General features: G+C 42.0%; 2 protein-coding genes across 2 annotated transcripts; both read left to right on the forward strand.

Annotated features, from left to right (window-relative positions):
- The first annotated feature begins 15,023 nt into the window (after positions 1 to 15,023).
- LOC147614112 (uncharacterized) lies at positions 15,024 to 46,696 on the forward strand. The gene is made up of 4 exons (XM_086780645.1): positions 15,024 to 15,213; positions 45,136 to 45,733; positions 45,828 to 45,942; positions 46,027 to 46,696. The coding sequence occupies exons 2-4, from the start codon at positions 45,151 to 45,153 to the stop codon at positions 46,139 to 46,141; spliced, it is 813 nt and encodes a 270-aa protein (XP_086636771.1). The 5' UTR covers positions 15,024 to 15,213; positions 45,136 to 45,150; the 3' UTR covers positions 46,142 to 46,696.
- Positions 46,697 to 62,639: 15,943 nt separating this feature from the next.
- Positions 62,640 to 64,551, forward strand: LOC147614113 (uncharacterized). The gene is made up of 3 exons (XM_086780646.1): positions 62,640 to 63,561; positions 63,656 to 63,770; positions 63,855 to 64,551. The coding sequence occupies exons 1-3, from the start codon at positions 62,979 to 62,981 to the stop codon at positions 63,967 to 63,969; spliced, it is 813 nt and encodes a 270-aa protein (XP_086636772.1). The 5' UTR covers positions 62,640 to 62,978; the 3' UTR covers positions 63,970 to 64,551.
- The last annotated feature ends 7,538 nt before the right edge of the window (positions 64,552 to 72,089 follow it).

Raw genomic sequence — 72,089 nt, forward strand, 5'->3', positions numbered from 1 at the left:
GAGTGTTGGTTAACCTAACAAATCCCATAGCTCGAGGGTCATGAGATTGTGTTCTCGTGTTGGATAAAGCTATGCTTGAGCTATGGTGATTTTATGAGAAATTTTCAATCCAACCAGAATCCTAGGTATCTTTTCAGTAAGATATGTTAGAAGTTCCAGCTCCTTCAAGGTCTCTTCCTCCCATAATAGCAATTGTACATTGCCTGCAGGAGTGTTCAAGGCGAATCGTCACAGTCCTGTTCTATGGAGTTCTTTATGTCTTGGTATAACTCAAGTTGAGCCCTTAAAGGTGCAAGTGCAGATGTTATGCTGGCTTCACCACCATGAGAGAAGAGCATTCCTCCAAATGAGGTTTTGAGAGACTATTTTAATCTTGTAAGGGAATTATTGAATTCCTCACGTGCTTTCTCAAGCATATAGTTCGTGTAATCTGTCTCAGATGACTCTTCTGTAGAGAGTATGTCTTCCTCTTGAAAGGGAAAGCGGTACTCCTCTGGGCTTTGTTTTTTGGTTGTTTTTTTAAGATTGGCATTATGAGACTCAATCACAACCGGTGACCCTATAAGACATTCAACCAAGCTAAGCATCCTCTCTTGAGCTTGCTTTTTATGTTCCACATATGTCATGTGATCATTATTATCCATTTGGGGTGGTTGAGTGGGTTCTAGTTTCTTGATTGGTCTATGTGGTGCACTGAGTGAAGAGTCAAAACTTGTTTCATCCTCACTTAGTGACGCACTAGAAGTTATTTCATTTTCTGACTTTCTTTGGATCGTCTGTTTTTCATTATGTTTGCCATACGACGAGATTGAATTTTCTTTTAGGCTTTTGTATCATGTGTCGCACATATGCATTTTGTGGTTTGTGTGGTGGCTTTTGATGTGGATGCTTCTGCATCCTATGCATCCTGTGTGGTGGCTTTTGATGTGGATGCTTTTGCATCCTGTGTATCTTTTGGCTCTTTTGTGTTTATGTTCCCTTTTACGTTTATGTCCTCCCCACAAGCTCCTTTTCCCTGTCCTTTACTTCAACCTTGGTTTCGATAGTTTGTTGTTCCTTGTTTTTCTTGGGTTATGAAGGTTTTGCTTTTCCTTTTGGGTTCTGCTTTAAAGCATGTTCTTCTACCCATGTTGAGATATTATCTTTTGTGTCCTTTTTGACCATCTCTCATGCCTTGGCTTGTTAGCGTGTAAGCACATTCAAGGGTACCATGGCCAATTGCCTGTTTTGTATGCTTAATATGTTAAGAATTGTATTTTGTGAGACAAGTTGCATGGAATCAACTTGTCTGGGCAATCTTGGAACATGCGATCAATGCCACATCGTTCACACATGGTGACTATGGGCATGGAAGTATTCCAAACTGTGCAGTCTGCCACCTTATGAGGTCCACGATAATAAAAACACTGAAGTGTTCGATTAACTAATTCTTGAGCAGTTTCTACCCTTTGGACTCTTTCTGTTTGGTGCACGGGAGATGGAGGTTTTGAGTCAATTGTAGATGAATCCGGACACTTTTTAGTATCATGGTCAAAGGTTTTACAATATATACAGTATAGAAGAATAGATGTCTTATATGCACAATGGGGATTGGGATGGTCATAGTGATTGCACTCAACACAAGGCATTTTGTTCCTCACTCGTAGAGGCATTAAGGATGTCTGGTTTTTAAAGTTCTCATCCTCTCTTATAGATGTCGATTGGAAGGTTTTAAGCAAGGCTGCATAGAGTTCGGGGAATGTCAATTCCAAGATCAATCTTTCTTTTGCCATTGCTTCACTTGGTCTAGATGAGGAACACCTCGTAGCATGATCATCTTCCAGCATGTTGTCATCTAAACGTATTGCTTCTTTACAACATTGATTAGATGTTTCCTGATTGGATACAATGATCAAGTTGTGTAAGATGTTATTCTTCAAGCCCATCATGAAACATCTCTTCAATTGAATATCGTTTAATTTTTCCCATGACTCACATCGTGAGTCCAAGAGTTTTATCTGAAGGATAAAATCTCTAATGGATTCATTTAGTTGACGCTCAATTGAATAGAGTTCTGTTGCTGTACTCCACCAATAACCTTGTCTGGAAAAGCCATGTATAAAGGCTGATTTCAAGGTTTTGAAGTTGGTCTTGATCGCTGGCATCAATGTGATGAACCATCAACTAGCTTTTTCCTCTAAGCATAAATTCAACACATGTACCTTGGTGGGATAGTTGGGATTTCCAAAGGCTTCACATATCTATTCAAACATTTCAATAAATTGAACAGGATCTATTGATCCGTCGTAGGCGTACTCTTCGTTGGGTCAAACCGGTGTCCGTTCGCCCTAAATAGCTTAGGCGCTATACGCACGTGAATGACCCTGAGATAATTTTCCAGAAAAAGCGTATGATAGTAACTTCCCAGATGGAAGAGGAGGTCCTAAAACCTATTTTCCATCACTGTCTCAAGACAAAAAAAAATCTGAGAATTTTTTTCCCTGTTTCGCAGCATGTTTTTGAGGGTGTTCTAAAAGGAATTTTAAAAAACTCTGTATTAGGGAGTTGTAGTATTTTTGGAGTACTACAACTTTGTTTCCCTGCGTTCGTGATTTTGTCATTTGGACCCTCAAAAAGTAGCTCGAATATGGCTCATCATCTTTTTCGCGCAGTTTTTTGTAATTTTTCGTAGTTTTTGGGCTATTTTTTGCCTCGATTTTTGGGTCAAATTTTTAGGCTGCTAGTCGGAGGCCAAAATGGTCGATTTTGACTTCGGACAACGTCCAAAGTTAAAGAGCTCGATGTCGTCTTTTCAATGAGCCCTAGAGCACCTTCATCGGATATACGGTTGAGGATATACGGGCCTCCAAACAAGGATGTTTTCCATGGTCTTTTTTTCTTTTGCCAACGAGGGGTTCACGCCGTGAAGCGGACTTCACCGGTTTTAATAAATTTTGATTGAATTTTTTTTTCCCGTGATTCCTAAAGGGCGTGAACCCTTTGGCCGTGAAGTTGCAGAAAATGATTCACGTCATGAATCGAACTTCACGAAAATATTAATTTTGCTTTTTTTTTGGAACGCAGTTCCCGAGAGCGTGAACCCTTTGGCCGTGAAGTTGCAGAAAATGGTTCACGTCATGAATCCGACTTCACGAAAATATTAAATTTATTTATTTTTACGTGGTTCCCGAGGGCACGAACCCTATGGCCGTGAAGTTGCAAAAAAATGGTTCACGTCGTGAATCGGACTTCACAGAAATATTAAATTCATTTTTTAAGGCACGGTTCCCGAGGGTGTGTCCATTTCCCATCCTCATTTCCCATCCTGAATAGGTAAAGGATGAAGCAATCCACTTGGAAGTTGATGGCTATCCTTATTCTTTTGGCAAGACACACATTTCAACACAAACTTCTTGACATCTCTCCACGTGCCTTTCCAATAGAAGCCCTTGCTCACTTTGTCAAAAGTTTTAAGCACACCAAGATGGCCCAAAAGTGGCCTAGTGAAGAATTCATCTCATAAATCACCTTGGGAATGTAGGACGAGTTAGGAACCAAGTACACCTTATCCTTGTGCCATCGAAGACCATTACAAAGCTTGTTAATGAGAGAATTCTCCATCATCTCCTTGCTATAATTTCCTGTAAATATGAGTAGCACCTTCATTGATAAGATATTCCTCTTGAATCCCTTTGATCCATTCACTACACACTTCTATAATTGAAGTCATAGTGCAAGCCCACATTTTTTACAATGCATCCACAACTACATTGTCCTTCTCGGGTGTGTAGAATATCTCAAAATCATATCATTGAAGGGTAACCAACCATCTTTTTTGTGTGGGAGAAAGATTGGATTAGGAGAGGAAAATTTTCAGCACCACCCTATGATCATTTCTCACCTTGAAATGTGCACCATAAAGATAGTGATGCCATTTTTGGATTACATGAAGTATAGCCAACATTTCTTGCTCATTAACATGCAACCCCATCTCCTTCTTGGAAAGCTTTCTACTCTTGAATGCAATGACACCATGCTCTTGGTAAAAAACTGCCCCAAGTCGTCTTCCACTTGCATCCGCTCTGACATAAAATGTCTTTGAGAAATCGGGGCAAACAAGAATAGGAGCTGATGTAAGCAAGTTTTTGAGTTCATTGAAACTCTTGTCGGTAAAATAGCATCCTAAAAGAAAGCTTCCCTCTTGAGTAGATCGGTAAGAGGTGCCACAATAGTTGCATAGTGCTCTATAAATCTTCTATAGAAAGAAGACAATCCCAAACATCCTCTCAATTGAGTTGTATTACTAGGGGTTTGGCCATTCTTTGACACATGCTAATTTCTTTAGATCAGCCCTAATGCCCTTCTCTCCCACCAAGTGTCAAAGATACTCCACTTCATTGATCATGAATGCACACTTGCTCTCCTTTGCATAAATCTTGTGCTTCCTCATCATCTCAAACACTTGTTGCACATGATATACATGCTCTTCCTTGCTCTTGCTATAGATCAAGATATTATCAAAGACCACTAGCACAAACTTGAATAGAAAAGGGAGCCAATTTCCTATTATCAAAGACCACTAGCACAAACTTGAATAGAAAAGGGAGCCAATTTCCTATTCATCAAATCTTGGAAAGTGGCTGAGGCATTTGTAAGGCCAAAGGGAATAACCATAAAGTGAAAGAATTGCCTTTCGGTCCTCAATATCGTCTTCTCCTCATCAAGCTCTTTCATTCGTATTTGATGGTAACCCAATCCTAAATCAATCTTGGTGAAGAACTTTTCACCTTTGATCTTATCAAGGAAGGAGATCATCAATACAGGGTATTGGGTACCTATTCTTGATAGTGACTTTGTTTAAGTCACGTTAATCAATGCACATACGAAAGGACCCATCCTTCTTCTTCACCAATAGAACGGGTGATGCAAATGGAGATTGTGAGGGTTGGATAAGACCCATGGTAAGAAATTCTTGTACTTGCTTTGCCACTTCCTCCCTTTACACCTTAGACAAACGGTAAGGAGGCTTGTTCACAACCTTTGCATTTGGCTCAAGTATAATAGCATGGTCAATCTCCCTCTTGGGTGGCAAACTCTTTGGCACTTGAAAAATATCCTCATACTCTTTGAGAAGAGTCACCATATCTTTGTTCATTTGCTCTATGTGCTTGTCCAATACCATCCATCCCCTCTTGAACAACATGTAACACATAGATAATGCCAAGAGTCTTGAGTTTCTTCTTGAGCCGCTTTGGAGTGATCAAAGAGAGCCCTTTTGATGCATTTCTAGACAAGACCACTTGTTGTCTATCATGTGAAAAGCTAATAACACCTTGTTGAAGTTTCATGTGGAAATCACCAAGAGAAGCTAACCAATCACACCCCATAATCACATCAATGGGACCCACGTCCAAGACCACCGAATCACCTTCCCAAGTGTATGAAGAAGACAATGTCACTTGTGTAGAAGGGTAAACCAGTGTAGCTTTCTCATTTTTTGCATTTGCCACTTGCACTTATTAAGGTTATGGGTAGCTCTGTTGGAGATATTTTGAGAGTTGATGGATTTAGAGCTGATGAAGCTATGTGTACTCCCAGAATCCATCAAAATGTGTGCAACTCTCCCATTAATGGTTCCCCCACTAATCTCAAAGTACTTGGGCTCTTGCCTCCCGCAGTTCTTGAGAAATAGAGCATATGCAAGCTACGTTTACTGCACTTTTGGGTGTATCACCTCCCAAAATACTTTGCATGACTTCCCCCATTGGGGTCAAATGGAAGTTTACCCTCTTCTTGGATGAAAGAATCTTGGATGAAAGAGTGATCCTCCAAAGTATCATCATGTGTCTCTTCAATGCAATCTTCATATTCCTCCACCTCATGAGATTTCTTTGAATCATCCTCTTCATCTATAAAAATCATAGTAGCCATCACCTTCTTTGACTTGTAAACACACCCGAGTGACCACTTCACTTTTCATTTGAAGCATAAAATCAACTCTTCAATCTTTGGATCATCCATCCTTTGTGTCTTCTTGAAGGGTTGAAAAGTCTTCTTGAGACAAACCCATTACTCCACTCTTGGGCTGTCCACCTTCAAATGATGAAGAAAACCTAGAGGTAAAAGTGGGTGTTATGGAAGGAAAGCTTTTACCAACATTTGAATAAGTATTGGATGGTTTTTGAGAGAGTATGATGGGTGAGATTTTTTGTACTTTGGCTCATAGAGCTCCGCCAAACTCATAGCCTCCTTGATGGTGCTAAGCCTTTATGTTGATACATTCACCTTGATGTAGGAATCCAACCCATAAATAAACTTCTTCATCTTCATTTTCTCATTAAGCCCTTCCACATACATGGATAACTTCATAAAACTTTTTATGTACTCCCTCACTACTACCATGCCCTTTTGGGAAAGCTCATACCATTGCTCATGGTATCTATTAAGCACCAAAGGTGAGATAAAATTCAAGTTCATCTCCCTTTTTAAAACATCCCATGAGACTGTGGAACATTCCCATGCTTAACCATATGTCTCCACCATTGGTGAGCATAATCTTCCAAATGTAAGGAGGAAAATTACACTTTATCTTGCTCACTCTTAGGGTAGAGCTGAAAATAAGTGTCATAGCTTTGTCATCCACTCCTCCAGCTCATGCAAAGTAGAACCATCACCCTTGAACTTGGAGAGGAACACCTTTTCCTTAATATCTTTCCAAGAATTGGGAGTAGGATTCTCATGATGTGGCTTGCCCTTTTGTGATTGCATATAAGCATTGGCAAATTAAGCAAAATCCTTGTACTCCTTCTTAATAAAAGAAGGCAATTCCATCCAACAACTATCATGAGCTTCCACTTGTCTTTGTGCAAAAGACATGTGCTCATAATCATGATCAACTCCATCCTTATCCCCAACCATCTCCTCATCTACCATGATGGACTGATTTTCTTTTGAATAAGATGATATCCTCTTAGCATCTCCATAGGCTTGAATGAATCTTGTGGTGGTTTGCTATTCACTTAAGAAGTACCAAGCTGAAATGAAGAAGGCCTCAAATCATTAATGAAAGGTTTCTTAGCATCCATCATAAATCCAAATGAAGGAGCCTTCATAAAATCCTCTTGCATAGCTTATTTACCTCCCTTGTGACCACCATAATGAACTTCATGCATAGTTTGCTTGCTCTCATGAATCTCACCAATTCTATCCACATTAGCTTCTTCATGGTGTTGATTCATAGATTACCCCAATTAATCTTCAATGGCTCCCATTTTGGTAGTCATAGACTCAAACTTTGAATTCAAGGTTTAGTTGATGATGTCCAATCTATCCATGAGTGGCTTAAAATCAAGTCTGTTCACAAGCAATTCCAAGAGTGTATCATTTGAAATGGCTTGCAAACTTTGAGAGGTGTGCTTATTGGCACTTCCCACATTAGCATCCGCTTCAACTTCCTTTGAAGTTTGACCCATGGATTGAGAGACATTTCTATGAGTGCTTCCCCCAACCGTTTTCTCTTCAAGCTCTTCCATTGTATCAGTAGTGCCCTATTCCATCAACTCCTCCCCTTCCATATCCTCCATGGCCAATGAAAGCTACCTCTTGGCTTACTAACCATAGTAGGACTAGTTTGGCAAATTTGTAATAGGATGATGTAGGAATGTCAGATTTGGGTGTTCTAAGGATCTATAGGAAGGTATTAGGATAAAGAGAAAGCCTATGATGACACTTTTGGTTCAGTCAACCCTCTATATGCCTCTGTTTTGACTTTTGCTCGCAAGTCGAATGGTGATAGTTTGGCCCACCGCTTGCACTCCAATGCTCCAAATGAGTTGAAACTTGGTGGTTAAGGTATTTGGCATGTGGAGAACACAATGGTGAAGCTAAATTTATGATTCGAGACTTGGTTCAAATTTTGTCCAAATAGAGTATACGGTAGAGAAATGGGTGTAACTCTTTAACCCGGAAACCAAACAGGGTGGTTGAGGGCTCTATGGGAAGCCCTAATGATGTGGAATAACCCCCAATATTCAATTTAGGTTCAATCTAAAACCCCTTGTACTGAATCACACTTTTTTGAAAACTGCAAATTATGTCAAATTGTCAACCCGCAACAAGCAACCATCTTGCAAATCTATGCATGCTTGCATCCTGGCATATCCTAGGCATCAATATGCATCTAATTAGCATCCAATAAAGGCATTTTGACCAAAATTTGGCATGAACTTGGTACATTTAGGAGCTAATCTCAATCTATATAACAATACCAATGTGCCAAATAATGCCAACAATACCAATGTGCCAAATAATGCCAACTATGCAACCTTGCAAAATCCCATTAATTGTCAATTGCATTTAATTCGATGTAGCAAGTCGATGGAGAGCTCTTGCTTTCCGATCTCCCAGCCAAGCCTTCTCACCCTCTTACCAAACTTTGAAATCCGATGACAAGAGTTGAGGCCATGTCTTGAACACCATGTACCTAATCCCCCTCCTTGTTGCTTTTCCAAAAGCACTCACGAGACGACAAGGAGAGTTCAAGCCATGCTCCCCCTTGGCCTCTCCACCAATGCCAAGGGTACCCTCTCAACATGCTAGATTCTAGAATTTATTTAAATTGAACTTGTACAATTTGATTAAGAGTCTAATAATGTAAAGAGAGTAGAGTGTTTGATGGCTTACAATTCCAAGCATGTACTCATGCTCATGTGCATTACAACTTTAGCATTGCTCATGTGCATTATAACTTTAGCATGTAATCATGATTACATTATGCTCCTTGTACACTTTCTTCATCAATCCTTTACTCCAAGGCTTACAATAGTCAACCAATCAAAGAGCAACAAACAATGCCCTCACCAAGGCATAACAAATGCAAGAAGCATCAATGATTGCATACTCTTCTCTTCTTTCAATCCAATTGTTGGTTTCTTTCCATGTATAGGGTAAAATGATTGAGGAAATGTGCGGGAATGATAAAGAGCAAGTAGAGGTTCAAAGCAATGCAAGCTATATGCAAGAAGCTATATGCAAGGGAATGATGAAAATCCCATGATATGCAAGAGATTTTCCCTAAACCCTGTTTTCTCCCAAAACCCTAATGCCCTTGGCCAAATTGATCAAGAAATGCGTGATTGTATAGAGAAGATCAAGGGAAGAAGGATTGGGAATTGAAAATTCAAGAAATCCCACCATAAACCCTAATCTTTAAGGCAATTCCCAAAACCCTATTTCTCTCAATAAACCCTAAAATTGTGATCATTATTGCAAATCAATGATATGAGAGGGTAGAGGAGAGATAGGAGAAGAGAATTAACACCTTGGATCTCAAAAAATTTAATTAAAAGCCCTAATTTTCAAGAAAACCCTAAATCATTCAAGAGAGCCAAGAAACCCTAAATCTTGGGTGGAATCAAGAATTGATGGTATGAATGGGTAGAAGAGCATGATTCTCCAAGAAATTTTAAGAAATTGTAAAAATTTTCAAGCATTTTTGCCATGAGTGAAGTCCCAAAGAAGAGGCTCAAATCTCACCGCCGTTACAAGCTTGGAAGGCATCCCTTGTTGAAGAAACACTTGCTCTATGCTTGAATTAGCTATAAAATGCCACCAATCTCCTCTCTGACACTATGAGAAGTCATCGTGAAGGGGGCGGGCTGCAGGCGTTGAATTCGCGATTTTCTTTAAGCATGAGGTAGTCTCCATGTAGCTAAAGAGATAGAGAAATAAAACCCTAATGTTTGGTAAGAAAAAGAGATGTGTAAAGTGAGCTATGTCCATGGAAAGCTCAAGAAAAAGGAGGGAGGAGAAGGGAAAATGTGGAGATGCAGAGATTTGCCCCAATTTTGGTCCACAGCCTTAAAAAAAGTTGATCCCAGCTCCAAATTTGGTCCAAAAATTACCAAAATTGATGCAATTCTTACCCACATGCTCTAAAACCTTAGAAGATTGATGAAATGAAGGGAAAAATTACAACTACACCATCTACCCCATCAACATCAAGAAGATCCAAGAAAATGCAGAAAATAAGGCTTGCAAAAATCAAGAAAATTGCCAAAATCACATGTAGATACCCATTTTCTTGCAATTTCTTGCCAAAATCACATGTAGATACCCATTTTCTTGCAATTTCTTGCCCAAATACATAAGAAAGCTCCCAAAAATCAAAATCAAAGTTATGATACCAATTGAAATGGATCTAGACCAAAGATTAAGAAACCAACACATAAAGTCCAAATCTAGCATCCATTTGATGGGCATCAAACACATATGAGAAATCCATGAGATTATGATGAAAATAAAAGAAATCCATATACACATGTAGCAAAGGAGATATGTGTATAAGGCCTAAGTGATTTAATCTCTCACCATGAGGATGGCTATCAAGCTTGCCATGAGCCCTAGACCATGAAAGGCCATCTCCATGAAAGGAGTCAAGAGTACATGTAAGTGTCCAAGATATGAATGACTAAAAATCCCTACAATGAACCCAAGGCCCATTATTTACATGTTTTGGACCTTAGCTTATGCTTTATTACAAAAATTGATCCATTCACATGACTATTCATGGAACCTTTGTTAGATGTTGTGGTTGGACATGTGATGTATTCTCTTTCTTAATGGATTGAGTGGATATAATGATGTGTTAATGTCTTCAAAAGATATTTGATGACTCTTAGATTGAAGAATGCTTCAACAATTATTCAAAATATGGTGTAGGAGTTCTTGAAAGCTTTCATGTGGGTTTTTTGAATGCTTTTTGAGTGCTCAATGAGTTGATTAAGCATCTAGATTGTTTAGAAAAATATCTTAAAAGATGTCAACTACCCTAATTTGACTAAATAATGTGCTTTTATTGTGATAAGTGGTATTCTCTTGGGGCACGTTACCTCCAAGATGGGTATAATTGTATATGCCAAGAAGATGGAACAACTAAGTTTCTAAAACTAATCAATGATTTAGGAAGGATTTTTAGTCAAATCCGATGACATAAAATATTTTGTGATATTTAGCAATTGTGGCTTACCCACTATACTAGCTAACTAAAGGATATATTGATGTTTAGGATCTTTAGTGTGTAAAAGTTCTTCATTGAAGTTGATTTTGTCAATACCCCCCATGTTGCAGTCGTGCCAAATTGGATCAAATCATTTCTTATGTTTATGGTTGCTTTGGATATAGCCATTGATAGAATTTTGATGTAAGAATCAGATTAAGGATGTTTTTTTCTTGTTTATTATTTCAAGTCAAACATTGTCTAATGCCCAACAAAATTACTCCACAACAAAGAGGAAATCATTAAGCATAAAATTTAGAATTATTTGGGCAATATCTTTTGGTTTCATGTGGATCATTAGGGATTAATGTTTTTGGTTTCATGTGGATCTTTATGTACCATTGTTTTTGGTTTCATGTGAATCATTATGGATTATTATTTTTTTGTGAATGATACTACTTTAACAAAATAAAATTACCAGATAGATGCTTTTACTTCAAGAATTTGATGTTAGTATTGTCCACAATCCAAAGTAGGATTATGCAAACCACCCTCCAAACCATAAGTATTGTCCACACTTTGGAGCATGCAATTACTATTTTTTTAAATCAGCAAGCCACCAAATGAAGTTGTTGATCTCCCACCTGATGCTGATCTGTTTAATACTTCGTTGGATTGGAATGATGAAATGTTCTTGTCCTTGACTAAAGGGGTTTTTCCAAAATCATTAAGTAGAGATCACCAAAAAATGTTGGCTTTGAGAAGAAAGTCCTTCATGGTCATTGTGTTAAGAAGGGAATTGATTAGGTAGGTTAGAGATGTGTTTGTGATCATGAGCATCAAGGTATGTTACAAGAAGCCCATCAAGGTAAAAGTGATGGTTACATTTTAATGATGATAAAGGCTAGAACATTTTTCCATTTGGTTTGTGACTCACTATGTTGAAACATGATTAAGAAAGCTAGCAAAGGAATGCAATGGATTGGCTACTAGGTCCATCAAATCGGATATCTCCTAATTTAGTTTTACCTTTAGAACCTTTTCAAAAGTAGGGTGGGTCCATTTTCCTGCCTTCTTCCTTGCCTCCATAACTTGGATCATCCAAAGAGGAGAGAGAAAAGGAAGAGAAAGAAAAAATTAGGGGAAAATTTTAAGTAAGAAAGAAAGAAAAGGAAAAAGGAAAAGAAATTAAGAAAATAAGAAAGGAAAAGAAGTGAGAGAAGAAAGAAATAAAAAAGAAGAAGAAATACAGCAAAAGTAAATTTAAAAAAGTAAATAAAGAAATAACTTAAGAATTAAATAAAAAACTCAATCAATATAATTAATACAAATTAAAGAAATAACTTAGGAATCAAATAGAAAAGTCAATGAATATAATTAGAAGGGAAATAATAAAAAAGTCAAATTGAAATTTTAATTAAGAAATAATCAAAGGATCCAACAAAAAGAAATATGAAGGAATTAAATTTGAAAAATCAATCAATGAATCGATTAATAACATATTTTAAAAATCAATTAAGAGATTAAACAAGGAGAAAAAAGAAAATAGTTATTAAATCATGACTAAAGAAATAATTGAGAAATCAAATTTAAAAACTCAAAGAAAGAAATTAACTTTTGAATTAATTAGAACCTAAATTTAGAATTTATTGCAAATAAAGAAAAAAATAGAAATTAAAAAGGAGTTCATTAAGCATTACTTAATTTTTTATTTTCTAATTTAATTGAAGGATTAGTTGATAGACACCTAACTAATTTAAAAATAATAATTTAGTATAATATAGAAATTTAATTAAAACCAAGCAAGAAAACTAATAAAAATATAATAGAAAACCTAAAGAATAAAGAAGACATTAAAATTAATAAAACTTACTAAAAATTTCAAGGAACTCAAATCTCATCAAAGTCAACTCAATAACCTAATCAAGCCCAATTAAATATAATTTATTATTAAGAAACATATTAAAAATAAAGTCAAAGAAAAACTAAATATAAAGAAAATAAAAGAAATTTATTTTTTAAAAAAAGAAAATGGAAGAAAAAAGGAAAACTATAAAGAAGAAAATGTCTAATTGAGGGTGCACTCTGGCAAAAAACCCTTTCCCGGGTTGTAAAAAATCAATCAAAATCCCCGGGCTATATGGAAACTATTTGCACAAAGGTAACTTCATTGTTCCCACTTGTGCAAGACCAAGTACATCCATATGCAACCTCTATTGCACTCACTATTGTGAGACTTTGTCTTCATAAGAGCAAGTTCACACTAGTTGGAGCTTGATAAAACCCATAAGAGTCGGTTCACACTAGTGAGAGCCTAATAAAACCCATAAGAGCCAATTCACACTAGTTGAGCCTAATAAAACCCATAAGAGCTGCTTCACACCAGTTGAGCCTGATAAAACCTATAAGATCTGGTTCCCACTAGTCGAGCCTGATAAAACCCATAAGAGCCAGTTTATGCTAGTTGAGCCTAATAAAACCCATAAGTGTGGTTGTTCCCACGTAAAAATGAGTTGCTTTTTATACAAAAGGGCCAAATGCTTGTACAGAGTTGACAACGGCTATAACATGACTTGTCCACCATTCTTAGGTTTCATATTTGATAACAAACTCCAAGATTTTGATCTTGAAGCAATATTATAATAGTCTAACAAACACTACAGACGTCTAATATATTGCCTTAACCTCCCAAATTTCATCAAGTTTTCAAAGGAACTAGGGGTGCATATACTAACACCTAAAAATTAAGCTATATTGGAAATGTAGAACAAGTGATTGTGTTCAACACCTAAAAAAGAAGTTCCATTGTAAATGTAGACTCTCCCAAAAAGAAGCTTACCTTGATGGCATGGCAAGTTAATGGTTCCACCGAATGTGAAGGTGATTTTCAATTCATTAAAATTGGCCTTTATCATTGGGTTTGCACCACGAGGTCCTAGGTGGAGCATGGCCATAGAGCTAAATTGCATAGAAATCAACAAAGGAATATTTTAGAGTATATCATATGCATGAAATACCTCAACTCTAGATGTGAGGAGAGGGAAAAGACTAGCTTCAAGCATAAGTGAGAGGAGTTGCTAAAGGAGTTGCAAGAGCTACGACCTCCCAATGGGTGAGAGGACATGCTCCAATCCCAAATGAGGGAGGCTAAGGGCAAGAAACCTACTTAGACTTCCACCTTGAAGTCAGTAAAAAATAAACAACACAACTAGTAGAAGCCTGCACTCCAAAGGAGGCAAAAGCAAAAATTCATTCAAATAGAGCTTCAACCTCAAAAGAGATTAAAAAAAAACTAACGGAAAATTAACAATCCTTCTATTGGTGGTAAAAAGACTTAATGCTCCAAAGACATAGTCACCATACCAAGTTATCATGACATTAATTTAGTTAAGGCCTTGATATATACTAGTGAAGATGGCCTTTATCGTAAAACAGAGCTATAGAAGGGTTCACTCAACCTTGCTGCTGCCATGCTTACCTCTCTCTTGAGTAAGAACGGAGAAGAAGAGGAAGAGGAGAAGGGCCTACACCACTCTCAAGGGAGAAGAGCCTACACCACTCTCAAGAGGCAAGCTAATCTCTACTTACATGCACAATAGAGAGAAAGCAAGCATGCAAGCATGAACAAATGAGTATAAGAGAGCTCAAAATTCTATCAATGGGATTGTGTGTATTTTCAGTATTCCAAAATGTATAACATACAAAGTGCCATGGCTCCCCACATGATAAAGTTCCTTATTTCAAAACTATTACATTGAAAAAGTGATTTCCAGCTTTCTTACATAATCTTTCTAAGCTTGGCGTTCTAAAGATGTATCTCATGAAGCGCTTACGCGGGTACAAAACTTTTTGCATATACAAAAAGTAAAGCTAGCTAGAAGTGGTTAACACTCGAGAAAACTTGATACAATTCTTCACTATTTAGTAGACAACAGATCTCATGCTAGAGAGAGAGAGAGAGAGAGCGACCGGGGGCATGTTTGTGTGACAAGATTTCATGTTGAAAGGGAAAAGTTTAATTAATTTCGGAGAAGCTTAGGTTATGCTCGGGAACCTTAATGGTGTTAATCAATTAGCCTTAAAAACACATATATCCAAATGTTTATGCTCCGTTTTGACCCGTCCTCTTCAACCCGCCCCCCCTGATGTGTTAGGACAGTCGGAAGAGGAGCAAAATGGTTGTTGGAATAGCATTACCTCAGTCTCGGTGAACGGATTCCCTTCTGCAACACCTCCAAGTAAGCCTGCGTTTCTACCGATTGCTGATTTGGGTCTTCTTTGAACAGCTTTCAAGCGTTTCTGGTTTTCAACCTAACGCAGTTCTGTGTGTTTTCCATTCTTCTCTCCTTTTTGGCCAATTATAGAATTGAACTCGAACGCGGTCCTAGAGAACGGGTTAAACATCAGATTTCATCGGTTCTCTCCGGCTGTGTTTCTGTTGTTGTGTGTGGATTAGAGCCATGATGCAAAGAGCCCACATGGATTTTCTACTCTTTGCATTGGCCAGGAGCAGCACCTAACAAATTTTCAGAATCTTTGTGCAGATCTGTTTAGACCTGGTTCCGGATCAACCACTCTCTCACTCACACACACACACACACACACACAGCCACACACACACACGCCATGTTGTGTGTGTGTGTGTGTGTGTGTGTGTGTGTATCTGTTAGATTAGGTTTATGTAGGTGGGGGGTCAAACAGCAGTGCCTGATTTCTTCCTGCTGGAATTATTAATTTTTAAATACACATAAAAGTACCACCCTTCCTAATGTTTGCCAGACGTGCTACAGAATGAGCCCCACAAGTGAGTGGCAGGTTGAAGTGAACGCCTTGCATGGTTACCATGCTCCAAGGGATTTGGCCTAAGCTTGGACCACTACACCCCTTCCCTCTCACTTCAGAAGGGCACAGACCATGGCTATTGTTGTCAGTGATACCATGGCCAAACATGTTCATAACTATGGGCCCAGGGATACTCATGTTAAAATATAGTATCTCATGTGGAATCAAGTCGTAACAAAGGAGTCGGCCATTCACAGCATGAGGGTATAAATACCCATGCCCACCATTGTAATAATTCAACTATTCATTGCTAATACACGTCAAGCGCTGTTCGCCAACCTCTCTCTCTCTCTGCGTCAACTTCTCTCTCTCGCTCACTGCCTGTGTAAAGCTTCCGCATGCACGACTTTGACATGGTATCAGAGCCGAGTGCTCGTTGATTCTTGGGCACACGGAGGAGTTGGAGAAGGTGGCTGCTGCAGCGACTGAGGTGGCGCAGGAAGTGAGGCTGCTGCAGCGACTGAGGTGGCGCAGGAAGTGAGGCTGGTGCAGTGACGTGGCGCGAACTGCACGTGTCAACAGCACATTGCGTGTTGAGCAGCAGCAGAACTGTGGCTTAAGGTGCTGCAGGCGACGTCTCTCTTGGCAGAGGCGGCACAGAGGTCAGAAGTGCTGTCAGTACTACTATAGGCAAAATCGGCGGCAGGCGGGCTGTTTGCTGACTGGGCAGAAGGCGACATTTGATGGCACAGGCGCACAGGTGATGCACAGGGCTGATACAGGCGTTGCAGGCTGTGCACATGTCAGAAATAGGCGAGGTAGCGCAACCAAGCAATAGACAAAAATTCAGACTGGACTTGGGCCTGTTTCGTGACAGTGCCAGCTGTAGTGGTGGCGCAGAGCTAACAGGGCCGAAGTGGTGCTGCTGTCGATAGAGGCGCTGCTGAACAAGGTAGCAAAGTACATAGCCCAAGGCTTGAGGAAACGCACAAGGCGAGCAGACCGGGTCGACTGAGAAGAGGTGGACGGAGTTTTCGAGATGGGACTCCCGTGTTCGAGCAAGGACGACAAACTGAATGGCGACAATTATGCGCATTGGAACTTGATCATGAGGCTATGGTTTAGCAGAAAAGGCTTATGGGACATTGTTGATGGCTCGGAGGAACGTCCCCGAAGGGATAGCAATCGGTTCACACGTCTTCAGGAGGAGGAGTTTCTCAAATCTCTTGTGGATTGGGATGCTCACAATGCGAAGGCGATGTCGGCGATTGCAGAATCTCTCACCAAGGAAATTTCCCCTGCCATTCAGACTTTAAAGACTGCCAAGGAAATGTGGTCAAAGCTTGCAGGAATGTTTGATCGAGACTCAACAATGCGAGCAGTAATCCTTCTCGGCCAGTTGTTTTCCATCAAGTTTGAAACCGGGACCTCTATGCAGTCACTTCTAATGAAGGCAAAGGTTATTCATGATCAGTTATCGGCTATGAATAGTGCATTAACTAGTACCCAGTTAGCTACCTTGGTTCTTACGAAGTTGCCTGAGGAGTATGAGATGGTCTCGAGGGCATTACGCTTACAAGTCACGAAGGAAAAGCTGGAATTTGATGATCTCAGCTCTTTTCTCATTGAGGAGGAAGCAGTGCTCATTTCCCAAGGCAAGATTCGGGTTCCGAAGGATGTAGAATCGGCACATGCTGCATCGGAATCCAATAAGAAGTCTAGGAGCCGTTGTTATAAGTGCGGAAAGCGAGGGCATTTGGCTCGGGATTGCAAATCCAAAGCTAAAGCTCAAGGCTCGACAAATGACAAAGGCAAAGGCAAAGCTGACGAGGATGACAGTGATAGTGATTCTAAGAGGGATGCTACGACGTCTGCCGGTGTGGCGAGGACTACACTGGCACATGCTCCAGCATTCTAGCTTGGTGGAAGGATGCTACCACGTGCTTCAGCCAGAGAGAGGCATGTGAGTGGCAGAGAGGGGCAGTCTGTGCTCCCGTTTTAGTGATTTGGACCCGTGTGTCGGAGTTCAAGGCACATACATCTGGCATGGAACAGCTTGACAAGACTATGGACGTGATGTGTTCGTAGTTCATTGGTAGCAGACTATGGATGGGATGAGTTCCTGGTTCATTGTGTAGCAGAATTTTGGGCGTCGTGTGACGACAGTTCAAGGTTCAGAGGATTTTTTGAACGTGATGTGTTCGCAGTTCAACGAATGGGGGATCATGAATGTGGAGTTGTCTGCAATTCATTATTCTATGTGGCAGCTAAAGCTCAAGATGGCATTTTCTTGTGGAGACAGGTTGATTGGTGCATTATCCGAGGTGTACCTAGCAAAGGCCACGCTAGGGTGTCCATGGTTGCATCTGCATCGACTTGGTTTCTTCATCTATGCCCACTATGAGCTACAGAGAGGGTGTTAAAATATAGTATCTCATGTGGAATCAAGTCGTAACAAAGGAGTCGGCCATTCACAGCATGAGGGTATAAATACCCATGCCCACCATTGTAATAATTCAACTATTCATTGCTAATACACGTCAAGCGCTGTTCGCCAACCTCTCTCTCTCTCTCTGCGTCAACTTCTCTCTCTCGCTCACTGCCTGTGTAAAGCTTCCGCATGCACGACTTTGACAACTCATGCTATGGTCCACCACATCACACATGCTGCTATGGTCCACCACATCACACATGCTATTGCCCATACTCCATCTTCATCATCGCTGGTCTGCCAGGCACCTCGAGATAGGTGTTGAGCATGAAGATTGTTGGGAGGATGAATCTTAATACATAAATGTGCACCTACCCTCGGGCATGAGTGAGGATGTCATGGCATGTAGATTATTTCCCAATATGAGCAGGGAGTCCCTCAAAGTGCATTGCTGGTGTGAATTCGTTTGCCAGAGCAACGGAGCTCCACATGGCAAAACTATGCTCATAGTGGCTGATGTGATAGGAGTGCGTACGGGCGGGCACCTATGGGCGGTGAAAATGGTAACTACGGGAGGATCTTGGGCCTACTGCCAGTTGGGAAAAAAAAAGCGATGTTACCTACAATGGGATACTGACGCCATGGACATGTCGGTGCTTTTTCCTGTCTGCAGGCTGCTTTTTTGCCAAGATCATCATTGGATTGTGTGAAGCTCACAGATGTGTGCATCAGGTGTATGGATGCTATGCGTGGATCAGAAACGAGAGAGAGAGCTGAGCATTGCGTGTACTGTCACCATTTGGCCACCCAATTGGTCCACCCGTGCTTTCTTATCATGTATGTACATTGGACTGGTGTCCATGGCAGTTGTATATGCCGGGGATTGATGCCACTCATGTGATACTATGGACTTGGCTTTCCGTTGGGACTTGTGCCTTCGTGTACATGCCCAGAAATGCTTGGTGGATTGGTGTTCCATTGGGTCTGATACCTCGTGTACTTACCTGGAGCACGTCTATTTTGGTATAGTCTCATGAACGGGGATTGTCCATACCATGCTGCATTGCATAGCATCTTTATGTGCTTGCTTGCAATTGAAATTGCATTCTATTTTCATGCTTGCTTGACCAATGTGTAGTTCCGAGTAAGGTGTCACATGCACTCTGCACTCAGTGCATGGTGACAAGATGGCTCATCATCAGAAGTGCAACAGTTGTACAGTTTTAGAACCCAATAGGATGATAATTGTCGTACGCCGTGACCCTATTGTACATCCTCAGTCCAGGATAAGTCAGGCACGAGCTATGTAGGTCATTCCTCAGCCTTAGTGGGTCAGTCAGTCAGTCAAGTCCCTTAACCCACTTGGAGAGAATCATTCATGCATGTAGAGTCAGTAGAAGCCTTAGGGTTTGCATCAGAAAGCACTCTGCATCTTGCATAATATGCATACATATGCCTGTGCATCATTTAGAACATCCCCAAAGCCTTAGGAAATTTACTGGGATTTATCTGGTATTTTTTCCATATTTATTAGTATTTATTTATCATTATTTGCATTATTGGGCATTTATAAATATTAACTTTATTAAATGACCAACCTCCAGTTAGTATAAATAGGCTTGCCTAGAGCCTCTTTTGCTCATTCAGTCTTCATTGTGCTAAGAGCTCTCCTCTCTCTTGCTTTCAGCCTAAGACTAATCCAGCCCTAGTGCCCATAAGCTTTCTTCTCCAGCCCCTTGAGATCCATAGCTTCAGCCCAGCCCTAGGTGCCTGTCTTCAGCCTCTTTCAGCCCTGAATTCAGCATCAGTTCATGCCCATAGTTCAGCCCACAGTTCAGCATAGTTTAACGCCAGCAATCAGCCTTCATATCTGCATTTTGCACAACCGTACAGCAGAAGACCTCTGCGTTTTTCTGTCCAGCAGCCTCAGTACCCTGCAGCTTCTGTCCAGCAGGCCCAAGACACCTGCGTTTCAGTCCATCAGCACTCCAGACACCTGCGTTTCTGTCCACAGCAGATTCCAGCCCTGAAGCAACAGTCTACAGCAGTTTCCAGCCCTGAAACAGTTGTTTGCATCAGTGTCCAGCCTTCCTGCATCATCAACACATTCAGCAGTCATCTGGTGAAGGTAACTCAGCATTCATATGTGTTTTCAGCATTCTAACAGTGTGTAGAACAGTCCACCTTCTTCTTCTTTGAGCCTCAGGTGTGCAGCCCTTCCTCATGCCCTTGGGAGGAGTGCATAGGCTCGAGATCAAGTCATTGAGGTGTTTCTACAGCAGTGTACAGTTCAGCCGCTCTCCGATCCTCCGAGATCTTGCGTTCGGCTTATCTACAGTCCAAAGTCATTCTCTCTAAAGTAATAAAGCAAATACTATCTCGTTATCGGGATAGGGGGCCCTTCAGTGGGTAATTCGGGACCCAATCTGGTGTACAGTTCTCATATCTCTCTCTCTCATCTCTTTAAAGTTTGAAGTAAATGAAATGCATTGCTAAACTCACGAAACTCGAAGACGGTGTGAGCATATTGTGTGACAGGATCAACCAATACAAAGACTTCCGCTGCATGTCACATTGGTATCAGATTCAGATAGTCCACACACACCGTATCCTAGCGTGGGGGCATTCTCGGATGGTTAGATTGCGTTCCGGCACGACCACCGACTTCAGCATCATGTCTACAGGAGAGAGTACTCATCAGCCGGAAGACGTCTCCCCCGAAGGAGACCTTGTTCTTCCGCCTACAGCAGACACCATAGCTCTTCTTAGAGCTCAGAACCAGCTACTCATGGAGCGTCTCCAACTCTTGGAGGCAGTAGCAGCACGTCCTTCTACACCTCCAGCAGCACCCGACTACATCTCCCTCTTCTTTCAGATGGAACAACAAAGGAGAGAGGACGAGGCCCGAAGGAGAAGAGAAAAAGAAGAAAGACGGGACTATGAGGAAGCCCAACGCAGGATCGACGAAGACCGGCGTCAGGCTGACCTCGCCGCTCGGGAACACCAACGTGAGCTTGATCGAGAACGTATGTTACTCGAACACCAACGGGAAAAGGAGGCCATACACCTGAGGTATCAGCAGCTCTCCTCAGTCTCCCCGGTCATAGGTGTCACCAGCCAGCATCCCGCAGCAGCAGCAACCACCATCATTCGTAGTCAACCGAATTTCAGCAAGTATGATGGTAAGTGTGATCATTCTTCAGTTAATCAATTTGTTCATCAGTTTAATGCTCATTTTCCATTAGCTAGGATCACAGACCCACAAGACAAAGTCCACTTAGCGGCTCCCCATCTCACTGGTGAGGCAGTCACTTGGTGGCAGCATTGGTCTAGTATTCATACTGACCAGGCCACAGGTGTCATAGCCTTTGACTGGGACATCTTTGTCCATGACCTGAAGACCAGATTTCTCCCGCCCCAGTACATGACCGGTCTGAAAGACGAGTTCTATGGACTCAGACAGAACGGATCCCTAGTGCTTCAGTTTTCCGGTAAGGTTATTACTTTAGCACAGCAGTTAGGGTTATCTGAGCAGGCCAAGATGGAGCAATTCATTCGTGGATTGGACTCCAACATTCGGTTCACAGTTCGTAACTTTGAACCAAGTACATATGACCGGGCTTTGACTCTCGCTCAGAATGAAGAAATGAAGCTCAATGGGGGCAAGCCCAAGCAGGCATCTCAGTCCAGTACCAAACCCCAGCAGCAGCAATCAGCTGCACAGACAGGGAAAGGTAACGCATCTTCTAAAGATGCTAAGAAGGATAGCAGTAATAGCTCCAGTTCAGGGGGTAAGAAGGATAAAGAACCTAAGAAAACCCCTGATGAAAAGGCTAAAGCAGGCATTACTGGAGGTTATCTTCCTCCAGAGGAGCAAAAGAAGTACCAGTCAGAAAATAGATGTTTTTTTTGTCATATTATAGGGCATGGTAAGAAGGATTGCCACAAATGGCAAGCGGCACAAGCTGCCAAAGCTCCTTTTGCCACCGTTGCCACAGCCTCCCCAGCTCCTCCAGCCCCGCCTACTACCTCAAATGCAGTTCAACTTTTACCTTCCATGCATCCTATGCCATCCGTGGTATTTGATGCTAAGCAGGAGGGTGAGAGCGATGCTGCTCAGAAGAGCCTTATCCGAGCTTATGGCTCTGCCCAGGGCCGACAGTTTGTAGTCCTTTTCGATATGGGCAGTTCTGAAGACGCCATCTCTCCCCAGTTGGCTAATAAATTGAACTGCACTTTAGTCCCATATCATCTGGATGTGGACGGGTTTACACCTGGTCTTCGCACCCACATTTCCCAGAAGGCACAACAGTTTGCCTTTGAAGTTCAGAAGGCCTCATTTCAACGAGATTTCATCGTCTCCCCTCTGTTAGGGTGTGACATGATCTTAGGAATTCAGTGGTTCCGTCAGTATGAGCCTATTCCCAATTGGGGGCAGGACACTTTTACTATTTGTAAAGGTTTTCCTGAGCCTGTCATGATTCGTGGGGATAGAAGCATTCTTGGCATCCCATTGATTTCACATCTCCAGGCCCGACGAGCTATCCGCAAGGGAGCAGAAGGAGCACTCCTTTATGTTCGTGCTCAAACAGCCCCTCCCTCATTAGTAGCATCCCTTACATCTTCAGTCCCTCAGTTAGCAGACCTCCTATCCAGACACCAGGACATTATGCTTAGGGACGATCTCCCACCCAGTCTCCCACCCTCTCGCCTTGAGGACCATCACATTGATGTGGTCCCTGGATCAGATCCTCCTAGCAGGTTTCCCTATCGTCTTTCCAAGACTTTAGAGGGCGAGTTGGAAAAGCAGTTATCTGAGCTTCTCCGAGCCGGATTCATTCGGCCTTCTTCCTCCCCATTTGCTGCACCTATCCTATTTGTCCAAAAGAAGGACAAGTCTGCATGCCTTTGTGTAGACTACAGGGCATTAAACAAACTCACTATCAAGAACAAGTTTCCTATGCCTAGGATAGAGTACATTTTGGAGCGTTTAGACGGTGCTAAGTTTTTCACTAAGATCGACCTCAAAAGTGGTTACCATCAGGTCCGCATTTTTGAAGCTGACATTCCAAAAACAGCTTTCAGGACAGAGCGTGGTCACTACGAGTTCGTAGTCATGCCTTTTGGGCTTACAAATGCACCCGCAACGTTCAATAAGATGATGTCTAGGATTTTTGCAGTCCACATTGGGAAGTGTGTTTTCATATTCCTTGAGTCTTCTCAGCCACTGCGGAGCAGCATGAGAAAGATGTGGAGAAAGTCTTGCAACTTTTGCGAGATAATTAGCTCTACATAAATGCCAAAAAGTCTATCTTTGGTGTTAAGGAAGTTCAGTATTTGGGCTACATCATCGGTTCCGATGGGATTAGACTGGACCCCTCAAAGGTTCAAGAGATCTTAGATTGGGATATTCCCAAGACCGCCCAAGAAATCCGTTCATTCGTAGGTCTTTGTCAGGCCTATAGCACACATGTCCATCAGTTTTCCAACCTTGCAGCACCTCTTACCGACTTGCTCAAGGGGGTGAAGACTCGCAAGCAGAAAGTCTCAGGCACTTGATGCATTTCGTGCACTCCAGAAAGCTGCCTCAGAAGCACCTGTATTAAAGTTAGCATCATGGGACGAACCTTTCGAGGTCATCACCGATGCCAGTAATGTAGCCATAGGTGCAGTCCTCCAGCAGGACAATAGACCTGTGGCATATTATAGCAGAAAGTTGGATGTCGCCGAAAAGAATTATTCGGTATATGACAAAGAGCTTTTGGGTGTGATCACAACGCTCAAACATTGGAAGCCTTTTCTTTATGGACAGGCTTTCACAGTGAAAACAGACCACCAAGCACTTAAGTGGCTTCAGACTATGCCAAGTGCCCAGTGGAGTGATCGACAGGCCAGGTGGGGTCAAATCTTCCAACAGTTTGGAGGTATGATTGAATACATCCCTGGTAAGCATAACCCAGTAGCAGATGCTCTCAGTCGAAAGTCCAGCATCCAGGCAGTCCAAGAAGCTACCATTCTCGAAATCACGGGGAAGGACTTGGATAGTATGAAAGACCAATATGTCGACTCCCCTGAGTTTGGTACTCAGTATAGTTTGGCCCTCACTTCTGAGCCTGGCCACTATTCAGTACAAAACGGTTGGTTGTTCTACAAGAACCGTCTCTGTGTTACTCGAGAAAAGCATTCCGCTCTTCTCCATGATGCCCATGACTCCTTAGTTGGAGGACATAGGGGTATCAACAGTACCCTCGAGAAATTAGAACGGTCCTTTTATTGGCCAAAGATGAGGCGTGATGTCTATGCACATGTACAAGCCTGTAAGATTTGTCAAAAAGTCAAGGTTTTCCATACAAAGAAGGCAGGTTTACTTCAACCTTTGCCTATCCCCGATGGACCTTTCATCGACATATCTATGGACTTTGTAGGGCCTCTACTAGCATCCCCTGGATCCCGTAACACTCAGTGTTTTACCATTGTGGATCGCTTTAGTAAGTTCTGCATGCTCATCCCATGCAAGCATACGGCCATTGAAACCGGCCTCTGATAGAAAACCAGAGTGCGGTAAGAGCTAACACCCGTCCACTTGTAGTCTAGATGAAAAACCAAACACAGATTGGGGCTAGAGTGCCCAAATCTGAATACACAACGACACCTGTTGGCCCCAAAGCTTGGCGCCCCTTGCGGTATTTCTTTATTCCATTAAAATAATATGTATGGCTGAGTATAACATAAAAACCAGCCAAGAGTTTACACCTGTAGTCCAATCTGACTGCCCACAAATCCTTCTCAGCACAGAGGATCTATGCACACAGATCTGTGTCCTCAAGCAACACACTGTGCCTCCCTCTGATCAGCCAAGTTCACAAAGCAGGCCAGCCATGGGCATACATCTGGCATAACTCATAAGCATGATACATATTCTCAGCTCAACATACATGTGCTGTTCAATCCCTGTCTTAATCTCTTGTCAATCTGCTATACTCCTCCTCTCACAAGGAGCCAGATAACTCATACCTGTAGCAGACATCAAGCAATAGAAAGAGAGATGGATGAACAGAGTCAAGGCTTACCAAGTTCAGCTCGTGAAACAACTCTGGAGGAAGCAACAGCACCAATCTGTGCCTGCAGGCACTTGAACCCACAATCCTGCTTCACACATGTGCTTGCACTTGCCTGTATCTTCCTCCTGATGCTCACTCCTATGCTGTCCTTGAAAGTACAGATCTGAAAATCAGCACTGTACTTGATTGTACCGCCTCGGGATGCGTGCCAGGCGTTGTACTTGCAAAAACAGCCTGCTGTCCACTTCTGTACCAGCCTGAATCAGAGTACACAGGCCTGTCCAGCACCTGTCTACACCACCTGCAGCACTTGTACCTTCTGTACCAGGCTGCCCGTACACTGTACGGCAGCCGTACCAAGTGTACCTGCTGAAAAACAAGCTGTGCAGCCTGCACAGGCCTTCTGCGCAGCCCCTAACAGCAACAGCTTGTGCGCCGCCAGCAACAGGAGAGAGAAAGAGAGAGAGAGAGAGAGTCCTGCTCTGGCCGTACAGTGCTGTACGGCTGGTTCTCTCAGAAAATCAGCAACAGTTCTGATCTTCAGCAGCCGCCTCCCCTTCCTTCAGCTTCTCCACGCATAGAATACATGCTTTTGCTCCACGACTCCCAAAAGGGAAGAGAGAGAGAGAGAAGAGAGAGAAACTCTCCAAAAGTGGCTCCTCCCCCAAAAATAATAATAATCCCTAGGGCCCAACTTGAATAAGTTCCCTAGGGCCACTAAGGCCTAGGGGCAACTTTTATAAACATTAAAAGTTAATGTTTTAATGTTCCCCCTTCACACCTAGGGTTGTCCACACATCTTTAAACACTGTCCGGGCACCCCCCATGTGAATCATAAAATATTCTGACCCTGCAACCACCATGCCCACACTTGTCCTGCTCCATTTTCACAGGGCCATGACATACCCCCCACTTGGCAATGCTCTCCCAAGGTCTATCCGGAATAGGTAAAGGCTGTAATAACCCTGGTGTCTTCTGACGGTCAAACTTTACCTTCTGACATACGATGCATTGCCTCACAAAGGCATCAACATCTCTTCGCAAGGTTGGCCAATAAAAGAAAGTCTCCACTGCTTTGACCGTGGCGTCAATACCTCTATGACCTGCATACGGTGGAGCATGACTTTCAATCATAACCTTGAGTCGCAATGGCCTGGTAACACACAGTCTGCCATGCATCAATAAAAACCCATCTCTGAGAGTGTAATGCTCATGCCGCTGACCCTCAGACATCTGATCATACAACCTTTCAAAATCCTCATCATGGGCATACTGCTCTTTCATTTCATCAAGCTCATGATGATAAGCAAGTGAAACTGCAGAGACCTGTGGCTTGCGTGACAAAGCATCTGCCACTACATTCTTTTTGCCTTCCACATGCACAATCTGGAAGTGAAACATTGACAAAAAGTTTGCCCATCGCATATGCTTCTCTGAAAGCTTAGTCTGCGTGAGGAAATATCGCAAAGTCTGATGATCTGTCTGCACAGTGAAATCAGCCCCAAGCAAGTAGTGTTTCCATGTAGAAAGAGCGTGAATTACAGCCAACATCTCTTTCTCATACACCTGTAAATGCTTCTCGGCATCTTGCAAAACTCTACTCTCATAAGCTATCACATGTCCCTCTTGCATGAGAACTGCACCAATGCTACTTCCACATGCATCACACTGGACAACAAAAGCCTTTCGGAGATCCGGTAACACCAATACTGGGTCCGACGTAAGCTTTTCTTTGAGCTTTTTGAATGCTGTAATTTCCCGATCAGCCCATCTAAACGGAGTTGCTTTCTTCGTCAAAGCATGAAGAGGCGAAGCAATTTCAGCAAAGTGCCGTATGTAACGCCTGTAATAGGAACACAATCCTAGAAAGCTGCGTACATCATGCACGGTCCTCAAAGCTGGCCAATTAAGTATTGCTTCCACCTTTGCTGGATCCATACGGACTCCATGACCAGACACAATATGCCCCAAGAAATGTATGTCCTGCAAGAAAAACTCACTCTTCTTGCCATTAACCACCAACCTATGGTTTCTGAGTTCTGCAAACACAATGGCCAAATGCCTTCTATGCTCTTCCTCAGTTTGTGAATGCACAATCATATCATCAAAGAATGTGCCCACAAACTCTCTATGAGGTCGGAAAATCCTGTCCATCATTCGGTTAAATGTGGCAGGCGCATTCGTCAAACCAAAGGGCATAACCAAGAACTCATACAACCCAAATGTGGTTCGGAATGCTGTCTTATGCACATCCTCGGGTCTAATGCGTATCTGATGATACCCGCTTTTCAAGTCAATACGACTAAAAACTGTGGAGCCCTGTAAGCGGTCCAATATGTCATCGATCCTTGGTATGGGGAATCGATTCTTGATGGTATTCTTATTCAGCGCCCTGTAATCAATACACATGCGCCAAGAACCATCCTTCTTCTGCACTAAGAGCACAGGTGAGCAAAAGGGTGATGAGCTAGGCTGTATCAACCCCTTATTCAATAGCTCCTGCACCTGACTCATAATCTCTTCTTGTTGGGCTGCACTAACACGATACGGCGGTCTATTTGGTGGAGTACTACCAGGAATCAGATCTATGGCATGATCTTCTGGCCTCTCAGGAGGTAATTCTCCTGGCAATGACTCGGAAAAACAGTCTTGAAACCCACTTAAGAAATCAGCCCTGTCCTTATCTAACATCGACAAATTAGACTTAGACTCATCATCTTGTGCATCCTTTACATAAATCAAGTACGCGGAAAGATGCTTTTTCATTACTGATGAAATCGCCGAAGCGGATACAATAGGAACAGATTCCCCTTTGAGTTTTACATCCAATACATGCTCTTTCCCTCTATGAGTCAGAGTAATTTTCCTATTGTAAGTATCCACCACCGCATGTACCCTGTGGCACCATGGCATCCCCAACAAAACATCACAGCCATCCAAAGGCATGATGAAGAACTCCTCGCTGTCCACATAACCCTGCAAATGAAGCCGAAGCTTCCCAATAATAGGAGTAACGGGTTCTGCATACCCTGGACAAGCCATATTTGCCTCATGTAACGGCCCCATCTCCTCTGCGCGAATCCCCAATCGGCCAGCCAAATCTGGTGAAATGAAGTTGGCTCTAGCACCTGTGTCAAAGAAGATCAAAGCATTCTGATCTCTCACGTTGCCCCATGCCCTGCACAACTCCGTAGCTTCACCACTTAGCTGCTCCCCCACAAGATCAGGAACTAAGCCTGCAGAAGGCTTTGGTTTCTTTGGCTTGGGCTCTCCTTTATTGTCAGGGTCCTTCTTGGACGTTCTCTTGGGACAATTGAATGACATATGCCCCTCTTCAGTACAGTAAAAACACTTTTGAGCATCTCTCAAAGCCTGTCTTTCCTCAGAAGTCCTTTTGGGCATTGGCAACTTCTTATACTTTGTCTCTGTAGACCCTTTAGCATCACGAGAAGCATGCCCAAATTTTTCAGCTTTCTTGCCCAATTTCTTACTGCCTTTAAATCCAGATGAACCACCTGTGAGTAACGCATTGGCTGTCATAGCATTTTCAATCATCTGTGACATGTTCGTTACTCTTGTCTTTATACAGTAATCGCGTACCTCCTTGGGCAGCCCACAACAATACTTCTCTACCTGCTCAGATAATGGCACGGCACGATAAGAAGTCACTGGGAGTAGAGCTTCCCAAAACTTCTTGTTATAGTCTTCCAAACTATCACACTTTGAAGCATCCAGCTTGTGCCATGCTGTCATAACATCCACCTCAAATGTAGATGTGAGCCATACGGAAGAGAAGACCTGTTTGAATTGGACCCATGTGGTGGGTGCTATGCCCTGCAAAAGAAGAGTAGACCACCACTGCAAAGCATTGCCCTTGAGAAAAGTGGCAGCTTTCCTCACCTTCGAGGACTCTGTGTAATTCCCACCAGAAAAAGCAGCATCAAACTGCTGTAAAAAGGTAAGTGCCTTCAATTTATCCTTGGCCCCACTGAAAGTGTCAAACTTCACTGCAGCTCCCCCTTCCTTGTAATCCTTCGCCTTGCCCATAGGCGTTAGATTATCATATGGAAGTGGTTTCGTGAGATTGCTGCCCCCAACATTCATACCCATCATCGGGTCAACATTTCCCATTCCAACACCAGGCATACCATACATCCCAGCCATGTTTCCATACATTCCACTATGCATACCTGGCTGCATGCCACCAAACATATTGCCTTGCATCCCAGGTTGCATGCTTCCAAACACATTTCCTTGCATACCGGACTGCATACCACCATACATATTCCCTTGCATGCCAGGCTGAAAATTGGCTCCAAAAGGCCCATACATACCCATGCCTCCCTGAGGATAACCCCCAGTCATGGATTGAAACACTGAGCCACCACCAAAGTACCCTGGATGCATGTTCTGCTGAGGAATAGGTGGCTGTCCATAGAAGGAACTCTGTGGGTTAGCACCAAAAGCATGCTGCATGTTCGGAAACTGTGCAGGAGATGGATCCTGTGGAGTGGTACCACTATGACCATGAGAAAGATTCTTCGAACGAACCTTCTTCTTCTTTTTCTGGGGCTCTGTGCGGGGCTCTGTGCGAGATCTCATAAATTCAGCAAATCTCTCGCTCTGTGTGAGCTGCATAAAAGTATCCATAACACCAGCCAAGCGATCTTTGAACCGAGCATCATCATCCTCTTTACTATGCACATCTTCTGGCTGTGTTACATCCTCATAAGGCTCAACATCTGCAGCCTGTTCTCCTGCAAAAATATCCTCAGATACATCTCTTTCAGGAGAAGTCTCTTGCTCTTCTTCTTCTTGATAGGAGTACTCTTCCTCTGTATCAGACATGGTTGCTGAATTTTCAGCGATGGCTTTCTCCAAAACAACCACGAGCTCACCCCCTTCAGAAAGTTGATGATTGGTCCCGGCAACGGAACCTTGAAACCGGCCTCTGATAGAAAACCAGAGTGCGGTAAGAGCTAACACCCGTCCACTTGTAGTCTAGATGAAAAACCAAACACAGATTGGGGCTAGAGTGCCCAAATCTGAATACACAACGACACCTGTTGGCCCCAAAGCTTGGCGCCCCTTGCGGTATTTCTTTATTCCATTAAAATAATATGTATGGCTGAGTATAACATAAAAACCAGCCAAGAGTTTACACCTGTAGTCCAATCTGACTGCCCACAAATCCTTCTCAGCACAGAGGATCTATGCACACAGATCTGTGTCCTCAAGCAACACACTGTGCCTCCCTCTGATCAGCCAAGTTCACAAAGCAGGCCAGCCATGGGCATACATCTGGCATAACTCATAAGCATGATACATATTCTCAGCTCAACATACATGTGCTGTTCAATCCCTGTCTTAATCTCTTGTCAATCTGCTATACTCCTCCTCTCACAAGGAGCCAGATAACTCATACCTGTAGCAGACATCAAGCAATAGAAAGAGAGATGGATGAACAGAGTCAAGGCTTACCAAGTTCAGCTCGTGAAACAACTCTGGAGGAAGCAACAGCACCAATCTGTGCCTGCAGGCACTTGAACCCACAATCCTGCTTCACACATGTGCTTGCACTTGCCTGTATCTTCCTCCTGATGCTCACTCCTATGCTGTCCTTGAAAGTACAGATCTGAAAATCAGCACTGTACTTGATTGTACCGCCTCGGGATGCGTGCCAGGCGTTGTACTTGCAAAAACAGCCTGCTGTCCACTTCTGTACCAGCCTGAATCAGAGTACACAGGCCTGTCCAGCACCTGTCTACACCACCTGCAGCACTTGTACCTTCTATACCAGGCTGCCCGTACACTGTACGGCAGCCGTACCAAGTGTACCTGCTGAAAAACAAGCTGTGCAGCCTGCACAGGCCTTCTGCGCAGCCCCTAACAGCAACAGCTTGTGCGCCGCCAGCAACAGGAGAGAGAAAGAGAGAGAGAGAGAGAGTCCTGCTCTGGCCGTACAGTGCTGTACGGCTGGTTCTCTCAGAAAATCAGCAACAGTTCTGATCTTCAGCAGCTGCCTCCCCTTCCTTCAGCTTCTCCACGCATAGAATACATGCTTTTGCTCCACGACTCCCAAAAGGGAAGAGAGAGAGAGAGAAGAGAGAGAAACTCTCCAAAAGTGGCTCCTCCCCCAAAAATAATAATAATCCCTAGGGCCCAACTTGAATAAGTTCCCTAGGGCCACTAAGGCCTAGGGGCAACTTTTATAAACATTAAAAGTTAATGTTTTAATGTTCCCCCTTCACACCTAGGGTTGTCCACACATCTTTAAACACTGTCCGGGCACCCCCCATGTGAATCATAAAATATTCTGACCCTGCAACCACCATGCCCACACTTGTCCTGCTCCATTTTCACAGGGCCATGACAGCCATAGCCGAGGACGTAGCCCGTCTGTTTCTCAAGCATTGGTATCCAATTTGTGGTTTGCCTAGCACCATAACATCAGACAGAGATTCCAAGTTTACCTCGCATTTCTGGAGGGCATTATTTGAAAACTTTGGAACTAAGTTGCAGTTGTCTAGTGCATTCCATCCCCAGACAGATGGCCAGACAGAAATTTATAATCAGTTGGCCTTTGATGTCCTCAAGTCATATTGTCATGACCAGCAGTCCAAATGGGAGCACTATCTTCCGTTGGTCCAAGCTATCTTGAACGACACACATTCATCCAGTGTCGGACGGACTTCATATGAAGCAGCCTTTGGTCGCCGTTTTTCTTCTCTTTTGACGAGAATGGTGTCTCCATCTTTAGAGGCTAATAAAACCACGGAAGCATTTTCCGAGATCATTGAGTCAGTCAAAGACCGCTTGACCAAAGCTCAGGAAGCATATAGCAGACAGGCAAATAAATCTAGATGAGATGTCCACTTCAAGGAAGGGGATTGGGTCTATTTGCGTATCATGAAGCAGAGATTGAAACAAGTGGGTAAACGTTGTCCCAAGCTTTCATTCCGTAGTTTTGGCCCTTTTCCAATAGTGAAGAAGATAAGTGATGTCTCAATGAAGTTAAAGTTGCCTGCCAGATGGACAATGCATGATGTTTTCCATGTTTCTTGGCTAAAACCATATGTTGGTCTAGAAGTGCTTGATGTTTCAGATGAACAGCAGCCAGACGTGGTAGACGAGGCAGAAGTTATTGAGCCTGAGCAGATCCTTCTTCATCGATGGAAGCATGGTTCCGGTCGACGGATTCGTCAGTTCTATACGAAGTTCCGAGATCGAGGTACCCACGAAGCCGTATGGCTCGACGAGGAGTTCTTCTAGGAGTACCCCCAGTTATTGGCGGACTACTTGGAAGCCATGAACCTGCCGCCAAGCTAATCAGGAGGGAATATCACATGCACTCTGCACTCAGTGCATGGTGACAAGATGGCTAATCATCAGAAGTGCAACAGTTGTACAGTTTTAGAACCCAATAGGATGATAATTGTCGTACGCCGTGACCCCATTGTACATCCTCAGTCCAGGATAAGTCAGGCACGAGCTACGTAGGTCATTCCTCAGCCTTAGTGGGTCAGTCAGTCAGTCAAGTCCCTTAACCCACTTGGAGAGAATCATTCATGCATGTAGAGTCAGTAGAAGCCTTAGGGTTTGCATCAGAAAGCACTCTGCATCTTGCATAATATGCATACATATGCCTGTGCGTCATTTAGAACATCCCCAAAGCCTTAGGAAATTTACTGGGATTTATCTGGTATTTTTTCCATATTTATTAGTATTTATTTATCATTATTTGCATTATTGGGCATTTATAAATATTAACTTTATTAAATGACCAACCTCCAGTTAGTATAAATAGGCTTGCCTAGAGCCTCTTTTGCTCATTCAGTCTTCATTGTGCTAAGAGCTCTCCTCTCTCTTGCTTTCAGCCTAAGACTAATCCAGCCCTAGTGCCCATAAGCTTTCTTCTCCAGCCCCTTGAGATCCATAGCTTCAGCCCAGCCCTAGGTGCCTGTCTTCAGCCTCTTTCAGCCCTGAATTCAGCATCAGTTCATGCCCATAGTTCAGCCCACAGTTCAGCATAGTTTAACGCCAGCAATCAGCCTTCATATCTGCGTTTTGCACAGCCGTACAGCAGAAGACCTCTGCGTTTTTCTGTCCAGCAGCCTCAGTACCCTGCAGCTTCTGTCCAGCAGGCCCAAGACACCTGCGTTTCAGTCCATCAGCACTCCAGACACCTGCGTTTCTGTCCACAGCAGATTCCAGCCCTGAAGCAACAGTCTACAGCAGTTTCCAGCCCTGAAACAGTTGTTTGCATCAGTGTCCAGCCTTCTCTGCATCATCAACACATTCAGCAGTCATCTGGTGAAGGTAACTCAGCATTCATATGTGTTTTCAGCATTCTAACAGTGTGTAGAACAGTCCACCTTCTTCTTCTTTGAGCCTCAGGTGTGCATAGGCTCGAGATCAAGTCATTGAGGTGTTTCTACAGCAGTGTACAGATCAGCCGCTCTCCGATCCTCCGAGATCTTGCGTTCGGCTTATCTACAGTCCAAAGTCATTCTCTCTAAAGTAATAAAGCAAATACTATCTTGTTATCGGGATAGGGGGCCCTTCAGTGGGTAATTCGAGACCCAATCTGGTGTACAGTTCTCATATCTCTCTCTCTCATCTCTTTAAAGTTTGAAGTAAATGAAATGGATTGCTAAACTCACGAAACTCAGGATACAGAAGACGGTGTGAGCATATTGTGTGACAGGATCAACCAATACAAAGACTTCCGCTGCATGTCACATAAGGGGACGTCCGTCCGCGAACCGTACGTGTGAAACTGTTTGCTGACATGGTTATGTGGCATGTGACAGGTGGTAAGTATTGGTCATAAACCTGGCCTTAGGAGTTAGCACTAATTTAAAAGTAAGTGTGTACACACTTCATTAAGTTTTAGGCGAGCAAAACTCACTTATAAATTATGACCAGCTCGGTGTTCACACACACTGATGTCCTAAGGTGGACATAACCCAATGTTCACCGCCCAGACCTTATCCCCCTTGTACAAAGGGAGTAATCAGCCATGTGTCCACTCTAGCTTGCTCCACAAAGCACGTGCCTGCCACCTACACTGGACAACTCACCACCTCACTCTTCCTCCTCTCTCTAGAGATGGGCGCCTCCTTCATGAGGGCTGTTGGGCTGCATTTTTTGCACTTTCTCCTTCCCAACTCCATTTTCAAGCTTGCTAAGGTGTTTTTCAAGCTTCCAAGAGTATTTCTGGATGCTAATCACTCTCCTACACACTCCCAATGACTGAAATTCAGCAAAATAGTTCTCTTTATTATTGTAATTTCTGATCTTTTTGCTGAAAACCTTAATTTCAGTCCTCTTCTCTCAAGTTAAACCATAGAGGAAGCTTTTCCAAGGCTCCCTTCATCCTCTTGAAGAATTCTGTCGCGAAGAAATGCGACAAATTGAAGATCTCAACACTCCAAGGACTTCCATCGCAAAGACTTCCGCTGTCATCAACTCTACTTGCTATTGGTAAGCTTTTATGCTTAAATATGGAAGCAAGTAGCAGGAGGGAGGAACCGGATTACAAGATCACATACCTTGTGTAGTGTTCTCTTGTCCTACATGCTCTCTTGCATATTGTTGCTACCATGTGTTGGTGGAACAATAGAGAGCAGATGGTAGGGAACATGGATACTTGAGAGGGTAGTATGGATTGCAAGTCTACATTGACAACCACTTGTTTGCAATACTGTATTCATATGCATTGGTATGGAAATCTGGTCAAAAATGCCGATGACACTATGTACTTGATTCTCCCAAGATCAATATACTTTATTTTAGAGAGGGGTTGGCCGTTCCGGCTCATTGTGTGTCTTTTGTCAATTCAGTAATTTACTTCTTGTATTTGAGAAAGTGTATTTAAGTGTATTGATTAGCATTATGTTCAACCAAGTTACATGTACCCATTTGTAGGGTCAGGCACGAGTGGGCATAGGGTCAGGCGCATGCTTTCCTATGGCTAATCTATTGCGCATATAGTAGAGATACATTAGTGCTGAATCTGAACGGCAACTGGACTAAGATGAGTGGACAATTGGTGGTGGTCGCATGTGCTAGAGATGCACATGGCCTGCCATGATCCAGAGCAGCATATGGACAGCGCATAGTTGCAGTAGCGATGGAAGACCGGGCTGTAGCATGCTCAGCAGGCTGTATAGGCACATGTGAGGCTTCCGTACAGGTTGTCAGATGTTGGCTGTACAGAGGCACACAATGTCACCATTTCGCTGCCCAAGTGGCTCTCCCCTATTTCGTGCCAAGGTAGTGGAGGCCGGGGAGCTTTGTGTCGCCCGTACTAAGGCTAGGACTTGTGTCACCTACGGGACATGAGATCTTGTTGTCACCCATAGTGGCCCTGCCAGGATCCCAGTTCTAGGCTTCCCATTGAGCTAGTTTCATGCTCAGGAAGACTTGCTATCTATAGGTTCCAAGAATAGGAGATGTATCCATTGCATATTGCATGTGCACGCATCTCTGCTTGCTTGAAACTGATTTTGCATGACTTGTTTTCGTGTGACTGCCTGCCATGATGTGTCCCCTTCACAAGCAGGGGATGCCCACCCGTGAACCGTGTGAATGCCTTGTATTCTAACATGGTTTGTGGCATGTGAATAGGTGGTAAGTATTAATCTAAACCTTTGTTTATTTTAATAAAGGTTTTATAACCTTAGTTGTTCCCAAGGGACCCATGTATGGGCAGCCCAACGTTTGGGCACCCTTTTGACCATGTAAACCTACTTACATGTGTGGGCACTAAAAGGAGGTTCCCACCGTTGTTTGAGGTGGGTGGGGGGGCGGGGCTGTGCCACGTGGCACATAGAGGTTGGACCCCTTTCACCTCATGTCCACCAACCTCTACTACGACTCCCACTTGCTTCTCTCTCACGCATGCACCAAAGCGAACATCTCTCACTCGTCTCTCTGGCTATGCAAGTCGACAGGAAGCTCTAAAAGTTGCCATACCTGCTGCCTGCAACCTACTGTACTCAGTCGTACTCGACCTGCTGTACCTGCTTGCCATACATGTACTTACTGTACTCGCTGCACCTGCTGTTCTACATGATGTACCCGCAATGCGCATGTATCCCACTGCTGTACACATTGTACCAGCCTATACATGCTGCCATACACGTACCCGACTGTACCGGCTGCCGTACTCACTGTACCCACAGTATCTGCTGCCGTGGTGTACGCTGCCATATCGTATGTTGTACCTGAACTGTATCACTTGTACCGGCTGTATGCGGTGGCCAGGGTAGCCCAAAGCTTGACGGACCCCAAGGAAACTTTGAATATGGGCCATGGGTTTGTTCTGATAGACTTCTGGTGCTAAGATCCAAAGTCGAGAGGGAAACATCCCAAATCGTAGTACTTGTACCTGCTCGTGTACCTATACCTACTCGTGTACTCGTACTTGGAAGGCTTGAACCACGGTCTTTGCGAGGGAGTGAGCCAAGCTCTAGTATGAGAGCACCTCTTCGTGTGTCGTCTCAGAACGACAGTTTCGTGTTCACTTTCCTCCAGGTGTATGAGACTAGTAGCCAGGCTACTTTGACTTTTTCGACGAGTCCTACATCGACAATCTACTCTGACACACTTTTGTTTGGGTAACTGTCTTCATATTTGCATTGCATTGGATTATCTGGCTGGAAAGCCCTTGGAACTTTGTACACAGATTAAATACTCCAATAATATACTTCAGTATTGAGGGGGGGTCAGCCCGTTCGCGGCCCTAGTGGTAGTGTATTGTGCAATGCTTTCCTTTTGCAATTTGTCTTGTGCAGTGATGTATCTTTGAGTTATCTTGTGCATTTGTAGCTAGTATATTTTAAGTGTTGACGAGCATTTTGTTCACGAGACGGTGCCCAAGGACGTTCACATCTAGCCAGTATAGGTTCAGAGGTATCAGAGCACGGTTGTTTTCCTCTTCTCAGTGGGAAAATAGTCGTTTGGGCAGTATGGACAGCCATGCACAGAGTGGGTAAGGGCCTAGTTCAGATGGCCAGCCAAGTGGTACACATGCTTCTGATGCTTTGGGCAATAGGCATATACATACAAGTTATGTGATGTATCTTTGAGTTATCTTGTGCATTTGTAGCTAGTATATTTTAAGTGTTGACGAGCATTTTGTTCACGAGACGGTGCCCAAGGACGTTCACATCTAGCCAGTATAGGTTCAGAGGTATCAGAGCACGGTTGTTTTCCTCTTCTCAGTGGGAAAATAGTCGTTTGGGCAGTATGGACAGCCATGCACAGAGTGGGTAAGGGCCTAGTTCAGATGGCCAGCCAAGTGGTACACATGCTTCTGATGCTTTGGGCAATAGGCATATACATACAAGTTATGTAGAGAAGTCAACATATGTGGGACGATACTCTCAAAGCAGACGAGGGATGCATGAAGATGACCGAGATGGAATGTTTAAAGAGGCAGTTGAATGCCAAGGAGGAAGAGATGAAGATGTTCCATGAGAACCTACAGGTTCATAAGCTTATGGAGGCCACAAAGGCCAAGTCTATGATTGCACACACTATGGACTCTATGGCGAGGGAATTGGTTGTGAATCCTCGGGAGATAGCTCTCAACTATCTCATAAATGGTGGAGATGTGATCAAAGTCAAAGCAGGTGAGCTTTGTGTCAAAGAACTCCCGCATGAGGAGACATGTAATGATTTGTCTTGTAGGATCAAGTCTTATGTACACAAGGATGAGGTTTCAGTGACTTCAAAGCAAGCCTCTACCTCGCATGGTTCAGGAAAAGATAGAGATGTACACGCAGGAGAGAGTGGCAAACATGATGGAGATTTATATGTGATGCATGCTTCCCATGGGGAAAGTGTTGGGGTGTTAGCCGCCGTACTTTGCCTATGGAATTGACTAGGGAAGAAAGAACCCCGTCATGGGCTGAATGTCACGATTGTGACGTATTTATGTATCAGATTCTCTCTTCATTGTTGATTCCTGTTGCAGATGCAAAGAGTAACCAGCCAAAGGGAACCCCTACCCTCGACTGGTTGCGACTCTTCGCCAAAGGATGTACCTCTTCATCGAATAGCCACATCCCTTCGACAAATGGAATAGACACATCCCTTAGCCTAAAGATGTACCCTTTCGTCTAAGGTCATTTCCTTTCGTCAAAGGACATGCCTCTTCAAATGTGTCTCTTCATCTCCTATATAAGAGACCTATTGTACTCAGTTTAATACAACAAGTCAATTCAATCTTATCTCAAGTGTTCTCCTGAAGGTTCTTGTTCTAAGTTAAGTACTTAAGTAGTAATTAGTACACAACATGAGGGATTAACAACATAATCCTTACAGTGGTATCGGAGCAAAATTTTTTCCTACCTGTGGGTTGTGAAGCCCTCACCCTCTCCGCGGCACTCCCTTGTCCACCCCTCTTCTCGGTGTTGTATGGAGGTGGAGGAAAGATCTTCTCACCCGCAGCAGATGCCTAAAGATTAAGCCTCGCTGAAATTTTTTTTTCCCGTCCCATCCCGATGGAGTTCGTGCAGCCGTCACCCTTTGCCCGTGCCCTCGGCGGTCCCGTGAACGCGCCTCGCGCTCCCGGAGTCACCGCCCTCGCGCCTCGTGCCTAGACGGGTCCTTGCTGCCCTTCGGCCTTCGTGCTTGGCCGCCTTGCAGGCTAGTTCCACCCCTGGCGGTACACCTAGGCTTCCACCAAACCCTGCAGTGCAGAATTTTGTTGCTGTCCAGAAATTACAGCAAGCATAAAGTGTTGAAAGCGGCCTCAAATCCTCATTTTCTTCACCGATTTTCCTTTTCGGGCATGAAATGAAGGCATTTCAACTACTCTTGAAGCCTTCTCTGGCTACCTCTTCGTCACACTTTATCCATGGTGAGCCAAAGCCTCCTCAAGCTCCCGGCAAGCAACTTCTCGGCGTACAACACCCACAACAGGTTTCTTGTCCTCAGCACAGTTCTGTAGAGACCACCAGACATGAAATACCTTCGTTCGAGCCTCTGCATGCTCGTCGCAAACATTCTCAACATTACAACAGTTATGAGAAAGATCCATCTTTGAATCACTATCAGCAGAAGCCAAAGCAGCAATATGAAGCTTTCAGAAGATCTCCCCTTGAAGAGTCATCAATCTCTTCAAAGCGGGCTCACATAGTGGCACATATTTCCGACCCTAGTCGAGTACTCGGTCGTGAGCGCCGCGACGCTGGACAAGTTTCCCCTTGCTAGCCATGCCATGCTTTCTCCTGAAGGTTCTTGTTCTAAGTTAAGTACTTAAGTAGTAATTAGTACACAACATTAGGGATTAACAACATAATCCTCACACTGAAAGTTATGCATAACGTTGGGAGGACAGTCAAGGTCCAAGGACAATCATGTGTCATTCGCTACTCATGCCATTGAGTATGCCCATGGAGAACGAGTTTCATGGAGGGATCCTTTTGTGAATGCATAGGAACACTTGATGCAAGAACAATCAGCATAGATAGAGAATATAGAGAGAGAGAGAGATGGTTTTGTATTCAGTTTATTCAGAGAGTATAAAAAGGTACATGTCCTATGGCATTTGGCCTTCCCAAAAAGCCTAATCTATGACCAATCTCCACTTGGAGAGAGATGATTAACAATGATCTTAGAATCTATTTTGAAATCATGGAATGTTTGCTCTATTGCCTATATTCTCTTCTATATGGAATTGGCTATTTATGCCTAATTTATGGATCTTATTATCAAGCTCAAAGGAAACTGATATGGGGAATTATCTTTTGGCTGGCATGGTCAGTTCATAACGCTGAGGTCACGGGATGGAACCTAGAAAGAAAAGCTAAGTATACTTTGAGTTTGCAAAGTTGGTGCTTTTGCTACTTATTATGAAGTGCCTTTGATGTTCACTAACCCTTGTATGCTTGAACAAGGAGAATAGTGTATTTTTGTTTGCCTTGAGATGGTTTCAAGGAAACATTGTCTAGGGTTCCTTCATTGGGATGGATTATTCTTTTTGGTTCCCTTTATTTGGGATTCATTGGACTTATGGAACTCATGGTTATCTCATGGATCAAGGATTTCTATTGGTGGCCGAAATGCCTATAAAACAATTGGTGGCCGAAATGCCTATAAACTATGTGTAGCAGAAATGTTTATGGAACACTAGGATATCTATGCTTGTGAGTGGTTCTTATCTTATGTTACACACTTGAGCCCACCTCTCCTCCAAGGTGTGTGGTCAAAGTACCAACATGGAGTGCAAGTGGTAGAGTGGACATGATGCCTGGTTGGTAGGGACTTATGTCTACGCCAAGGGTCATGTGAACTAACACCTTGTTAGCAGGGGACTGTGTCTACGCGGAGTGTTAGTAGACTGGAATTTGGTATGCTGGGGGCTTGATGTCGGCGCTCAGATCTAGTGGAAGTTCTACATCCGTGTGCACGGTCAATCGGTCTTCTATTTCTCGACTTGGTGTTTACATGTGTAAGCATGGAAGCCAGTGGAGAGTAGCATGTGCTTGACATGACACTGGGGATTGGGAAATGAGAGACTGCTCCTTCGAGTTGGTGGATACAACACCAAAACTTATTTTGTTTGGATATACTCTTCGAGCATGGATAGAGAGATTATGATATCTAGACTTATGGGACTGTTTTGTCTCACCCATTTATTGGGACATGATTATGATATCTGGACTTATGGGACTGTTTTGTCTTGCCCATTTATTTGGGACATGATTATGATATGTGGACTTATGGAATTGTTTTTTCTTGCCTATTTACTAGGCACATGATTATGATATCTGGACTTATGGGACTGTTTTATGTCGTCCATTTATTTGGGATATGATTTTGATATTGGTATTATGGAGACTTATTTAGTCTCGCCAATTTACATGGATTCTTTTAATTATATTGGATTTATGAGATTGTCTCGTCTCGCCCACTTGACGACACATGATTATATCTTGGATATATGGATTGAAGTTTAAAGTTGAGGACAACTTTTAAGAAGCTGGGGAGGATGTCAGAATGGGAGATTATCTTGGAATACAAAGGATCACACTTCTAAAGGGGACATGTCGAAGCACATTTGGCAGAAGGTCTACCAGTTGGGATATTTTTAAAGGTAAAGATTATGTGAGAGACCATCTCTTAGATTGAGACATGTGGCAAGAAAGTGGATCAAAGTGAGATAAGTGGCCTCACACTTGTCACTTCAGCTATTGTGTGGCTCTCCACTTGTCATTATAGCCTTCTCTTGTCATTTTAGCTCATGGGAGGCCCAAATATATAAATTGGAGCTCTCTCTCTTCATTAAGAGATTAAGAGAGAGGCTCTCTTCCTGCACACTAGCCTCTACCACCGTTACAAACTGCCCTAATGATGGCTACTCTTTTTCTCTCTCTTGAAGGTTGCCTATACCAGCTGTTGGGGACTGTTTTAGAGGCTTCCATCGCGAAGAAATACTGAAGGCAAGGGTATTTAATCATTTTATTATGATTTCCAGCCATTGAACTTCTTGTACCAGTCCCTGTATTTGTTGTACCAGCCATTGTACCTATTGTACCAGCCATCGTTGTAGAGAGCTGAATGTGGTGTACCAGCTGTGTTGCATGAAGACTTGTGGTTTTTGGGAAGAAATGAGTACCCACATGGAGGTATATGGATTATATTGTTGGCTCGGCATTTCTACAGCCTGTGTACCAGCTGAATTTTATGGTTGCCTTGTGTTGGGTTGTGTTATGGCACTGGTATATGGATAATCCGGCATTTCCCATGGGGAGAGTAAGGGTCGGTCCTCTATGCGGTGTCACATGTGCAAGCTCCATTTTCAGCATTTGTGGATGTTTTGTTGCGCTTTTATGTTTTATGCAAAGTGATGATGGATATGTGTTAAGGCCGTGGCCATGGTTTAAGTGTTTAATTGCATTAATGGTCAAGTGTTTTGCTAAACCCCGGAAGTTACAAGTCTCTTTTGGAGAGCTCTATTTGACAATATCACTTTGCCATATACAATCTCAAACGGGGCCTTTCCCGTGGAGGCATGCATTATGTTGTATGCAAACTCTACCAGCGGTAGATACTTCTTCCAAGCTATTTTCTGATCTGCAACATGGCATTTGAGGAGATCCAAGACAGTTGAATTTGTAGCCTCACTTTACCCATCCGTTTGGAGAGCTCTGTTTGACAATATGGGCAAGGAAGGGAGGGAGCCTGTCCTAAGCTCTCTACTAGGTGTTACAGAACTTTTAATGTGATCAAGAAGATCAATGAGGTTGCTTTCGGGCTTGCATTGTGTGATCATTGGAGGATTCACAATGTCTTTCATGTGAGTCTATTGCGGAAGTATTTGGGGCCAGAGCTAGAAGAGCCACTAGAGGTTGATGAGCTAGAGAAGTTCTTCAACTTGAGTAGATTGTGTTTCACAAGGAGAGAAAGGTACCTACTGGTAAGCTTTCCAGGTGATACCTTGTGAAGTTCAAGAACTACTTGCCTATCGACGCAAAATGGGTTGATGAAATCTACTTTAGAGATTATCCACAGCTTCTTCAAGTGTATTTGGAGGCTTTTTAGTTGAGGACAACTGTTTAGAAGGGGCCCGGATGTCACCATTTGGCCTCCCAAGTGGTTGTCCCCTATTTCGTGCCAACATACAGGAGGCCAGGGAGAGCTGTGTTGCCCGCACGGCTTGTGCACACATTAGGGACGGAACAGGCCGACTCTCTTGTTACATCCCAGAAAGGTTTACACTATGCTTGGATGGCCATTGGGGAGATCTCCAACTATGGAGGCTTACATATGGAGGTCATAGTTTAGTTTAACTGGAGTTAGGTCATAGTCACAAGGGACGGGGGACGGGGACGGGGGACGGCCATATGTAGGGAACGGGGACGGGGGTAGGAACGGCACTTAAAAATTACTTTGTTAGTACCACCCACTCGCCTATACGGGCAAACCTTGCATGCCCATGGTTGTGCACCACCTCCATGAGGGGATGGGGTGTGATTGACCTCATCCCAAAATGTCCATCCCATCGTCCTTCTACGGGTAGTTGGAACTTGAAGAGCCACTACCACAAGGAGGATGCCATGGATGATGGATGCCTCCTTGTCACTTGATAGCTTGAGAGAGAGAGAGAGGGAGTGAGGCTTGAGCCTTGAAAGTTGAGGGAGAACTTGAGAAGTTGAGTGTGAGGGTGTGTGTGTGTGTGTGTGTGTGTGTGTGAAGCTTGAGAGAGTGTGTGTGTGAGGGGCAGAGAGTGTGTCTTGAGAGGCTACAGCTTGCTTGTGTGAGAGCTTGAAACTTGAGACCTTGGCTCTTGAGGCTTGCCGCTTGAGGGAGAGAGAGAGAGTGTGTGTGTGTGTGAAGCTAAAGCTTGAAGTGTGAGAGGGAGTGTGTGTGTGTGTGTCTTCTTATAGGGAGGGAGGTAAGAGAGAGGCCAAGGCCCAAAGCCTCAAAGGCTTAAGGCCTATGGGCCAAGGCTAAAGGCCCATGAAAAACCCCTCCCAAACAGCCAAAAAAAAAGGTAAAAAATGTGACCATTGCCCAAACAGTAACGTGCGGCGTTCCCATGCAGCCGTCCCCCACAACCGTCCCCTCCTGGATCCGTCCCCGGAACGCGGTCCCTTGTGAGGAACGCCCAGCTAGGGACGTCCGTCCGTCCCCGTCCGTCCCCGTCCCACAGTGTTCCCGGGATGGCGTCCCCCCGTTCCAAGGGTCCGTCCCCTCCGTCCCCTGTGACTATGAGTTAGGTTTATAAAAGCATTGGTGCCAGTTATAGAGCCGAGAGCACATACAACCTCCTCACCAAGAGGTTCACTTCCACTCACCAAAAAATATAAATCTTACCATTTCCGTGTCCATGGTGTGCAGTTCATAACACACGTGGGTTTCCCCCCAATTACAAGAATCAAGGGATGGAGTATCTTATCCACCTTTGGAGCACGAGATGCCTCCGTGGAACTATGGCCACCTTGGAGCATCATTGACCTTTGTGGGATCCTCACACAAAAGTGTCAAAGTCAGTAAATCATTATGTCCCAAAACTTAGGGCACAGAGACGCAAAGTCTCAGTCCTAGCTTCTCATCTTTCTCATGCACAACTGAGGTTGCCTGGTTAAACACAGGGTACAAGCTTTTATTGCAGGTCAGATCTGAAGTTTTAACACTTGACATGGGCACAGTTAAGCTACCACAAGAGCCTTAGCAGCATCAAATCTCACCGGTCAGTTTTTGTGGGTGTTTTTAACCCATCCTCAGTGGGAAAACTGGAGACTCTGTGGGTATTTCTTGCAATGCTACCAAACGTACACATGGGATTCTTTGTACCGACAGGCTACTCTCATCAACTCTCTTGGTAGGATACTGTCAAAGGCAACTTTTGGGAGACAGTCTTAAGTATATTGTGACATGGATCTTTGATAGGGTGGATGTAGCAAACAAGCCTTAAGAAATTTTGCGTGTTTCAGCTTTCCCACTGCAAATGTCACCTGCGTGATGCCAATGTGTAGGTTAAGCTATTTGAACTGATCATTGCATCAGTTCAATGTGTGTCCCCATGTTGCATTGATATTAGTTAGGGTTGAGGATGAAGACTACCCAGAGTTGGTGCAGCAGGAATAAGTTTTTCCTGAATCGATACTCTTGCATAGTTTTAGGGGGGGTACCATGTATGCTCGATATCTCATGAAGTTCATGCTTCATGATGTGAATGAGGCAGTTTGATTGAATGAGTCCTTGTATACTATTCCATGCTTCTTTCTATGTACCAGGAAGCCGTACTGGCTCCATTGTCAGGATGTTACTTCTTCATAATATTGCATTGAGATGTGCACTTATTTGTGTGCATGTGTAGGAGCCTGAACATGTTGAACTAAAAATCATGCTGTTTGACACTGCAGATTGAGGCTGTTCCGATGGAGGAGACCCCTGAGGACCACATGCATATGATTCAGCCACCGACAAAGAAAGCAAAGATCGCCCGAGTACGGTATCCAAATTGGGAAAAACAGGAAACGATCATTCTTGTTAAAGCTTACCAAAAACAGATGGATGAGTTCACGACTGCTACGAGCAAAGGGCGCATGGCAGCAAGCGAACAAAAATGGGACAGGATCTCCTCCCTCTGTGCCAAGGAGAGTGTGTCCAGAGATGCGGAACAGTGTCGCAAACGGTGGCAAGACCTGTCAAAGAACTACAAACGGATAAAAGAGTGGGAAAATGCAGCAGAAGTGCCGTCTTTTTGGTTTATGTCATCATCCAGCAGGAAGGATAAGAATCTTCCTGGGAATTTTGACAGAGAGATCTATGATTGCATGGATGTATTCATGGGTTCAAAAACTGCCATACAACTACAGAGACTCTTCAGCAGTAAAGCAAGATGTGATAGCCTCAATGAGGATCACGAGCTTCCAACAAGCGGTTGCCTTGAAGGTCGATCAAGTGCAATGCTGGCATACGTAGAACCGCATGGGGACCCATCTTCACAAGAGGACTCATGTAAGTTATCTTGTCAACCAAGTTTCCATTAGGATTTGATGCGTTACCATCAAAATGACTATAACTGGGGAGTGGGTGTTTTCTGGCTATGTAGGGGCTTTATCTAAGGAGCGTATGATTCCTTCAAGGGACTACAGAAAGAATAATCATAGTTCTCAAGCCGACAGTGGGAATGATCCTATTGCTGAAGCAGTGGAGAATGCTACTAGGTATCACATTTTTTCTATGTTCCGGCAATGAATCCTATACTGTAGTACCCATACACATATATAGTTTGATTTTGATGTGTGCAGGCTTGCACAAGAGCAGTGCAGTGCCCAGCTGACCGAAGTTCTTGCAGAAGTGCTACTCAAAATGGCTGATGCAATGAAGACGGTAGCGGAGAATATCCGGAAACGGCCAAGATGATGCTCTGTTTGAATTTAAAATTCATTTAAAAGTAGCATTGATGTTCCATCATATGTATTTGTTGAAGGATTTTTATACCCATTCACAATCCATTGCAGCTTTACATGCATTTGCAATTTATACCAGCTTGTAAAAGGTGTTCAGCCAGGCACACCTTGGAAACTTGTGATCTAAAAGATGTATTTGTGGGGTTATTAAAGGTGAAATCAAATCGTTGAGGCAGTATAAGACCTTGTGCACAGTATTCAAGGTCATTGGGGATAAATGAGAAAGGTATGTAGCTGGCTTCTCTTTCAGATTCACTTTTGAGAAATCTCTGCGCACACGAGGATGTGACTATTTACATTATGCATGGGAACTCCAAGCAATGATGGTAGGGTTGGTGTTACCCTGTGGTATATGATTACATTATGAGGTTACAAGTGAAGTCAGGATTGCACTATCATAAGAAATGGGAGTATGAACTTGCAAATTACTTGTGGTGAGCTTGTAACGGCATAGTGATGTAACTAAACATTATTTTATGTTACTTTCCTCAGTTTTTTGGTTTTTAAATAATGCCCTAACTATTGGTTTTTTGTACTCTAATTTGATTTTTTTAAAGAAGATGCATTCAAGAACATGTAGGCAGTGTTGTTAGGGTGCACTATCAAGTTTGAACTTAAAACTACAATTGCTTAGATGGTAATTTGTCGCTAAGGGAGTACGAATTAAGCTTAGAAATACAACTCTATTTAAGCTTCGGCTTGTTAAAAAAACTTTTAAAATTCCTAATCTAGACATCATTGCTATACTTTCCATCAGTCAACTCTAATGTAACCTATAGGAATCTTACATTCTTCCCCATGTAAGAATTGAGATATCTCATCTCGAGAACTAGTGATAATCTCTGTCTAGATCCTTCTCTTTCTCCTAGGTTGCATCTTTAACTCGGAAGAATTTCCATTTTGTGTGTCTATTACTTAGTATTCCACTAGGTAATCCATAAAGTGTAAAAATCTCCTACAAAAATACCTTGGCAATATCTAATGGAGTGAAAGTCTTTATGGAAATCAAGTGTGTAACCTTTTTTTAGTATGTCCATTACTATAAATAAAGAATCATATCCGACACTTAATGGAAGGCAGTCTGATGATGAAATCTATACTTATGCACTCCCACTTCATTGTCAAAATATCCACGAGATGTAATTTCCTAGGCAATTTTACTCTCTCAACTTTAATCCTTTGACAGCAGGTGAGGCATTGATGAAACTAATTCAATACATCCTTGTTCAATCCCTTGTCAAAAGAAACTTCTCTTGATCGTTGCAAATGTCTTTACATATCTAGGATGCCCTACAATTAGGGTGTCATGAGCTTTTGTGCCAAAATCCTATGTTTAAAAGCTTAAAATTAAGATAAGTTTCTCTCAAGTTATAGTAGTCGGAAGGATATAAATTCTTATTGCACACCTAGTTTTGTAGACACTAAAAATTATTATAGAAGTGTACACTTTATGTATTCTCTTTAATTGCATATAATTTAGGGAATTATAGTAGTCTAGCATACCAACTTTAGGATAAATTGGAGAAATTAATCAATGATATAGGGTTTAAATTAAGGAACATAGATTAAAAAGCCTTGTTTGGATAAAATGCACCGTTAGGAAAAAAATGAAAAGAGTTGGGCATGTACAATAGTAGTCAATCTTCATGCAAATGTACATATAGAAAAATAAATTCACTCTTTAAAGCACTGATGTGTAGGGTTAACGAAAGAAGATAGATTTGTAAAGGTGAGAGAAACCATTTACATGTGGAGAGAGAAAAATAGAACATTCTCTTTTTAATTGCAAAGACTATGTAATTACCTTGGGGATGATACAAAAGAGGTTTGTTTTAAAAGGTTGTGATGCAACTCTCTCTTTCCCTAGAAAGAGGAAGAAAAAATTAAGACATGTTCATGCTTACAAGGAAAATTTGGACCATAGAAGGTTAGCAATTGACGAGGAAATCTAGTAATAAGAAGGATTAATTTCATAACCCTTAGTTTAGTTTAAAATTGGACCATAGAAGGTTAGCAATTGATTAGGAAATCTAGTAAGAAGGATTAATTTTATAAACCTTAATTCAGGTAAAATTTGAAATTGGAATACGAAAAATTGACTCTACATATGACTTTTAGCCTAAATTTGAATAGACTTAGGTTATGAATTTTATACTTGAAGGGAAGCTAAATCTAAGTATCTTTCACTAGAAGATCCATAATTTAGATCCCCTTGAAATTGTCTCTCAATAGGTCACTAAAATTTAAGCTTACACTACTTAAATAACATTAGATTAAAGTCAAGTTGATACTACGATGGGGCTTGTATCAGTGGAGAAATGATATTCAGAGTTTCGATGAAGAATAGAGGATGTCTCATCAAACTTGCAATGGTTTACTATGTTTCTATTGCGTGGATGATGCACAGATGTTTGACCATGTTTTTTACTTTTTCCTTCAACCGCTTATTGAATTAGCTAGCTTGTGTTATAGCTTCCATTGTTATAGTCACTGAAATATACAAGTGAATAGGGTGTGTGTGGGAACAAGCTCTTGGATAGAGATTGTAAAAGAGGAGATGTAATTGTGAAAGAACCTGTGAAAAGGTTAGAAGAATCTACTGGGAGAGAATAATGGGTAGCATGAGGGAATTTAGGAGTGTGGAGATATTCTGGGAGATATTCAGGGAAAAGAGAAGAGGTGGAGAGAATCAGGCAAGAGGTGGAGATATTCTGGGAGTGAATCATGGAGAAATCAATGGGATTTGATGCTTGATGTAAACTCTATAAATTGAGGCATAGCCCTAATGAGAATTTGCTGGATTTTGAGTATCCATGCCTACATTAGTCTATTTGCTAATTATTCACTAATTACGTCTTAATCATTTACTAATCACTTTGTTAATCATGTTGATTCTAGTGTTTGATCCACCATAGCTCATCATTATGCTCAAATTTTAACATGGTATCAGAGCCATGCCTAGAATCAATTAGGTTTATGAGCCCATTAGTTAATTAATTAGGATTAGTAATTAGCAAAAAATCAAATTTTTAGTGAGTTTTCACTTCTCCCCTTCACCCCCAGCCAGTGGAGGATCTCTAGCACCTTGCACACATCAAATTAGGGCAAAAGCTTCTAACCATAGCTAGCTAACATCCTTGGCTTCAAGCCCATCAAGAAAACGCAGCAAATCGCTGGCGCATTCAGGAGAACTCCACGTTTTTTCCAGCGTAATTTTTTCTGACAGTTTTGCAGATCTTGTGCTCATCAAGTCAACTTGCTTCAATTCCTCCTAGCCCAAGGGGTAATCAAGCATGCTCTACAAGCTAGTGAAGACAGAATTGAGTTTCATCAAGTCTACAGTGAGATCCAAGCTCTTCATCAAATCTGCAGGTGACTTAGACTCATTGCTATTAATACCTTTGAAAGCATTTGAGCTCATTTGAAGTGGAAGGCACCAGATCTGGACTCCCCGCATACTCTGTTTTTTGCACACAAAACAGAGTATTAATTTGCTAATCAGTGATTAATCAGTGCTAATCACTGTATTTTGGTGCAATTGAGGGTTCAAATTAACCATTAGGTATCTGATACAGATCCCTATAGCTTCAGATTGCAAATCGGAGTTGGTTTGATACTCCAACCATCCCGTACAAATTGGTTACCCTTAATTTAATGTAATTTCTAGTGATTTTATGCTGATAAAATTGTTGTAATCATCTATTAAACACCAGATTGAGTTGTAAAAGGGTAGACACTGCCCTTGAATCTTGAAATTGGATCAAGAGGTAAGACCCCCTTCACATCACCATGAGTTCAGCACAGGAAATAGCCAAATTTAATGGGGAACAGTTTTATACATGGCAGACAAAAACCATGTATTTGCTGATGAGGAAAAATCTGTGGGGATTAGTTGAAGGGAGAGATGAATGCCCAGAGAGAGGAGAAAATGAGTGGAAGAGTAGGAATGAAAAAGCATTGGGACTTATTGCACTCAGTTTAAATGATGAAATCATTCATCATATCACATGGATACAATGGGCAAAAGATGCATGGGATGAACTCAATAAATTATTTGGTACACAAGCAAAAAATTCGAAGATAAATCTGTTAATGCAATTCTACAAATTGGACATGAAGGAAAGTGAACCTTTAATCACACACTTGAACAAATATAAAAGCATTAAGCAACAGCTGGCAGCTATTGGCAAAAAGGTAGAAGATGATGAAGCATTAGCTGTACTTCTGAAGAGTGTGGACAAAGGAGATTATGAAAACATTGTAGCAACACTAAAGAATGTACCTGAATTGAAGATACACGAGATAGAAGCAGCTCTACTGGAGCAAGAGAGCAGAGGCAAAGAGAAGAAAGGGCTCGACTCAACAGCAGGAGAGGAAAAAGCATTCTTCACCCGAGGAGGATTCTCTCGAGGAGGACGAGGACGAGGAAGAGGCAGAGTAGGAGGGAGGACCTTCACTTGCAACAACTGTGGAAAGCCAGGACACATGGCGAGAGACTGCTACAGCAAACCCAATGGAGAAGGAACGACATCGGCAAACTTCATGGAGGCTCCAAAGGAAGTGCAGTCAGATCATCTTTTCTGAGAGAGAGAGAGAGAGAGAGAGAGAGAGAGAGAGACCCCACAACCCAATGTAACCTGCCCCAACAAAGTAAAACCACCTCTGAGCCACCGATGATGTAGGCCACGTGGTAGATGTATGTGTGAGCACTTTAGTCAAGGTCACAGGCAACTATAGTAAGCCTTGGACACATAGAGAGAGAGTATCAAGGACTATGAGTTTAGGGACTCGAGGCACTGGTCGCAGGCTATCAAGTAAGAGGGAAACTTGGTATAGGGTCCAGGTGTGCTAAGATTATTCACTTGAGGGGAGGTGTTGAAATATACAAGTGAATAGGGTGTGTGTGGGAACAAGCTCTTGGATAGAGGCTGTAAAAGAGGAGATGTAATTGTGAAAGAACCTGTGAAAAGGTTAGAAGAATCTATTGGGAGAGAATAATGGGTAGCATGAGGGAATTTAGGAGTGTGGAGATATTCTGGGAGATATTCAGGGAAAAGAGAAGAGGTGGAGAGAATCAGGCAAGAGGTGGAGATATTCTGGGAGTGAATCATGGAGAAATCAATGGGATTTGATGCTTGATGTAAACTCTATAAATTGAGGTATAGCCCTAATGAGAATTTGCTGGATTTTGAGTATCCATGCCTACATTAGTCTATTTGCTAATTATTCACTTTGAGGCATAGCCCTAATGAGAATTTGCTGGATTTTGAGTATCCATGCCTACATTAGTCTATTTGCTAATTACGTCTTAATCATTTGCTAATCACTTTGTTAATCATGTTGATTCTAGTGTTTGATCCACCATAGCTCATCATTATGCTCAAATTTCAACAGATGTGCTGCTGTAGCTCTCTAAGGACAAACTCCCATAGCAAGAAGCTATGGGGTATGAGATAATAACCTGCAAGCTCTCACACACTTTCACACTTCCTCTTACCATACACACGTTGATTTTACAGCAATGTGATGAGCTATGGTGGATCAAATGCAAGGATCAATATGATTAGCAAGTAATTAGAAGGTGATTAAGATAAGATTAGCGCACAATTAATCTAATAGCTTAATGTAAGCATGGATACTCAACAACCAGCAATTTCTCATTATGCCAATGCCTCAATTTATAGCTTTTACATCCACAAGGTGCCAAGCATCTAATCCCACTGATTTCTCCTTGATTTGTGTCACCTCCCCTACATCTGGGGACACCTTTTCCTAGAATCTTTCCACACCCCTATATTCACTCATGCTACCCTTGAGTCTCTCATTCAATAGATTCTTCTCACCTTTTCACTACTACCCACTCAATTACAAACTCCCTTTTATAGTCTCTAGCTAAGAGCTTGTTCCAGCACACACCCATTCACTTGCATATTTCAACACCTCCCCTCAAGTGAGCACACCTGGACCCTATACCAAGTTTCCCTCTTCTTGGTAGCCCATGTGACCAGTGCCTCAAGTCCCTAACTCATAGTCCTTGATACTCTCTCTCTATGTGTCCAAGGCTACTACAAGTGCGCGTAACTTTGACTAAAGTGCTCACACATACATCTACCACATGGCCTACATCATCGGTGGCTCAAAGGTGGTCTTACTACTCTATTGGGAGAAGGTTACATTGGGTTGTGGGGTTTCTCTCTCTTTCTCTCTCAGAAAAGATATCTTGACTCCTCTACCTTAGGAGTCTCCATGAAGTTTGCCGATGTCGATCCTTCTTCATTTGGTTTGCTGTAGCAGTCTCTAGCCATGTGTCCTGGCTTCCCACAGTTGTGGCAAGTGAAGGCACTTCCTCCTCCCCTGCCTCTTCCTTGTCCTCGTGCTCGTGTGAGGCCTCCTCGGGTGTAGAATGCTTTCTTCTCTATAGTTGTTAGGTCCTATCCTTTCTTCTCTTTGACCTTGTTCTCTTGCTCTAGTAGATCTCCTTCTATCTCATATGCAGCTTCAAATCTGGTACATTCTTTAAGGTTGCCACAATGTTCTCGTACTCTCCCTTGTCCACACTTTTTAGAAGCACTACTAGTGTCTCATCATCTTCTACTTTCATCCCAATGGCTGCAAGTTGTTGCTTGATGCTTTTATATTTGTTCAAGTGTGTGGTTAGAGGTTCACTTTTCTTCATGTCAAGTTTGTAGAATTGCATTAGCATATTTATCTTTGAATTCTTTGCTTGAGTGCCAAATAATTTGTTAAGTTTATCCCATGTATCTTTAGCTTGTTGTATCCCTGCAATGTGGTGAATGATTTCATCATTTAAACTAAGTGAAATGAGCCCTAATGCTTTCTCATTTCTGCTCTTCCACTCTTTCTCCCCATTCTCCACTTGATATTCATCTCTTCCCTCAACTAGCCCCCATAGATTCTTCCTCATGAGCAAATACATGGTTTTTGTCTCATGATGATGTGAAGGGGGTCTTACCTCTTGATCCATTTCAAGATTCAAGGGCAGTGTCTACCCTTTTATAAATCCAATTTGGTGTGAAATGATGATTACAAACAGGTTTACAAGCATGAATACACCAAAAATTTGCATAAAGCCAAGGATAGTTGGTTTGTACTGGATGGTTAGGACATCAAACCAACTTCAAATTGCAATCTAAAGTGATAGAGATCTGTATCAGATACCCAATGGTAAGTTTGAACCATCAATTGTACCAAAATATAGTGATTAATACTAATTAATCACTAATTAGTGAGATTAATCTCCTATTTTGTGTGCAAAAAATAGACTATACGGGGAGACCACATCTAGTGCCTTAGAGTCCAAATGAGCTCAAATCCTTTTAAATGCATCAATAGTAGTTATTCTAGTAGAGGATAAGCCCAAAAACAAAAGATTTGATCAAATATTGAATGCTTAATCTTTGTTTTACCAAAGTCACTTGCAGATTTGATCCAGAGCTTGATGCCACTTCTCCTTGATGAATTTTTGAAATCTGAGATCATAGGCATGTAGAGCATCCTTGAAAACCTCTGGGTTGAGAGGAATTAGACTGATTTCATCTACGGAAGTGTGAATCTACAATTTTCTCCAGAAAAAAAGGCGCCTACAAAATCGCAATTTCTTGTAGCATCCGATAGCGATTTGGAGACTTGACACATGGCAGGCCGATGCGTGGGGTTGCGCCTAGATGTGGCTAAGAGCTCTTAAGCTAATTTAAATGTTGGAGGGAGATCAAGCCCCTCCACCAGCTGGGGTGCAAAAGATCAATTGAAAACGAACTAAAAAGAGGATTAACTCTTAATCTTTGATTAGCAAGGTGATTAGGCTTAAAAATTAGCTAAATCCTAAGCTATAGCTCTGATACCATGTTGATTTCATAGCAATGTGATGAGCTATGGTGGATCAAATGCAAGGATCAACATGATTAGCAATTAGAAGGTGATTAAGATGAGATTAGTGTACAATTAATCTAATAGCTTAACGTGGGCATGGATACTCAAAAACCAGCAATTTCTCATTAGGCCAATGCCTCAACTTATAGCTTTTACATCCACAAGGTGCCAAGCATCTAATCCCACTGATTTCTTCCTTGATTTGTGCCACCTCCCCTACATCGCGGGGGGGGGGGGGGGGAGGGGGGTGCACCTTTTCCTAGAATCTTTCCACACCCCTATATTCACTCATGCTACCCTTGATTCTCTCATTCAGTAGATTCTTCTCATCTTTTCACTGCTACTACCCACTCAATTACAGAGTCCCTTTTACAGTCTCTAACTAAAAGCTTGTTTCCGCACACACCCATTCACTTACATATTTCAACAAAACACTCAACAGATAAGGTAGAGTAGAGAAGCTAGTGCTCTTAATCTCATACAAGAAAAGTGTTCATTCTCATTATAGAAGTTATCTTTGATACAACTTACTAACTGCTTGGGTACCCAAACTTAGGCGGCCATAACGTTAGTCTAAACTACACATATGTGTGTCCTAGGCTAATTAATGTACATCCTTTTGATGTACATTACACTTACCTTGGCCATCCCTTAATTACATCATTACGAGTATATTAGAGCCAAAAAATTAATAGATTTACATGAAGTGCAAAAAACCTGCTTGGGCTAAAATTACCAAGTGACCCAAATGAATAGATATATCAATAACTCATATAATGACTCCAGCTTTGTTAAAAGTGTGTCTAAGGAACATGTTAAACAAAGTGCACGATGATTGAGAATAGTGATTGTGTCAAGATATTTATGACACTTGGAGAATAATTCTATTTCTCAACACAAAAATTAGCGAAAACAATAGACTAGGAACAAATTAAAATAATTAACCTTACATAAAAAATAAAAATAAAAAAGAGAGCTTAAAAATAAGAAAGAGATTACTATTAACACAAGATTGGGTTGAATCTCCCTTGAATGAGTGTGGCCCATAGTACCACTCACCCATATTTATGTGTAGTAAATCTCACTTTTCAAAAAGATAACTCCAAAAACAAAGCATAAGTACTTAGCTCTTATAAAGTATAGCAAGTTACAAATATAAAGTCTTAGGCCTACTAAAAGTATAAAATACTAATTGGTATGTAAAAGGTTTGAGTCCTCAGCCTTACAAAAATATTAATGCCAAAATATGAAACCATAATATGTGTTCACATGTATTTCCAAATATCTCAATGTGGTTCAACAAATGTTCCACACATGATTAACAAATGATCAATCATCTTATTATTGCCTATATCCAAAATAATATCAGTCAGCACACAAAGCTGATTAAATACATTAATCTTGACTATATCATACCAATGCACACAGTTGATTAAACACATTTGAAATGGATCTAGACCAAATATCAAGAAATCAACACAAAGTCTAAATCTATACCAATTGAAATGGATCTAGACCAAATATCAAGAAATCAACACAAAGTCTAAATCTATACCAATTGAAATGGATCTGGACCAAATTTCAAGAAATGAACACCTAAAGTCTAAATCTAGCATCCATTTGATGAGCATCAAACACATATGATAAATCCATGTGATTATGAAATGAAAAGAGAAGAAATCCACATGCAAATGTAGTAAAGAAGGTATGTGCATAAGGCCTAAGTGATTTAATCTCTCACCATGAGGATGCCTATCAAGCTTGCCATGAGCCCTAGACCATGAAAGGCCATCTTCATGAAAGGAGCCAAGAGTACATGTAAGTGTCCAAGATATGAATAACCAAAATATCCCTACAATGAACCCAAGACCCTATTTATAGTAGCATGGCCCATTGTTTACATGTTTTGGACCTTAGTTTTGCTTCATTACAAAACATTTCTTCCCAAAGATTTTGTGCTCAAAATCATACAAGATATCTACAATTTAACATAGCCTCAAATGAAATCAATGGGAAATGGTGAAGGTCCAAAATATGCTCTCCAAATGTAAGGAAGTCCATGAAACTTCATCTCCAATGCATATTTGTGGAACCGTTGTGGCAGCCCTTGTTGTAGATGAAATCCTTGGAAAATTTCTTCATGAAAACTCCATGAATAGGCTGCAAATGATGCATACACTTAGCTAATCATGTTCTGCATCATATCCTTCTATTGTGATGACCAATGAAGCTTGTTGGAGTAAATCATTGATCCCAACAATGGACCTCACCAAAACTGTCCAAAAATTACAGCATGCCTATAATCCCAAGTATTTCCTATTTTCTCCATACAAATCATGCCACTTGGTCAAGAAAAACCTTCCTCACATATGCCATATTGTTGCACATACTCCAAATATTTCCAAAGAAGTAGTCTCATCCATGAACAATGTGGAACTAGACCCTCCAATCATGAAAGAAGTGCTCTTGAATCATAGTGGACTGCATGGCAGCCCATGCCGATGTCGAAACCACTTGCAAATCTCTCATGAAAACACTTCAAAATGAGCCCCAAATGACATGTACATGATGCCAAAGCATCTAGATATCATAAACTACCATCGTAGTCACCATTAGAGCTCATTGAGATCACTAAAAGACTCCAAAAAGTGCCTCTGGAAAATCTGTCTAGAAAATTCCAGAATGCACATCTTCCATTGTAGGAGTTATAAAAGCCCATATAATGAATATCAAATGGCCCAACCACATCCTCACATAATAGATCTTGTTGTTGCACCTAAGAAAGTGGCTGCCATGCATCCTCATCCACAAGTAAATCCACTAAAATGTGAACAACCCTCTCATAGATGAATCCCACCACCACTGGGGTTAAATGGAAATGTATCCTTTTGAAATGCCTTGTCATCCTCAATGTAACCATTATTCCAACCACCAAGGTCAAATGGCAAGAGGTTCTCGTTTGAAATGGCTTGTGCACCTTGAGATGTATGTTTTTGAGTGCCTCCCATATTTGCCTCCTCTTCAATTTCCTTTGAAGCTTGCCCCATTGATGGAGAATTGCTTTTGTGAGTGCTTGTCACAATCAATTGCCCTTCCAACTCCTCCATTGCATCCATATTACCATGCTCCACTAATGCTTCCCCTTCCATGTCTTCCGTGTGATGATAGCTTCCAAGGAGTGGCTTGCCGGCCATAATGGACTGTTTTGAGAAAATTGCCAAAAAGTGGAGCTAGGGTTATTTGAACAAACTAAGGCTCTATGTAAAGGTGATGAGACGAGGAATAAGAATATGTGATTAGTTTAAGTTCAATCCGGGCCCTAATAGTCTCTATTTTGGGTTTTTATGAAATAGGCCTTCACCAAAAATGGGCCGTAACTCCCTACTCGAGAGTTCGATTTGGGAAATCTTTAGCTTGTTAGGATCCTTTTGAGGAGTACTACACACCCATCAAGTTCAACCCATAAGATCACTTCTAGTATACAAGCTGCCAAAACAGGGCTGCCCCATGAAAACGAGTGTAACCGCTCACCAATAGCTCCAAATGGTATGTCGTTTGGCTTGTTTAGAAGGTGTTAGGATGGAGAATAAAGTGTAGGTGTCCAATTTGGGTCCAGCCCAAAACCCCGCAGACTGAATTGCACTTTTGCAAAATCTGCAGATTATGCCCAAATGTCAACCCGCCACCCCTTTGCATACCCTTGCATAAATGCATTCTGGCATAATACCCAAAGCATCATGTGGCATCCAATTAGCATCCTTTCAATGCATCTTGATTCACTTTTGACAAAAAATTTCCATAACTTTGTTGCATTTGCAAGCGGATCTCAATCAATGTAAACCTAAACCATAACTTTGTTGCATTTGCAAGTGGATCTCAATCAATGTAAACCTAAACCAATGCAAGAAAAAAGACCAACTATGCATCCTTACATAACCACATTGTGAACCATTGATTTCCAAGTATCCTTGAAACCATTGTCACTTGATTGGATTGAGGGAAGTCGGTACGAGGCAGCATCAGAAGTAGCATACTTGGTTACTAATATATCAAATATTTTGAATAAATCCCATTGCGTCAACAAAAATGTTTGAGTAACCGTCCATTAGTATCTTGAAGAATCGACGGATCATTCGGGCTTTGCTTGCCGATCTCCTGGGCCAAGCCTTCTCACCATCTTACCAAAGTTTGAAATCCAATGGCAAGAGTTGAGGCCATGTCTTCACTCACTCCATGTACCTAATCCTCTGATATACCACTTTTCCAAGGCAATCATGGCACACCGGATTCAAGACATTCTCCCCTTGGCCTCTCCCACCAATTGCCAGGGTACCCTCACCACATAACTAGCTTTCTAAAAGTGCAAGAATCAATGGAAAGCATAGAAATGGATGAGAGCATGAGACACATACCAATGGCCTTTATAGAACATGCCAATCATTGCAACTCATACAGCCAATAGCCTTTTGCTTGTCCCAAATGATTCCAGCTCAAGAGTACAAAGAAAGGCATCCACATTGAGCATAAGCATGAGCCGAATCCATCATAATGCATCCCTTTCTCAATGCAATTCCCTTTTCCAATATACATTCAATCAAGCCAATCCAATAAAGCTATCCAATCCTTGCCAGAGCAAGCTTCTATGGGAAAAAGTTGAGCACTCAATGGGAATTTATGAAGCTCAATGTCCCAATGCATAGCATATAATAGCTAATGATGGCAATCCTTGGAACATAAGAGTGCTATGGCCACCATTCAACCAAAATAGCATGTGACTTTGGCTAATAGACAAGCCAATGATGTTAATGGATCCAATTGACCACTAATTAGGTTTATGAAACCCTAATGTAATGGATCATTTTGTGTGTAGTAAAAAAGAAATCCACTTGGAAGTGTACAAGTCATTCTCAAGCACAATTGGAAGCACAATTAGCATAGTCAATGAGAAATCTTACCTCTCATGAGTTGAATGCATGAAAGCAATGGAAGACTATGGAATCTCCAATCCAACTCATCAAGAAGATCACCAAATGAGGCTCTTGCTTGCTTGCCACACTCTCAAACTTTACCACATAGCATTGTGCAACAATCAACCACCTAAATTGTGATTAATAACTCCATTTTGCTTGCCACTTAATCATCATTTAAGCTCTCAAAACTCCTTGATTTGCAGGAAAAACTGGAAGCAGTTTCCATGGCTTCCTCAATGGAAAAAATTGCCTAGAATATAGGTGTTTAGAATTTGTTATACACCCCATACCATATACTACATGATGTCTAAGGCATAGCTTATTTGTATTTAAGGCATTGAAGACAAAATCGTGCAAGAAAACAACACAAAAATGGTGTGAAAAAAAATGCACACAGTTTAGTGGCAACCAAAATCAGCAAGAGAAACGTGAAGAGTTACCTTAGGTGAACCATATGCTTGATTAAACCCCTTCTCCAAGCTTGATTAAGCCTTAATGGTGGCTAATGGAAACAGCTAATCTCCATGAGAAGGAAATGTGCAGCCCAACGGTGCAAAATGACATCCATCTTGCAAGAAACCTAGATCTATGTGCTAATCCAAAAATGTTTTGGATTCATGGCATGTGACCCACAGAGTCATTATTTGATGTTGTTTTGTAGGCTACATCATTTGTGATACCTTCACCAATTTCATCATCTGTAGTTTCTACATTTACATCAAAAATCTGTTCACTCAAATATGTGTGTGCTCTTTCTTGACTTTGAAATGCTATTTTTCGAGGACGACCACGTTCTTTACGCTGCCTAGATTCCATCACAAAGCCAGGTCTATGGGAGCTATTCTCTAAAGTACCCCTTGCTCTTTTCCTTTGCGCGGTCTCCTTATCCCCATGGAGTAATGGCTCTTCATACAAGGGTGTACCAGCCACTATGACCTGGACCACACATGCCACTGTGACACAAAGTTGGGGTTTTGACTTCGGTTACTTCTTAGAATCAAAACACACTTGTATGAAACCTCACAGCCTCCTCACCTCCCTTTCTCTCCCTAAGTTAAGATAAAGATATACACATCAAAGGTGAGATCATAATTCATGGAAAGATGAAAGGCTCCGAAGAAGCAAGAATTTTTGCCAGTCTTGCAGCTCCAAACAAGAGGGCAATTCTTTGTTGGAAGAAAATCTTCCGACTCGAAATTATGTGAACAGAAACATACGGGGAATGTTGGTAAGGTTCATCCATTCGAATTGGGAGATTTGAACGAAACATATTAAAGCTAAAGAATATAGCAATCACTTGTAAGAGGATAAGACACATGGGATTTGCTTTTTGATAAGAGATTAAGAGGAATTAATCATTATTAAGAAGAAAGAATGGCCAAAAGTCTATAAAAATAGAGATACACAGAGAATTGCAGTTTTAAATCCATATAGATTGTGCAAAAGAGGATTACATATCTGCGTAGAGCTTGAAGAGAGCTTTGCGCCTATATAAAAACTTTCAAAAACGGGCAACCGAGCGAAAAGTTATGAGATCTACTTTAGAGATTATCCACAGCTTCTTCAAGTGTATTTGGAGGCTTTTTAGTTGAGGACAACTGTTTAGAAGGGGCCCGGATGTCACCATTTGGCCTCCCAAGTGGTTGTCCCCTATTTCGTGCCAACATACAGGAGGCCAGGGAGAGCTGTGTTGCCCGCACGGCTTGTGCACACATTAGGGACGGAACAGGCCGACTCTCTTGTTACATCCCAGAAAGGTTTACACTATGCTTGGATGGCCATTGGGGAGATCTCCAACTATGGAGGCTTACATATGGAGGTCATAGTTTAGTTTAACTGGAGTTAGGTCATAGTCACAAGGGACGGGGGACGGGGACGGGGGACGGCCATATGTAGGGAACGGGGACGGGGGTAGGAACGGCACTTAAAAATTACTTTGTTAGTACCACCCACTCGCCTATACGGGCAAACCTTGCATGCCCATGGTTGTGCACCACCTCCATGAGGGGATGGGGTGTGATTGACCTCATCCCAAAATGTCCATCCCATCGTCCTTCTACGGGTAGTTGGAACTTGAAGAGCCACTACCACAAGGAGGATGCCATGGATGATGGATGCCTCCTTGTCACTTGATAGCTTGAGAGAGAGAGAGAGGGAGTGAGGCTTGAGCCTTGAAAGTTGAGGGAGAACTTGAGAAGTTGAGTGTGAGGGTGTGTGTGTGTGTGTGTGTGTGTGTGTGAAGCTTGAGAGAGTGTGTGTGTGAGGGGCAGAGAGTGTGTCTTGAGAGGCTACAGCTTGCTTGTGTGAGAGCTTGAAACTTGAGACCTTGGCTCTTGAGGCTTGCCGCTTGAGGGAGAGAGAGAGAGTGTGTGTGTGTGTGAAGCTAAAGCTTGAAGTGTGAGAGGGAGTGTGTGTGTGTGTGTCTTCTTATAGGGAGGGAGGTAAGAGAGAGGCCAAGGCCCAAAGCCTCAAAGGCTTAAGGCCTATGGGCCAAGGCTAAAGGCCCATGAAAAACCCCTCCCAAACAGCCAAAAAAAAAGGTAAAAAATGTGACCATTGCCCAAACAGTAACGTGCGGCGTTCCCATGCAGCCGTCCCCCACAACCGTCCCCTCCTGGATCCGTCCCCGGAACGCGGTCCCTTGTGAGGAACGCCCAGCTAGGGACGTCCGTCCGTCCCCGTCCGTCCCCGTCCCACAGTGTTCCCGGGATGGCGTCCCCCCGTTCCAAGGGTCCGTCCCCTCCGTCCCCTGTGACTATGAGTTAGGTTTATAAAAGCATTGGTGCCAGTTATAGAGCCGAGAGCACATACAACCTCCTCACCAAGAGGTTCACTTCCACTCACCAAAAAATATAAATCTTACCATTTCCGTGTCCATGGTGTGCAGTTCATAACACACGTGGGTTTCCCCCCAATTACAAGAATCAAGGGATGGAGTATCTTATCCACCTTTGGAGCACGAGATGCCTCCGTGGAACTATGGCCACCTTGGAGCATCATTGACCTTTGTGGGATCCTCACACAAAAGTGTCAAAGTCAGTAAATCATTATGTCCCAAAACTTAGGGCACAGAGACGCAAAGTCTCAGTCCTAGCTTCTCATCTTTCTCATGCACAACTGAGGTTGCCTGGTTAAACACAGGGTACAAGCTTTTATTGCAGGTCAGATCTGAAGTTTTAACACTTGACATGGGCACAGTTAAGCTACCACAAGAGCCTTAGCAGCATCAAATCTCACCGGTCAGTTTTTGTGGGTGTTTTTAACCCATCCTCAGTGGGAAAACTGGAGACTCTGTGGGTATTTCTTGCAATGCTACCAAACGTACACATGGGATTCTTTGTACCGACAGGCTACTCTCATCAACTCTCTTGGTAGGATACTGTCAAAGGCAACTTTTGGGAGACAGTCTTAAGTATATTGTGACATGGATCTTTGATAGGGTGGATGTAGCAAACAAGCCTTAAGAAATTTTGCGTGTTTCAGCTTTCCCACTGCAAATGTCACCTGCGTGATGCCAATGTGTAGGTTAAGCTATTTGAACTGATCATTGCATCAGTTCAATGTGTGTCCCCATGTTGCATTGATATTAGTTAGGGTTGAGGATGAAGACTACCCAGAGTTGGTGCAGCAGGAATAAGTTTTTCCTGAATCGATACTCTTGCATAGTTTTAGGGGGGGTACCATGTATGCTCGATATCTCATGAAGTTCATGCTTCATGATGTGAATGAGGCAGTTTGATTGAATGAGTCCTTGTATACTATTCCATGCTTCTTTCTATGTACCAGGAAGCCGTACTGGCTCCATTGTCAGGATGTTACTTCTTCATAATATTGCATTGAGATGTGCACTTATTTGTGTGCATGTGTAGGAGCCTGAACATGTTGAACTAAAAATCATGCTGTTTGACACTGCAGATTGAGGCTGTTCCGATGGAGGAGACCCCTGAGGACCACATGCATATGATTCAGCCACCGACAAAGAAAGCAAAGATCGCCCGAGTACGGTATCCAAATTGGGAAAAACAGGAAACGATCATTCTTGTTAAAGCTTACCAAAAACAGATGGATGAGTTCACGACTGCTACGAGCAAAGGGCGCATGGCAGCAAGCGAACAAAAATGGGACAGGATCTCCTCCCTCTGTGCCAAGGAGAGTGTGTCCAGAGATGCGGAACAGTGTCGCAAACGGTGGCAAGACCTGTCAAAGAACTACAAACGGATAAAAGAGTGGGAAAATGCAGCAGAAGTGCCGTCTTTTTGGTTTATGTCATCATCCAGCAGGAAGGATAAGAATCTTCCTGGGAATTTTGACAGAGAGATCTATGATTGCATGGATGTATTCATGGGTTCAAAAACTGCCATACAACTACAGAGACTCTTCAGCAGTAAAGCAAGATGTGATAGCCTCAATGAGGATCACGAGCTTCCAACAAGCGGTTGCCTTGAAGGTCGATCAAGTGCAATGCTGGCATACGTAGAACCGCATGGGGACCCATCTTCACAAGAGGACTCATGTAAGTTATCTTGTCAACCAAGTTTCCATTAGGATTTGATGCGTTACCATCAAAATGACTATAACTGGGGAGTGGGTGTTTTCTGGCTATGTAGGGGCTTTATCTAAGGAGCGTATGATTCCTTCAAGGGACTACAGAAAGAATAATCATAGTTCTCAAGCCGACAGTGGGAATGATCCTATTGCTGAAGCAGTGGAGAATGCTACTAGGTATCACATTTTTTCTATGTTCCGGCAATGAATCCTATACTGTAGTACCCATACACATATATAGTTTGATTTTGATGTGTGCAGGCTTGCACAAGAGCAGTGCAGTGCCCAGCTGACCGAAGTTCTTGCAGAAGTGCTACTCAAAATGGCTGATGCAATGAAGACGGTAGCGGAGAATATCCGGAAACGGCCAAGATGATGCTCTGTTTGAATTTAAAATTCATTTAAAAGTAGCATTGATGTTCCATCATATGTATTTGTTGAAGGATTTTTATACCCATTCACAATCCATTGCAGCTTTACATGCATTTGCAATTTATACCAGCTTGTAAAAGGTGTTCAGCCAGGCACACCTTGGAAACTTGTGATCTAAAAGATGTATTTGTGGGGTTATTAAAGGTGAAATCAAATCGTTGAGGCAGTATAAGACCTTGTGCACAGTATTCAAGGTCATTGGGGATAAATGAGAAAGGTATGTAGCTGGCTTCTCTTTCAGATTCACTTTTGAGAAATCTCTGCGCACACGAGGATGTGACTATTTACATTATGCATGGGAACTCCAAGCAATGATGGTAGGGTTGGTGTTACCCTGTGGTATATGATTACATTATGAGGTTACAAGTGAAGTCAGGATTGCACTATCATAAGAAATGGGAGTATGAACTTGCAAATTACTTGTGGTGAGCTTGTAACGGCATAGTGATGTAACTAAACATTATTTTATGTTACTTTCCTCAGTTTTTTGGTTTTTAAATAATGCCCTAACTATTGGTTTTTTGTACTCTAATTTGATTTTTTTAAAGAAGATGCATTCAAGAACATGTAGGCAGTGTTGTTAGGGTGCACTATCAAGTTTGAACTTAAAACTACAATTGCTTAGATGGTAATTTGTCGCTAAGGGAGTACGAATTAAGCTTAGAAATACAACTCTATTTAAGCTTCGGCTTGTTAAAAAAACTTTTAAAATTCCTAATCTAGACATCATTGCTATACTTTCCATCAGTCAACTCTAATGTAACCTATAGGAATCTTACATTCTTCCCCATGTAAGAATTGAGATATCTCATCTCGAGAACTAGTGATAATCTCTGTCTAGATCCTTCTCTTTCTCCTAGGTTGCATCTTTAACTCGGAAGAATTTCCATTTTGTGTGTCTATTACTTAGTATTCCACTAGGTAATCCATAAAGTGTAAAAATCTCCTACAAAAATACCTTGGCAATATCTAATGGAGTGAAAGTCTTTATGGAAATCAAGTGTGTAACCTTTTTTTAGTATGTCCATTACTATAAATAAAGAATCATATCCGACACTTAATGGAAGGCAGTCTGATGATGAAATCTATACTTATGCACTCCCACTTCATTGTCAAAATATCCACGAGATGTAATTTCCTAGGCAATTTTACTCTCTCAACTTTAATCCTTTGACAGCAGGTGAGGCATTGATGAAACTAATTCAATACATCCTTGTTCAATCCCTTGTCAAAAGAAACTTCTCTTGATCGTTGCAAATGTCTTTACATATCTAGGATGCCCTACAATTAGGGTGTCATGAGCTTTTGTGCCAAAATCCTATGTTTAAAAGCTTAAAATTAAGATAAGTTTCTCTCAAGTTATAGTAGTCGGAAGGATATAAATTCTTATTGCACACCTAGTTTTGTAGACACTAAAAATTATTATAGAAGTGTACACTTTATGTATTCTCTTTAATTGCATATAATTTAGGGAATTATAGTAGTCTAGCATACCAACTTTAGGATAAATTGGAGAAATTAATCAATGATATAGGGTTTAAATTAAGGAACATAGATTAAAAAGCCTTGTTTGGATAAAATGCACCGTTAGGAAAAAAATGAAAAGAGTTGGGCATGTACAATAGTAGTCAATCTTCATGCAAATGTACATATAGAAAAATAAATTCACTCTTTAAAGCACTGATGTGTAGGGTTAACGAAAGAAGATAGATTTGTAAAGGTGAGAGAAACCATTTACATGTGGAGAGAGAAAAATAGAACATTCTCTTTTTAATTGCAAAGACTATGTAATTACCTTGGGGATGATACAAAAGAGGTTTGTTTTAAAAGGTTGTGATGCAACTCTCTCTTTCCCTAGAAAGAGGAAGAAAAAATTAAGACATGTTCATGCTTACAAGGAAAATTTGGACCATAGAAGGTTAGCAATTGACGAGGAAATCTAGTAATAAGAAGGATTAATTTCATAACCCTTAGTTTAGTTTAAAATTGGACCATAGAAGGTTAGCAATTGATTAGGAAATCTAGTAAGAAGGATTAATTTTATAAACCTTAATTCAGGTAAAATTTGAAATTGGAATACGAAAAATTGACTCTACATATGACTTTTAGCCTAAATTTGAATAGACTTAGGTTATGAATTTTATACTTGAAGGGAAGCTAAATCTAAGTATCTTTCACTAGAAGATCCATAATTTAGATCCCCTTGAAATTGTCTCTCAATAGGTCACTAAAATTTAAGCTTACACTACTTAAATAACATTAGATTAAAGTCAAGTTGATACTACGATGGGGCTTGTATCAGTGGAGAAATGATATTCAGAGTTTCGATGAAGAATAGAGGATGTCTCATCAAACTTGCAATGGTTTACTATGTTTCTATTGCGTGGATGATGCACAGATGTTTGACCATGTTTTTTACTTTTTCCTTCAACCGCTTATTGAATTAGCTAGCTTGTGTTATAGCTTCCATTGTTATAGTCACTGAAATATACAAGTGAATAGGGTGTGTGTGGGAACAAGCTCTTGGATAGAGATTGTAAAAGAGGAGATGTAATTGTGAAAGAACCTGTGAAAAGGTTAGAAGAATCTACTGGGAGAGAATAATGGGTAGCATGAGGGAATTTAGGAGTGTGGAGATATTCTGGGAGATATTCAGGGAAAAGAGAAGAGGTGGAGAGAATCAGGCAAGAGGTGGAGATATTCTGGGAGTGAATCATGGAGAAATCAATGGGATTTGATGCTTGATGTAAACTCTATAAATTGAGGCATAGCCCTAATGAGAATTTGCTGGATTTTGAGTATCCATGCCTACATTAGTCTATTTGCTAATTATTCACTAATTACGTCTTAATCATTTACTAATCACTTTGTTAATCATGTTGATTCTAGTGTTTGATCCACCATAGCTCATCATTATGCTCAAATTTTAACATGGTATCAGAGCCATGCCTAGAATCAATTAGGTTTATGAGCCCATTAGTTAATTAATTAGGATTAGTAATTAGCAAAAAATCAAATTTTTAGTGAGTTTTCACTTCTCCCCTTCACCCCCAGCCAGTGGAGGATCTCTAGCACCTTGCACACATCAAATTAGGGCAAAAGCTTCTAACCATAGCTAGCTAACATCCTTGGCTTCAAGCCCATCAAGAAAACGCAGCAAATCGCTGGCGCATTCAGGAGAACTCCACGTTTTTTCCAGCGTAATTTTTTCTGACAGTTTTGCAGATCTTGTGCTCATCAAGTCAACTTGCTTCAATTCCTCCTAGCCCAAGGGGTAATCAAGCATGCTCTACAAGCTAGTGAAGACAGAATTGAGTTTCATCAAGTCTACAGTGAGATCCAAGCTCTTCATCAAATCTGCAGGTGACTTAGACTCATTGCTATTAATACCTTTGAAAGCATTTGAGCTCATTTGAAGTGGAAGGCACCAGATCTGGACTCCCCGCATACTCTGTTTTTTGCACACAAAACAGAGTATTAATTTGCTAATCAGTGATTAATCAGTGCTAATCACTGTATTTTGGTGCAATTGAGGGTTCAAATTAACCATTAGGTATCTGATACAGATCCCTATAGCTTCAGATTGCAAATCGGAGTTGGTTTGATACTCCAACCATCCCGTACAAATTGGTTACCCTTAATTTAATGTAATTTCTAGTGATTTTATGCTGATAAAATTGTTGTAATCATCTATTAAACACCAGATTGAGTTGTAAAAGGGTAGACACTGCCCTTGAATCTTGAAATTGGATCAAGAGGTAAGACCCCCTTCACATCACCATGAGTTCAGCACAGGAAATAGCCAAATTTAATGGGGAACAGTTTTATACATGGCAGACAAAAACCATGTATTTGCTGATGAGGAAAAATCTGTGGGGATTAGTTGAAGGGAGAGATGAATGCCCAGAGAGAGGAGAAAATGAGTGGAAGAGTAGGAATGAAAAAGCATTGGGACTTATTGCACTCAGTTTAAATGATGAAATCATTCATCATATCACATGGATACAATGGGCAAAAGATGCATGGGATGAACTCAATAAATTATTTGGTACACAAGCAAAAAATTCGAAGATAAATCTGTTAATGCAATTCTACAAATTGGACATGAAGGAAAGTGAACCTTTAATCACACACTTGAACAAATATAAAAGCATTAAGCAACAGCTGGCAGCTATTGGCAAAAAGGTAGAAGATGATGAAGCATTAGCTGTACTTCTGAAGAGTGTGGACAAAGGAGATTATGAAAACATTGTAGCAACACTAAAGAATGTACCTGAATTGAAGATACACGAGATAGAAGCAGCTCTACTGGAGCAAGAGAGCAGAGGCAAAGAGAAGAAAGGGCTCGACTCAACAGCAGGAGAGGAAAAAGCATTCTTCACCCGAGGAGGATTCTCTCGAGGAGGACGAGGACGAGGAAGAGGCAGAGTAGGAGGGAGGACCTTCACTTGCAACAACTGTGGAAAGCCAGGACACATGGCGAGAGACTGCTACAGCAAACCCAATGGAGAAGGAACGACATCGGCAAACTTCATGGAGGCTCCAAAGGAAGTGCAGTCAGATCATCTTTTCTGAGAGAGAGAGAGAGAGAGAGAGAGAGAGAGAGAGACCCCACAACCCAATGTAACCTGCCCCAACAAAGTAAAACCACCTCTGAGCCACCGATGATGTAGGCCACGTGGTAGATGTATGTGTGAGCACTTTAGTCAAGGTCACAGGCAACTATAGTAAGCCTTGGACACATAGAGAGAGAGTATCAAGGACTATGAGTTTAGGGACTCGAGGCACTGGTCGCAGGCTATCAAGTAAGAGGGAAACTTGGTATAGGGTCCAGGTGTGCTAAGATTATTCACTTGAGGGGAGGTGTTGAAATATACAAGTGAATAGGGTGTGTGTGGGAACAAGCTCTTGGATAGAGGCTGTAAAAGAGGAGATGTAATTGTGAAAGAACCTGTGAAAAGGTTAGAAGAATCTATTGGGAGAGAATAATGGGTAGCATGAGGGAATTTAGGAGTGTGGAGATATTCTGGGAGATATTCAGGGAAAAGAGAAGAGGTGGAGAGAATCAGGCAAGAGGTGGAGATATTCTGGGAGTGAATCATGGAGAAATCAATGGGATTTGATGCTTGATGTAAACTCTATAAATTGAGGTATAGCCCTAATGAGAATTTGCTGGATTTTGAGTATCCATGCCTACATTAGTCTATTTGCTAATTATTCACTTTGAGGCATAGCCCTAATGAGAATTTGCTGGATTTTGAGTATCCATGCCTACATTAGTCTATTTGCTAATTACGTCTTAATCATTTGCTAATCACTTTGTTAATCATGTTGATTCTAGTGTTTGATCCACCATAGCTCATCATTATGCTCAAATTTCAACAGATGTGCTGCTGTAGCTCTCTAAGGACAAACTCCCATAGCAAGAAGCTATGGGGTATGAGATAATAACCTGCAAGCTCTCACACACTTTCACACTTCCTCTTACCATACACACGTTGATTTTACAGCAATGTGATGAGCTATGGTGGATCAAATGCAAGGATCAATATGATTAGCAAGTAATTAGAAGGTGATTAAGATAAGATTAGCGCACAATTAATCTAATAGCTTAATGTAAGCATGGATACTCAACAACCAGCAATTTCTCATTATGCCAATGCCTCAATTTATAGCTTTTACATCCACAAGGTGCCAAGCATCTAATCCCACTGATTTCTCCTTGATTTGTGTCACCTCCCCTACATCTGGGGACACCTTTTCCTAGAATCTTTCCACACCCCTATATTCACTCATGCTACCCTTGAGTCTCTCATTCAATAGATTCTTCTCACCTTTTCACTACTACCCACTCAATTACAAACTCCCTTTTATAGTCTCTAGCTAAGAGCTTGTTCCAGCACACACCCATTCACTTGCATATTTCAACACCTCCCCTCAAGTGAGCACACCTGGACCCTATACCAAGTTTCCCTCTTCTTGGTAGCCCATGTGACCAGTGCCTCAAGTCCCTAACTCATAGTCCTTGATACTCTCTCTCTATGTGTCCAAGGCTACTACAAGTGCGCGTAACTTTGACTAAAGTGCTCACACATACATCTACCACATGGCCTACATCATCGGTGGCTCAAAGGTGGTCTTACTACTCTATTGGGAGAAGGTTACATTGGGTTGTGGGGTTTCTCTCTCTTTCTCTCTCAGAAAAGATATCTTGACTCCTCTACCTTAGGAGTCTCCATGAAGTTTGCCGATGTCGATCCTTCTTCATTTGGTTTGCTGTAGCAGTCTCTAGCCATGTGTCCTGGCTTCCCACAGTTGTGGCAAGTGAAGGCACTTCCTCCTCCCCTGCCTCTTCCTTGTCCTCGTGCTCGTGTGAGGCCTCCTCGGGTGTAGAATGCTTTCTTCTCTATAGTTGTTAGGTCCTATCCTTTCTTCTCTTTGACCTTGTTCTCTTGCTCTAGTAGATCTCCTTCTATCTCATATGCAGCTTCAAATCTGGTACATTCTTTAAGGTTGCCACAATGTTCTCGTACTCTCCCTTGTCCACACTTTTTAGAAGCACTACTAGTGTCTCATCATCTTCTACTTTCATCCCAATGGCTGCAAGTTGTTGCTTGATGCTTTTATATTTGTTCAAGTGTGTGGTTAGAGGTTCACTTTTCTTCATGTCAAGTTTGTAGAATTGCATTAGCATATTTATCTTTGAATTCTTTGCTTGAGTGCCAAATAATTTGTTAAGTTTATCCCATGTATCTTTAGCTTGTTGTATCCCTGCAATGTGGTGAATGATTTCATCATTTAAACTAAGTGAAATGAGCCCTAATGCTTTCTCATTTCTGCTCTTCCACTCTTTCTCCCCATTCTCCACTTGATATTCATCTCTTCCCTCAACTAGCCCCCATAGATTCTTCCTCATGAGCAAATACATGGTTTTTGTCTCATGATGATGTGAAGGGGGTCTTACCTCTTGATCCATTTCAAGATTCAAGGGCAGTGTCTACCCTTTTATAAATCCAATTTGGTGTGAAATGATGATTACAAACAGGTTTACAAGCATGAATACACCAAAAATTTGCATAAAGCCAAGGATAGTTGGTTTGTACTGGATGGTTAGGACATCAAACCAACTTCAAATTGCAATCTAAAGTGATAGAGATCTGTATCAGATACCCAATGGTAAGTTTGAACCATCAATTGTACCAAAATATAGTGATTAATACTAATTAATCACTAATTAGTGAGATTAATCTCCTATTTTGTGTGCAAAAAATAGACTATACGGGGAGACCACATCTAGTGCCTTAGAGTCCAAATGAGCTCAAATCCTTTTAAATGCATCAATAGTAGTTATTCTAGTAGAGGATAAGCCCAAAAACAAAAGATTTGATCAAATATTGAATGCTTAATCTTTGTTTTACCAAAGTCACTTGCAGATTTGATCCAGAGCTTGATGCCACTTCTCCTTGATGAATTTTTGAAATCTGAGATCATAGGCATGTAGAGCATCCTTGAAAACCTCTGGGTTGAGAGGAATTAGACTGATTTCATCTACGGAAGTGTGAATCTACAATTTTCTCCAGAAAAAAAGGCGCCTACAAAATCGCAATTTCTTGTAGCATCCGATAGCGATTTGGAGACTTGACACATGGCAGGCCGATGCGTGGGGTTGCGCCTAGATGTGGCTAAGAGCTCTTAAGCTAATTTAAATGTTGGAGGGAGATCAAGCCCCTCCACCAGCTGGGGTGCAAAAGATCAATTGAAAACGAACTAAAAAGAGGATTAACTCTTAATCTTTGATTAGCAAGGTGATTAGGCTTAAAAATTAGCTAAATCCTAAGCTATAGCTCTGATACCATGTTGATTTCATAGCAATGTGATGAGCTATGGTGGATCAAATGCAAGGATCAACATGATTAGCAATTAGAAGGTGATTAAGATGAGATTAGTGTACAATTAATCTAATAGCTTAACGTGGGCATGGATACTCAAAAACCAGCAATTTCTCATTAGGCCAATGCCTCAACTTATAGCTTTTACATCCACAAGGTGCCAAGCATCTAATCC

This window comes from Cibotium barometz, chromosome 42, assembly GCF_041138505.1.
Source record: "Cibotium barometz isolate CiBa-2024 chromosome 42, ASM4113850v1, whole genome shotgun sequence".
Classification (NCBI taxonomy): domain Eukaryota; kingdom Viridiplantae; phylum Streptophyta; class Polypodiopsida; order Cyatheales; family Cibotiaceae; genus Cibotium; species Cibotium barometz.

Coding starts and splice junctions, on each gene's coding strand:
- LOC147614113 (XM_086780646.1), top strand. CDS start 62,979: ATGGAGGAGACCCCTGAGGACCACATGCATATGATTCAGCCACCGACA. Junction 63,562..63,655: donor ATCTTCACAAGAGGACTCAT/GTAAGTTATCTT, acceptor CTGGCTATGTAG/GGGCTTTATCTAAGGAGCGT. Junction 63,771..63,854: donor GCAGTGGAGAATGCTACTAG/GTATCACATTTT, acceptor TGATGTGTGCAG/GCTTGCACAAGAGCAGTGCA.
- LOC147614112 (XM_086780645.1), top strand. CDS start 45,151: ATGGAGGAGACCCCTGAGGACCACATGCATATGATTCAGCCACCGACA. Junction 45,734..45,827: donor ATCTTCACAAGAGGACTCAT/GTAAGTTATCTT, acceptor CTGGCTATGTAG/GGGCTTTATCTAAGGAGCGT. Junction 45,943..46,026: donor GCAGTGGAGAATGCTACTAG/GTATCACATTTT, acceptor TGATGTGTGCAG/GCTTGCACAAGAGCAGTGCA.